At 44.8% G+C, this 68,155-nt stretch overlaps 10 protein-coding genes across 14 annotated transcripts; 3 read left to right on the top strand and 7 right to left on the bottom strand.

Moving 5' to 3' along the window:
• Positions 1–10,245: 10,245 nt before the first annotated feature.
• Positions 10,246–12,074, bottom strand: LOC133902880 (phospholipase A1-Ibeta2, chloroplastic-like). Its single transcript, XM_062344199.1, has one exon. It carries the CDS (start codon positions 12,072–12,074, stop codon positions 10,449–10,451), a length of 1,626 nt encoding a protein of 541 aa, XP_062200183.1. The 3' UTR covers positions 10,246–10,448.
• Positions 12,075–21,594: 9,520 nt separating this feature from the next.
• On the bottom strand, positions 21,595–25,363 carry LOC133903691 (uncharacterized). Of its 4 annotated transcripts, none has more exons than XR_009907326.1 (4): positions 24,712–25,363; positions 22,612–22,687; positions 22,319–22,520; positions 21,595–21,713 (listed from the first exon to the last, which is right to left on the bottom strand). XR_009907326.1 is itself a non-coding variant. In XM_062345132.1 (4 exons), the coding sequence occupies exons 1-3, from the start codon at positions 25,137–25,139 to the stop codon at positions 22,473–22,475; spliced, it is 552 nt and encodes a 183-aa protein (XP_062201116.1). In that variant the 5' UTR covers positions 25,140–25,363; the 3' UTR covers positions 22,366–22,395; positions 22,460–22,472. The 4 variants fall into 4 exon arrangements, 2 of the variants coding, with proteins under 2 accessions (XP_062201115.1, XP_062201116.1); XM_062345132.1 differs by lacking the exon at positions 21,595–21,713 and having other exon boundaries at positions 22,366–22,395; positions 22,460–22,520; XR_009907327.1 differs by lacking the exon at positions 21,595–21,713 and having other exon boundaries at positions 21,722–22,520; positions 24,707–25,363.
• Positions 25,364–29,022: 3,659 nt separating this feature from the next.
• Positions 29,023–30,203, top strand: LOC133903427 (uncharacterized). Its single transcript, XM_062344809.1, has one exon. The coding sequence runs from the start codon at positions 29,281–29,283 to the stop codon at positions 29,902–29,904; it is 624 nt and encodes a 207-aa protein (XP_062200793.1). The 5' UTR covers positions 29,023–29,280; the 3' UTR covers positions 29,905–30,203.
• Positions 30,204–31,140: 937 nt separating this feature from the next.
• On the top strand, positions 31,141–33,511 carry LOC133903428 (nucleoside diphosphate kinase 1). Its single transcript, XM_062344810.1, has 4 exons — positions 31,141–31,602; positions 31,719–31,767; positions 32,025–32,256; positions 33,188–33,511. Exons 1-4 carry the CDS (start codon positions 31,552–31,554, stop codon positions 33,303–33,305), a joined length of 450 nt encoding a protein of 149 aa, XP_062200794.1. The 5' UTR covers positions 31,141–31,551; the 3' UTR covers positions 33,306–33,511.
• Positions 33,512–33,982: 471 nt separating this feature from the next.
• LOC133903426 (peptide methionine sulfoxide reductase A4, chloroplastic-like) lies at positions 33,983–36,742 on the bottom strand. Its single transcript, XM_062344808.1, has 2 exons — positions 35,928–36,742; positions 33,983–34,452 (listed from the first exon to the last, which is right to left on the bottom strand). Exons 1-2 carry the CDS (start codon positions 36,447–36,449, stop codon positions 34,201–34,203), a joined length of 774 nt encoding a protein of 257 aa, XP_062200792.1. The 5' UTR covers positions 36,450–36,742; the 3' UTR covers positions 33,983–34,200.
• A 701-nt stretch (positions 36,743–37,443) lies between these two features.
• LOC133903425 (uncharacterized) lies at positions 37,444–43,416 on the bottom strand. Its single transcript, XM_062344807.1, has 15 exons — positions 42,874–43,416; positions 42,684–42,757; positions 41,168–42,142; positions 40,941–41,007; positions 40,791–40,853; positions 40,631–40,694; positions 40,447–40,540; positions 40,269–40,352; positions 40,094–40,183; positions 39,937–39,964; positions 38,624–39,103; positions 38,466–38,527; positions 38,283–38,392; positions 38,107–38,194; positions 37,444–38,015 (listed from the first exon to the last, which is right to left on the bottom strand). Exons 1-15 carry the CDS (start codon positions 43,244–43,246, stop codon positions 37,734–37,736), a joined length of 2,934 nt encoding a protein of 977 aa, XP_062200791.1. The 5' UTR covers positions 43,247–43,416; the 3' UTR covers positions 37,444–37,733.
• A 622-nt stretch (positions 43,417–44,038) lies between these two features.
• LOC133902871 (uncharacterized) lies at positions 44,039–47,064 on the bottom strand. 2 transcript variants are annotated; one of them, XM_062344191.1, is made up of 7 exons: positions 46,753–47,064; positions 46,272–46,360; positions 46,078–46,153; positions 45,437–45,486; positions 45,064–45,354; positions 44,900–44,938; positions 44,039–44,523 (listed from the first exon to the last, which is right to left on the bottom strand). In XM_062344191.1, the coding sequence occupies exons 1-7, from the start codon at positions 46,892–46,894 to the stop codon at positions 44,338–44,340; spliced, it is 873 nt and encodes a 290-aa protein (XP_062200175.1). In that variant the 5' UTR covers positions 46,895–47,064; the 3' UTR covers positions 44,039–44,337. The 2 variants fall into 2 exon arrangements, with proteins under 2 accessions (XP_062200175.1, XP_062200176.1); XM_062344192.1 differs by having other exon boundaries at positions 45,130–45,354.
• A 6,470-nt stretch (positions 47,065–53,534) lies between these two features.
• On the bottom strand, positions 53,535–54,738 carry LOC133903631 (uncharacterized). The gene is made up of 2 exons (XM_062345061.1): positions 53,780–54,738; positions 53,535–53,673 (listed from the first exon to the last, which is right to left on the bottom strand). The coding sequence occupies exons 1-2, from the start codon at positions 54,712–54,714 to the stop codon at positions 53,649–53,651; spliced, it is 960 nt and encodes a 319-aa protein (XP_062201045.1). The 5' UTR covers positions 54,715–54,738; the 3' UTR covers positions 53,535–53,648.
• Positions 54,739–56,774: 2,036 nt separating this feature from the next.
• LOC133903996 (TPD1 protein homolog 1B-like) lies at positions 56,775–57,637 on the bottom strand. Its single transcript, XM_062345493.1, has 2 exons — positions 57,289–57,637; positions 56,775–57,142 (listed from the first exon to the last, which is right to left on the bottom strand). The coding sequence occupies exons 1-2, from the start codon at positions 57,635–57,637 to the stop codon at positions 56,775–56,777; spliced, it is 717 nt and encodes a 238-aa protein (XP_062201477.1).
• A 3,207-nt stretch (positions 57,638–60,844) lies between these two features.
• LOC133903651 (cyclin-P4-1-like) lies at positions 60,845–63,678 on the top strand. The gene is made up of 2 exons (XM_062345086.1): positions 60,845–61,413; positions 62,828–63,678. Exons 1-2 carry the CDS (start codon positions 61,067–61,069, stop codon positions 63,129–63,131), a joined length of 651 nt encoding a protein of 216 aa, XP_062201070.1. The 5' UTR covers positions 60,845–61,066; the 3' UTR covers positions 63,132–63,678.
• Positions 63,679–68,155: the final 4,477 nt, after the last annotated feature.

Below are 68,155 nucleotides of genomic sequence, written 5' to 3'. Positions count from 1 at the left end.
TCTTGCTCTAGGACTTCTTGGTTTAAGCTAGTGGATCGGGAAATATTGCGCTATATTTTCTGTCTTTGTCAAATATTTAACTCATGATAAAAACCTTGGTGGAATATGCGTTCCTTGTGTCGCAAAGGTACTACTTAACTTGATCTTATGAAAAATTTGACAACTTGTGCAAATTGAATTCTTTTAAGAAATCAAGTCTTTTGTGCTAAAATAAAATCCAATACGGTTATCTTGAAGCCTCATGGTGTTTGCCGTACCTAGTCACGTGACACTTTACTTAGATAAGAGGTAACTTGAGGGTAACATGAAAATGACAGAAATGTGCCTAAATGTTAATTGTTTTTAATCATTTGATCAATATAAGTCTTGATTTCATATGTGAGTGTTTGCAAAGCCTTACGTCCTGAATACTTGTTTGCCTAGTTTGATATTGAAGTTAACTTGTTCTTAATGCTTGTATTATCTTGGCACGAGTGGATACTTATGTGGTAGTCATTTTTAATATTATTCGGCTATGTGAACTTAAATGTGCCAATAATTCTTTAGTTTAGCTTGTATAGCTTCATGTTCTTGTGACACTGTATTTTTTTTAGCATTTGTGCGCTTGTGAGCTCCACATTCTACTTTCCATAGCCCTTTGACGTTTCTAGCTTTTGTAAATGCTTTGTGATATACTTGTGAACCTCATTACATTTGCATGTTCATGTATTGCATAATATTTTATCCTTAATGTTTGCATTGCCAAAGGGTTAGAACATATGCACAAAGATGAGAATATGCAGAAATACGCTTCAAAGGGGGAGAAATTAAACCTCAAAGAAAAATGCAAAATTTGCATTCATCAAGGGAGAGCTTTTGTTTTTGTATTTTTGAGCTTTTCTTGCTCTTTTGAGGTTTTGGCTTGTCTTTGCCTCTCTTCGACTTTTTGTAATCCTTATTATGTCAAGTGATGTGTTTTGCTCTTTCTTGAGTTTTTGTCACTTGGATGTGCTTTATATCTTCAAACCAAAATCTTTGTATTTCGAGGGTTTTCAATGCACTCATTTAAGGGGGGATTGAGATACCAAGTTAAAATATGTCTTAATTTACGTATGATAAGTCATTGACAATGTTGGATTTGAGATGATTTTGGTTGGTATGGGCTTGTTTATGCGTGTTCTTGTTTATGATTAACCAAAGTTTGAATTCGAACAGACTATTTCAGAGTCGAGAAAAATGTCTCATTGGAACATCTAGTGTGTGGGTTCTTGACCACACCGGATAGTCCAGTGATACGGTAAAGTGAGCACATGAGCATTTTTAGTACCGAAAAAGAAATGAGAGGAAACACCGGATAGTCCAGTGTTTCAGTGAGCATCAAAGGATATCGTCGGACCTTTTGTTGCAGAGAGGTTGCAAAATGGTGGTTTGGTGGATTCGCACACGCTAGAGTATCCGATGATGGATATGAGATCACCCGAAGCTTCCACCGGACCTTTTCTTGCAGATAGCAAAAATTTTCTAGAATAAATAGTTCTACACTCACCGGATGGACCGTTGTTTAGAGGCAAAATACGTCGGATCATCAGGTGTTCACGTTTTCACTAGAATATATTTTGAACTGATGATTTGTGATTTTGGTTTTGAACTAACTTGGTTTGGAGTTGGAGAAATATGTTTGCTTATCTCATGGTGTGCAAGTAATGGATGTAATTTGGCGGTCGATAGCGGGATGATCAGGGCCAAGCATGAGGCTTAGTGCCAGATGATCAAGGAGGTCAGGCGGAATTAAGGATCATCCTAGTTGTACGCGTGGAGGTCAAGTAAAACATGAAACGGAGGATGAAGACTACGTGTTGACAAAGTTAAGCGAAGGGGACATCGAGAGCGGGAGAGTCTTGCCGACGATCAAGATCACAAGACAGGGGACATGCATCATCATCGGAGCGCTTGCTTTAGGTGAAAGCAAGTGGCAACTAGTCACGCTTTGAGAAACGTGTTAGGGTTTCATGGTTTGGCCTCAAAACCATAACAGGACTGGAGGAATACGTGGCACCATCGCGAAGCTTATGTCGAGGTGAAGCTAAGTCGTAAAGGCACCACGATCGTCCGATGAATGGATTAGAAAATAGACCAAAATACCCTCGGTGGTAGATACGAGTGTACTACAAGAGAGTGGTGTTTAGTGAAAAACTAAGAAACTTAGGAGTCAAATTTTCTAGACCTATAAATAGAGGAGTAGGGCTATGAGAGGACTTGAAGTAGCTACTTGAGCCCATGTCGTCCATATGAGAGCCTTGTGCTAGGGTTTTAGAGAAGAAAAAGATGAGTGCTTAGCCTATGTATTAGAAGAGATTTTTGTAAGAAAAAAATCTTTGTAATATGTCTAAAATAGAGCTGATTTCTGTTGCAATGAAGTTTATTTTTCTTTATGTTATTGTGCTTACCTCCTTCTAGTTTTTCTCTATTGGTTCCCTTCAAGTTTGCAAGTTTTTCGGTTTCCGGATTTGGTTTTTATTTTATTTTTGGGCTGAAATTTTAGCACATTATGAGGTCATCCTTCTTGTTGCTAGAGGCATAAAATTCGTATACACACATTTATATGATATGGTCTTAAATTTTCTTGCCTCTAGACAATTAATTTGGAGAGTTTCGTTGATCGGTGTTTATCTTTTTTTATTTCTTTGCAAGTTGAGATCTTTTGATTGCTAAGATACATAGATTGATCTTAAATGGAACCTATGATTCATATAGTATCTGTGGAGTCGTGTTGCCTCGATTCTCTTATTAAAATTTCTCTCTATTTTTGCTTCCGTTTAAGTTTTGAGGTGTGTTGGGTGATCCAAATAGGAGAAGGTCATCGATTTTGTAAGAAATTTATTGAGACGCCTATTCATCCCTCTCTAGTCGCTAATCTCGGTCCTACAATCTAACGGACCAAGGTACAACAGAGAAAAACAAGCTATAGTGTTTTTGTATTTTAGCTAGCGTTTATAAACCACGACACGAAAAGAACCCAAGCATTGACCGGGTTCAAAGTTTCAGTGAACCGGCATGCATATGCATGCAAGGAGAAGAAGGAAAGGAAACAAAACGATCACGCTGTCACAGGCCGAAGGAGCCGAGGTGCACGGGCGTCAACGCACCATGGCCTCCACCCGACGCAGCTGGGGACTGTGGCAGCATATCTGCTTTTCTTAAAAGAGAGGAACCGGGTTGGCATTTTATCAATATAACATTAAGATTACAGACCCTTGAGAAACATTATATCGTAAAACTTGCAAGGAGTTTCCGATCTTCTTTATCATCGGCGACCAAAGCAACGACTGCAACTTGAAGCCAACACCCAACCCGGCGGAGGAGCTTCTAAAGAAGCTTTTGAGGTTTTCATTGCCTCGAGTAGCACACCGAAAGACATGCCATTGAAACGTTGTACGCACTGGCATTTCACTACAACCGCCGGCTGTAGAATCTTCGAGGGACATAGGATTTGACACCTCAAGCATCGCATGCGTCCTCGAATTGACGAATAATGAAGCAAACCAACAAGACTCCCACCCAATCGCTCTCAGGTGGAGCCAACAAGACCTCTCCCGAGCACTGCCGACGAAGACATCGACACTGGTGTTGCCACCGGCACCAAAGCCTCCAGAGAAAACAAAGCCCTACCAACAGCCTCGACGGAACACGCGCCTAGACCGACACATATGCCGGGAAGGTACCGAAGGAAACACATCATCAGAGCTCCGCCCAAAACATCCCCTATTCACACTACAACACAACCATATACACAAATACTACTTCTACATCTCCCTCTAAGGACAACACTGTAGAAGGCACCGATACCGGAGAGGAACATGCAAAATCAACAGCTGCTACCAACGAGGATTCATCTCCAGTAAAACCTTCTGGAGTTAACCCCTTTTCTAAACTACAAACCTAAAACTACAAGCATAAAACTACTAAACCACAGCCTAAACAACCATTAAACTACTCTAATACTAACCTAAAATACCATGAGCCAGGTCACCCCACAGCTCCGACAGTAAGAGACCATCGGAGGCGAGGGGGGCAGCCGAATCGCCTCCGGATGGCCTTGCTTCGCTTCTGAGTCGCCTCCTCTCGAGAGCTTTCCAGACAGAGCAGGTGCATTGCTGCTGGATCGGAAGAATCATCCGCCGACCGGGGCTGCTAATACGTACGTGTTGGGCCTTGCCAACAATTCACCAGCATACGTATTATTGGGCCGGGCCACCTGTAAACAACACAGTCAATCAGGGAATGTTGGCCCACGTATGAAGTCGAAGGCCACAAAGTGAAAAGGTATCTGCAATGGCTCGGGTGGTGAGCTGTACCGACCCGAGCTCGATGTCTGGGTATCGCACTGGTTCCTATTTATTTTCGGATACCTTCAGCTCCTTCAGCGTGGCGCTATAGTGGATTCCGGTGATCTTTAGATGAACACTTTCTTCTAGCTGGTGTGTGTATGTGTGTGGGTGAGAAAAGTCTCACATATTCACCAAATGAGAACTAGATCCTGCTCGTTGAACAGGTGATATCTTTATTTTGCCCGTATAACGGGTGACATATTTGCATCTCTCGGGCGACACATTCAATTTCATTTAATTACAAAAAATATATGTATAATTAATTTTTAATATAGATTTTGTATTCGGTAAATTAAAAAAATATTGTATATTAATTCGGTGAAAAATGATAGATGTGCATACTGGTATCCAAATGGTTCATTCGATCCTTAATTTTAGTTGGATGTTATTTTGTCAATATTTATTTATTTAGTTGGTATAAAAGTGCATGCAATTTTTTTTATGAAGCGACTTTGTGAGAATACAAAATCTAATTTGTCGAATAATAGTAGTTATGAAACAAAAATATCATATAATTCGGCACAAAGTTTACATACGCTGATAAACGTTACATGGGACATGTGGTTTTTCATCGCTGCGTGAATAGATCATAATCATAAAGAGATGACAACAAATATTGACATGCACGGTACGACTAAAGACTAATCTAATAGCGTGCCGCTACTAAACCTAATATGTCTTAGAGAATAAAAATAAGTCGAAGTATAATAGATATTTTCTACTAAGTGCATCTAGGGTATTTACACTTTCTTAGGACATCAGGACCCTTTGTCTTAGCACGATGGACCCTCTCCCGTGTAATATTTATCAACGTATGTAAATTATGTGACGAGTTATATGATATTTGTGTTTCATAACTACTATTATTTGATAAATTAGATTCTTTATTATTATAAAGTCACTTCTTAAAAAAAATTCACACACTTTTATACCAACTAAATAAAGAAATATTGACAAAATGATATCCAACTAAAATTAAGGATAGAATGAACTATTCGAACAACTATATGCACAGCTACTATTTTTTGCCGAATGAATATGCAATATTTTTTAATTTACCGAATACAAAATCTATATTAAAAAACTAATTATACATATATTTTTTAATTAAATTGAATCGAATATATCGCCCGGGTGGTGAACCATACAAATATGTTATCCGTTGTATGAGCGAGATGAAGGTATCACCCGTTCAACATGCGAGATCAAGTTTTCGCTCGCTGAATGGGCGAGACCTTCCTCTCTTCAATTATTAAATTCATTGGCAATCAAAAACTATAAAATCTCATTGTTCTCGCCCGTTCAACGGAGGACGATATTATTTTTTAAACTGACATATAATCTTGAAATATTTGAAAGAAATATAAAAAATCGTCCGAAAGGGGTGATAGCTTTCTCGAAAGAAAAAAAAGGTGATAGCTTGCCAGTCATGCAACACTCAGCCATTGGTGATGCACGTACAGTAAAGTACGGTACAATGCACGAAATCGTCGATATATCACGCGCATGCCATGGTGCTTTACTAATAAATAAAGATGCTTCCCTTTTTACGTGAAAATTGATCCAGAGACATTTCAAAGCTGAACTGATCCATATATATAGATCCTTGTCGAATTTGTTCAAAGGGGAATCGACTTTTCTTTTCTTTTCTTTTTTGGCATTCGGAATGGCGTGTCCGAGCAAGTAAGCAAACTAGCAGTCTAGCGCAGATGATTGTGATGGTCCCACCTGTCAGTATGCCTTTCCTTTCGGCTCGTCTCTCCCTCCCGCCCCCTTCTCTTGCTGGACTGAGCTGACCAGACTGAGCTCGATCGCCGGGCGTGTGCTCTCGCTTTCACCGTCGCTTGGTCACTCCGAGGTAGGATGGCAATTTATGTTGATTACTTGTTTATCCATATTTAAATATCTAAATAGAACAATATATAAATAGTATTTGGTACCATGAGTACGTTCATGGTTGAAAAAATCGCACACCCATACAATCCTATGATAAATGGGTCCAAACCATTTAAACCCTAGCTTCTTTCATCCACTAAATCACTCATCGACTCAACAATGATTTGCCGCACCCAACAACTCTTTCTGCTTTGCGCCTAGTCGACCCGCCCCTAGCCGAGCGTGCCACCACCTCATCCTATTCTACCACATTGTGGATAAATGGGTATACATGGGTGATGAATTTGACGCTGATGGATGTTTGTGGATATATCGTAAGTAAATAAAAACTAATAAATATAGATATAAACACTACTCGTACCATTCGATTATCATACCTACTCCGATGGAGACACCATGGGAGTGGCCACTTCACTCTAATTTTGCTTTTCGTCGTTGGCACTCTAAAGGTACGTCCAACTTGGCACCGTTTGGGATGAACAACTCTGACAACTTATTCGTAAATTAGGCTCACTGCTAGCTAGCATAGCACTTTCAGGTGAAAAGCATGCATTTATGTTTTCATTGGAACGAAGTGACATAATTTTAAGTGTGGCATTGCCTACCTCCGCCAGCGCAAATTTAGTAAGTTTAAGTGGTGAGAACGATGGAATAGGATCCTTTAATTTCACATGAGATGAAGTCATAGCGACTTCGAATCTTCGTGAGCTGTTGGATCTAAAAATATGGATATGATTAGATAGAAATCACTGTAGCATATCTCCAGTCTGTTCTTGCAAACAGTAATGGCACAACCGTAACCAAATGTAGATCATGGTAGCACCTCTCACAAAAAGTATTGTTTCTGTATGACTTCACCCTTGTGAAGTTAAAGGATTCGGATCCGAAAGTGATGCCAATCAACTATATGTACAAAACACAATGTATTCAATATCACGCTTCCTAATGTTTTGTTGCCTGAAACTTTAGAATCCTTCATGCTATGGTATGAACACGCAGTGGAGAAGAAAATTGGCTAACAACAAGGTAAGGGAGGGGTTAGGGTTTAGGGTGGGTTCATCGAATGCTGGGCTTAGAGAGATGCTTGGGGAGGTGGCCAGATCGGCGATGGGTGATGGTGTGATGGCATCGCCGGAGCCATGGGTGGTCTGATGGCAGTGTCGGTGGTGGGGCAGCGTGAAAATAGATTGGTTAGTACGGAACGTGAGGAGAGAAAGAGAGATGGACGTTGGGAGGTATGAAGAAATGATGGATTAGCTGGGGAAATTACTGTGATATGCAATTGCCTAAAAAAGAAGGAAAAAAAACTAACGTCTGAATTTTAGCATCGCCCATTCAACAAACTAGATTATTTATTTATTTATTTATTTTGAAACCATAAAACGTAATTTATTGAAAGAGCAGATAATAATTTATCGTGGATCATGAACGCACGCACGCCTTTGACATATGATTGTGCAGTTGAGCTAACTTTTAGCTAGAAAAAACTACCAGTATATACTTTACATCAACGTGCATTCATAATGCAAGTCCCGACAAGATATGTTGCGTTTAAGCTTTTACAAAACACTTTTAGCAAAGAAACCAGACCCCATTCAGCACGTCGTTAGCGCTCGGCAACGTTGTGCGCTGCTGCCTGGTTCGGTGTGCTAGCTGCTCCACTAAGCGCGACCGACCGACTGAGCTAGTAGTGTGTCACTGTGGTGCGCGTCCGACACGGGAATCCATCCACTACTCACCATCACGCACCACCGCACCCACTCATGCGAGCTGAGCACTACTGCCGCTACAATCTACTTACTTTATTTAGAAATAGTAGATATTTTTTTTCTTGTCTTTAAAGTTAGTTTTTATTAAGATTTTCTTACAAAATATATAATTTATAGCTATAAAACATATACAGTGTAAAATTATTTTGAATTATGACTCTGGTTATATAATTTTTATACACTAAATATTTTTATAATTTGATTAAATGTTAATTAAAATATATAAAGTTTGATCTTTTAAAAAAGGAATACACCTATTATTTTTTAGTGTAGGGAGTAACTCACTAGGCTCTTGTCCGGCTTTGTCCTTCCCTGAACCCATCAAACCAAACGACGAAAGGTCCACGGGCTACATCACGCACCATTTCACGTGTCACCCACTCGTACCCTGCACGTGACAACGTCCGCGCCGCGCATTAGCTGATCCATTCGATCCAACAGAAACAATCAAAATCGAGAGGTACCTATTTGTGCACCATGAATATACGATTACCGAATGTTTGGAGCTTGGTCGATTGAAATCGGCGTCGATGGGCTCCAGCGAATGGTTAGGGTGTCAGGGTAGGGATTCGGGGTGTTTAGGGTCATGTCACCGTTGGGCTTGGAGGGATGTTCGGGACGGTGGTTGCGGACGGCAGGCAGGGTAGCGAGGCAGGATGCCGTCAGCTACGGTGACGGGGGTGTGAAATCATCGGTCAGCACCGTCGGATTAGCGTGATGTTGAATATGGCGGTAGGAGCCGCCAAAGATATACGAGGAGGGAGGGTGAGAAGTCTTATCGAAATCGAAGAAGAAAGTCTTGTCGGTATCATCAAGGTATTCGAAAGACAACCTAAGACTAAAAAAGGCATGAAAAAGACATATGACATATTCATGTTGAGATTGTGCTGAAGGGGTACATGAAAAAATAACGTAAATAAAAAATCAATAAATATATGAGTATTAGATGAAAGAGATAAATAATTAAGATAAACCGTACATACGTAATACATTGCTGAGTTATATTTCAGAGGGTAGAGAAGTGCTGGCTAGCTTTGCCGGCTCCGGTGAAGCCGGTCAGAGGTGGGGGTGCGTGCTGCGGTGGGATGGCAGCGTGGCCATGAGAGAGATGGAACGTGTGATGTCTCTGGGAGGAAGAAAATGAATCAACAGACGATTGACATCTGAAGGACCATTTTGTTTGACTGAAACTAAATGAGTTTCAGTCGCCTGTTGCTGAGTGAGTCCCATAGGATTATCATCCAAGAATTGTGTATCTCCTCGGACATGGATTTTCTGCACATATATAGGTGCATGTGCATCTAGTCGGGTACGTTTATACGTACTATCTCCTTGCAAAGTACGCCAATCCAATGATATTATCGGTGTTGCACGATCACGAGTGGTTGGCTAATCTAGTCTCGATAGATCCCGTGGCACGTAGCCGACAATTCGAGATCCACACATTTTCTTCATATTTTTGGGCACCGTCTATACTTCAGCCGGGTGTTTTAGAGGGAGGTCTTACTCGAATTTTCTAACCGGTTTAAACTTGCATGCGATGATAGTGCTTAAAAAAAAGGGTGAGATTGAGGTGGATCTCACCCGATTTTTTTAGTTACTCCAATGTTACATGAAAATTATAAAAAAGAGATGGATGTAACTCCTATATAAACTAACTGTAACTTCAATATAAACCAATTGTAATTGATATGAAATTTGCATCCGCTAGTAGTATTAAAAATGTCATGTGTTTTTGATGAATCTAACACTCGAATTTTAAAGAAGTCTAACCATCCAACATGAAACTTGTACAAATCCAATACACAAAAATTGCCCGGGTGAGATATAGCAAAAGTAATATTTTTGTCTCCTTGAGAGAGAAAGGCATGTGATGCGCACAGAGGCATAATATCGCTACACCGAAAAGCTCATCGAGTCATATTTGATTCCATCAGGCGTGCATGCGTGATGCATGGTCAAATTAACGAGGCGACGACGATGTTACGTACTAGCGATGGACGTTGAGTAATTCATAGATTCACTCTAGTCAAAATTTAGTTTAACTAGTTTTTTGCCCGTGCTTTGCACGCTGCGGGATACGGAACGGAACGCTGTGGGACGGGAGCGTGCGTGGAGGCACGGGACGCGGGCACACGCGAGAGACGCGAGCACGCGGGATGGACGGACGGTGGATCACGCACGATGATAAAAAATTAGTAAACGTGGTTATTTTAACTAGTGTGGATCTTGTCAAGCGATGCGTTCGTCCATCCATTGTTCAGCGGATGCGCTGGCTGACTCGATCATTCAGTACACAACAGGAGTTTGCACATCAAGAAACTCGTGCAGACACTTTTGTTAGTCTTGGAATTACTCCACGCAGTAGCACACGAGAATGCTTGCATGCATGTATACGACAGTTCGAGGAGATCAGTCATGTGGGGCTGGCCAAGTAGCCGCACTGGCCGTCGGCGCCGGCCCCGTTGGCCGTGGCGGTCCTCGGCGAGGCCGTCTCGAACCCGAGCACCATCGCGCGCTCCACGTAGGCGCGCTTCACGTTGGGCCGCTGGTACGTCAGCAGCCGCGCCACGCTGCGGCTCGCGTCGGCGCGGAACGGCTGGCCGGAGCCGGCGAACCCGTCGAGCAGGTGCAGGTATGCCTCCAGGTCGTGGCAGCACGCCAGCCCCGCGTCGGGCCGCAGGCACGGCGAGTCGCGGCTGTCCAGCCTCAGCTCCGCGCCCGCGTGCACGTACCCCTCGCGCGAGATCGGCGCCGGGACGCGCGTCACCACGTCGCCGGCGTTCACCACGCGCAGCACGTTCACACCGCGCTCGCGCTGCAGACGGTCCACGAAAGCGCGGTTGCCAGTCTTCGGGCCGCCGAAGGAGACCACCGCGACGGGCGGCGGCCTATGATCCGTATTGGTGGAGAGGCAGGCGCTGAGCTCGTCGGCGGCGAGGAGTGCCAGCGACGCGCCGAGGCTGTGGCCGACCACGGTGATGCTGAGCTCCTCCCCCTTGTACAACTCCACGAGACGCTTCACCTCCTCCACTATGGCATCGGACAGGCTGGGGACGTGGTCACCGGCCGTCTTGTACAGGCTCAGAAACCCCTTGGCCACCTTTGGCGCCGACGCGTTGTCGTCCTCCGTGAGCGGCACGAGGCCGGTGCGGAGGTTCTCGGCCCACTCGGGGCACGTGGCGGTGCCGCGCAGCACGATTGCGATGTCGCGGCGGCCCATGCGCTGCACCTCCCGCTCGTTGTCGCAGACGGCGACGTAGCCCACGAAGCTGGAGCGCTGCGTGAGCCACCTGGGCGCCGACCGCCGCTGCGCCCACGGCGGGATGGACAGCGATGAAGAGGCGAACAGGCTCCTCGTCGGGCGGTACGAGCGGTCCGGGAGCACGAGCGTGCGGTGCTGGCCGTGCGAGGCCGCAGCCGCGGCCGCCGGCATGGAGTGGAACGCCGTGTACGCGGCCTGCACGAAGTCGCCGTAGCGGAGGATCTCGCGGCGCAGGTTCTGGTCGAGCGGGTCCAGAAGGCCCTCCCACCCTCCCTCGCCATGGTACCTCCGCCACTCGGCGGCGATGGAGCCCTTGGGCGACGGCCGCGGTGAGAGCGTTAGGAGGCGTTGCATGTACGCCAGGCTGCGGGGGGACATCTCGTCCACGGGGGGCTTGCGGGTGAAGGGCAGGAACGTGGACAGGTTCAGCGCGTTGAGGAGCCCGCTGCGGCCACTGCGGTCGTCGGGGGTGGCCTCCCCGTCCCCGGGCTCCTCGGCCGGCAGTTTCTTGGGCTGGAGGAGCGGCAGCGGGCGGACGAGGAGGCGGTCGAGGTTGGCGAGGTGCGTCCTCGTGGAGACGGCGTTGGGCTTGCCAGCGCTCGGCATCGCCCTCGCGTTGGGGTTCAGAGGGGACGGCCGGCTGTGGCACGGCGGCGCCGTGGCCGCGGCGGACATGGCCGGTGGCTGTCGCGTACGTGTGACAGTGTCAGTGTCAAGTGCCAAACCAAGAGAGAGATCCAGAGAGCAACTAGTTGCCTGTGTCTCTGTGCACAGCATGCTGGCTAAGTGCGGTGCCTTCCTTATAGGCAGCGCCGCGCGGGAGATGAGAGTGGCGGCTCAACATCAACATGTGGATCATGTGTCCATGAGTCTACTCCTCGTGCTTTTAAAATTTGCGTCGTCCTCATTGCTCGGTCGTGCCCTTTCCAAAAGCTCACTAAATAGGGATTAAAGTAGAGCTAATGGCGATCGATCTCTCACTTTTACTTTTAATTTGTCACTTTCAAAAGCTCATTAAAAAAGGATTAAAATAGAGCTAATGGCGATCGATCTCTCACTTACTGTCTTGTATTAGAAGCAGATGCTTAATTTGATAAATCTTCCGTTTAATTCCTTCACAAAACTCAAGTAAAAGTCGTACACTACTGACGTTGAACTAATGAAGGGAACTGCTAATTCTCTTGCTTGTAGTCAGTAATTCTGAAAAATGAAATTGTGCTGTCTAGAATGAGATAGATCTATGCAAATTTGTAAATTTTGTTCCATATCTTATTGAAGTTTTTTAGTTTTTACCTCATAAACTGTAGGTTGTTGAATAAGGCTTCTGAAATTTTGCTCGGCAAGCTGTTAGAAATTCAGTAATTAGGTATGTTAGTGTTTTAAAGTTTTGCATGGTACAACACGATGCGACAAACTTTCTTACCTTGTAATTTGTAGGTTCTGCAAGAAGGCTTGTAGAACTTTGCTAGCTGCCTCTGCATACTGCTTTGATATTCAAGAATGAAGAGGCCAGTTTCGTAAAATAAAATCTGTAAGCATAAGTTGTAAAGTGACACAGACATTTGCTTGATTTTTAAGAGGATATTCAGTGTTGCCTGCTATCTGTTGCATCATACTTATATAGCTGCTTGGTCACCCCGCAAGAAGATTTTAAGTTTTAGTTTCATGAAGCTCGATCATTCAATACAAAGGACCAGTTTTAATATCCCTTCCATTGAGAAATTCATCTGTTGTCAAATATTCTCCAGTCATCCCTGTGTAGATGATTTGTTCATCAAATGTTTCTGCATAGCATAGAGTTGGTCTTGCTTCAAGAGCTGTATGCATCCTTTTCCATTTTAGCTATCTTGTGATGTCTGTTCTTTATCTTCTTCTTTCTCTCCCATTGTACCTGCTTCCATTTTAGAGAAACTCTGAGCATGCTGTTTTTCGTCCTTGATATGTGCGTTCTTGTTGTGGATGTGCACAGAGCACGTTGGTAAGACTGTACGAAGGGAGTCGAGCCAATGGGTGCTCGAGGCCCCTTTCCTGTACCCTTGGTCTCCTGAAGACCGTGAAGTTTGGGGCAAGCACAGTAAAAAAACGTGCCGTTCTTAGATCTTTTGAGCTACTTATATTTTTTTCTGTATTTTGTGATTATCTTAAAGGTTTTTTTGTCAGAGATACCCATAGAGCAAAGCCCATCTCAAAAAAAAAAAAAAAAAAAACCAGACCTGTTAAGAACTGCGGGCCTATTCACTTGCTCGCTGCTTTGTCCGCTACTCGAGTGAATCATGATTTAGATCGTACGGTGGAGAAATCGAATGATTTAACCACGAAAAATCTCCCCTTATAAAATTTGTTGCAGATGCGTACTTGGGTTAAGTTTAACCAACAATATCGAGCAGTGGTTTAATTTCCAATAAAATGAATTTGCTCATACTTCTATAATTCCTATAAAATAGATAAGTTGCGATAGATCCGAACAATTTATACCATACATATTATATGATCAAATAATCCATAATCAAAGTTGATCTATCGTCTCTTTTTTTCATTCCCTGTTTCTTTCCTTCTCTGCAATTCAAATTAATTTAAAAACATCGGATAATGTACATGCTAATTCAAAAAGTCATGTTAATTTGGTGTAATATTATTTTTTTTCATGTAAATTTTTTTAATCCATCGTAGTATTACTGATTTTACATGTATACATCGTTGATAGTCCTCGAAATAGGATACCATCGATTCTGCTAAATGGGTGGTCCTATTCTTTCGGTGCTGATTAGAGGATAAGCAGTGCGTGGTGTGACTTGCGAGACAGCTTTTTTGAATGATTTTGCTACCTGTGCACAATGCAGATTCCGGACCATAAGCGAGCGGCTAGAGATGGCACAATGTGGCGACCGGCACTGGAAGGAACGACGAACAAGTAGCTTTCTATTCCTTCGAAAAAGAGAAGCAGCTTTCTTTGCCTATGATTCTGCAATTTACGTGGTAGACAGTCTCTGCTAAGATCAAGATAGTTTAGGTAAGCTCAGCGCTATGTTCTTCGTCTCATCATAACAGATAATATTGTGATGGCTACCAAGTCAACATCTACTGTCTCTGACGGTAGTTGCAGACCACTAGATTGCTTCTACTCCCTCTGCTCATAAATACAGCTCATAAATACATGTTGTTTTAGAGAAGACACTATCTCTAATAAACAATTTTAATTAATTTTCTATTAAAATATTTTATAAAAATATTAAATTTATTATATTATGAAAACATTTTTCAAGTCAAATTTACGAAAACTTTTGATCTGAAACATCAGAACTTCTGATTCAAGCGAGAACTTTCTGAGCTCAGAGATTTAAACACATCAGACACGCCGGCTCACATCGGAACTTCTGATCAAGCTGAGAACTTCCCGAGCACTAGAAATTTAACTACACTAGATACTTCGGCACACATCAGAACTTCTGATTAACAACATCAGAACTTCCAATTAAGTCGAAACCATCCCGAGCGCTGAGATTTTTAAACCACCGGACACTCCGGCTCATATCAGAACTTTCGATATCAACAAAACTTTTTAAAAAAAACCAAGTGACGTGAATGTGAAATGTGTCTCTCGTCTAGGGGTTAACTTTGAGCACTAAGTTCATAACAAAGTATTCAACGATGCATCTCTCTTAATAGGACGGCATACCTATACTCAATTCAAAATAAATTGCTATAGCTATAGAAATAACCATGCGCTATCTTCTTTCTTCTTTTTTGGATCGTCAACGTCTTCTAGCTTTCATCATTGGAACTTTTACCTATTCAAAAGCTCATTAAACATATTAGTACTTTAATCGTTTGTCATCAATAATCAAAACCTACTTAGAGGGTCTAGATGCACTTTCAGTCCCACTAGTGGGGATTCTTCGGGTGAGAGCCCTGCGACGATGGCACACAAACATCGTGTCCTCCTCGGAGGCATCGCACTGAAAATCCATCATAGTTTTTTGTGGCCACCAGCCTCTTGGTGCAGCTTTGGTTAGTTTCAGCGGCGGCTTCATCAGCTTCTTCTGTAGGTTTACCCTACATCCTCAACTATCAGCAACTCTTCATTCTAGTTTGGCACTTTACAACAATGATTTGTTCTAATATACACTCCTCCGAAGTGATGCACTGCCAACTTATGTGACATAGAGGCACGGCATGAGAGCAGGGCTCCACCGATCGAGTTGTGTTGTGGCGGAGTGGGAGCAAGGCTCTGCCGATTGAGTTGTGAGGGAGTTAGTCGTTTGATTGACTAGCGCGCGAGTTAAGTTTGGTTGAACTTGTATTGTCTGGTTATGCCATTTCATATGGCTGTCATTCTGCTTCGAGTTGAGGTCGTGAGAAGCCAAGTTAAAATATTACTTAATTTATTTATAATGAGTGATTGATAAGGTTGATTGATTTGATTTAATGATTTTGAGATTGCATGAGCATGTATATATATTGCAATATGATCATGACTAACCGAAGTTGCAGAGAAAATGGAGTTGATGTTTTTGCAGAAAATTTGCACATGCCGGATAGTCCGACGCTGGAGATTTTGTACATGCTGGATGACCCGACGACAGGTATTGCAAACGTAGAAGTATTTCAAGCCACGAGCAAAAATTGAAGTGTACACCGAATGGTCCGACAATGGAGGATGTCCACTCTGGACCAATTTTTCCATAGAAAGTGCAAAATGGGTTCTGGCAAGGATGAATATGCCGGATGGTTCGATATTAGGCAGAAGTGCACACCAGAGCATTCCAAGAGGAGGAGCTCGCGTGCTCAACATGTCGGATGGTCCGGTGTTGGGCATAAGTGCACGCCAGAGCATTCCAGGAGGAGGAGCTCATGTGCTTAACGCGCTGGATGGTCTGATGTTTGGCCGAAGTGTACGTCGGATTATTTTTTTTCAGAGAAGAAATTTCTTAGAGAAAGAGCATTTGTACATGTCGGATGGTTCGGTGTGTACACCAAAGGCTTTACTGGAGCATTTATTCCAGAGAGGATGCAAAATGGATGATCTGAGGAGTTGAACACACCGGATGGTCCGACACTCTGAAGGGGTGAACACTGGATCATTCAACATTCACGATTTATATAGGATGAGTTATTCAACAGAGAATTTTGATTTTGACTAATCCATAATGTTGTTTGATGTGCATGTTTACTTGTCTTGTGTTGTGCAGGTGATAGATGTAACTTGGAGGTAGACAGTGAGATGATCGAGGTCAAGCAAGTTGCTTGGTGCCAGACGATCGAGGAGGTCGATCAGAGTTAAGGGTGATCTTAGCTCTGTATGTGGAAGTCAAGCAAGCATGTGAAGGTGGATGAAGATGACTTGTTGACAAAGTCAAGCGAAGGAGATGCTGGTGCAAGTGATAAAGCGGTGAGAGGGATCAAGAGCGGAAGAGATTTACCGGTGGTCAAGACCGCAAGATAGAGTAAATGTGTCGACATCAGGATACTATAAGCTATCATCTCTCTTCTCTAAAACCGTAACACAAGGCTCTCAAATGGCTAGCTCAAGCTAACCTCACAATCTCACCCCTCTATTTATAGCCTTAGAGAGGTAGCTTAGCTCTTAAGCTTTCTTATTCTCAAAATACTCCTCTCTTCTAATGGCCTTCTACTTACCACCAGAATATTTTGATCTATTTTTTGCTCCGTCCATTGAACTGTTGTGGCTCTTTCATGATTTAGTTTTATCTTGACGTAAGCTTCGCGATGATACCATATGCACTCCATACTTCTAAGGTTTTGAGGCCAAACCACGAAACCGCCTTGTACGCTTCTCAAAACGTGACTCACTGCCACTTGCTGAAGCTTTAAGCAAATTAGCGTATATATATATGTGTCGGAGGATTAGCTCCTGTCGCAAGGATCCCGAGAGACCCCTTTTTAGAGATTCGACCGGGGGGATGATCCTGAATAAGTTCATCGGAGAAATAAATGGAAGTGGATGTAAATGCAACGGCTGGTGGTGGGGGATGATCGACCTAGTGCAAAGAGAAATAAATGCACCGGAGTTTAGACAGGTTCGGGCCGCACGAGGGCGTAATACCCTACTCCTGTATGGATGCAATAACGGTCCTGAGAGGAGATCCCTCGAGGATGTATTTGGTTACAAGAATATCGTGTCTAACTAAGAGCTTGAGACTCCCTGTTCTTGGGCAAGGACTGCGGTTTGGTTCTGGGTGCTTCTGTTGATTACTCGATGTATGCGGTCTCTTGCTTGATCGATCCTTTCTTTTTTTCTCCCCCCCCCCCTTTCTCTTCTGTGTGCCGACCCTTTTATGCACTCGCCGGCGGCGACATGCCTCGAACGGGAAGGAGGGGGCACAAGTTCCAAGACGCCGCGGCTGAGAAAGACGTCATTATTTCCTCTGGGTGAAGTGACTGGGGCGGTGGAAAAACGCGGCGCGCGTCAGGTCACTTGTCACTGTGGACGCCCAGGCAATGGGCGCCGTTGAGAGGGCCCACCAGGCAGCCACAGAGCCACCCAGCGTGCCCGCCCTGTCTTGCTCCTCTGTCACGGCAGGGCGGCAGGCGGAACGCCTTGATCCTGGCAATGTTATCCCGAGACACACCGGATGATACGGGACGAGACCCGTGCAATTAATAGCCCCACGCCCCCTCTGCCAAAGCATGGCAGGAACTGACGCTGCAGCGGGAGCAGTTGGATATGTCAGGCCACGCACGCTCATTTAATGCGGCCTTGGAACTCTGACGGGCGGACACCTCATCGGTGGGCCCCTTGGGGGCCTCTCTGGGTCGTCGGGGAACCGAGTGCTCGGGGGTACCGTTCACCTCCCCGAGCACTCTCTCCTGGGAACGCCTATCTTCATCTTTGGGGTACCGGGTGCTCGGGGGTACCGTTTACCTCCCCGAGCACTCTCTCCCGGGAATACCTATCTTCGTCTCCGGGGTACCGGGTGCTCGGGGGTACCGTTTACCTCCCCGAGCACTCTCTCCCGGGAATGCTTATCCCTGTATGAATCCTTCGGGGAACCGAGAGCCCGGGGGGCTGCCACGAGCAACCCCGAGCACTCTCTCCTGAGCACTTTTCGCACAGGTCTTTCGGGGAACCGAGAACCCGGGGGCTGCCACGTGCAGCCCCGAGCACTCTCTCCCGAGCACTTAGCCCTTCTGATCATCGGGGGACTAGGGTGCTCGGGGGTGACCGGGCACCTCCCCGAGTACTTTCTTCCCGGTATTTAAACTCTACGGGTCATCGGGGAACTGGGGTGCTCGGGGACCAGAGACTATGGCCTCGAACACCTTTCTCCCGGAACTTGGACTTTCCTCGTCCCGCAGGAGGGACCTCGCGGGATGGCGATACGTGGCGGACGGCTGGCCTGGCCTCGGGACTCAGGGACCCCCGGTTCCTGATACACCGACAATATGTGAGAGCTTTGATGAGTGAAACTACTTTGTAATCTGCTTAAAATAGGTTTGACCTTTGTAAGAAATGAAGTGCATGTTTTCTTCGATACTTATGTTCATCTCCTTCTAATTTCTCTCAATTGACTTCCTTTTTTTTTGTTGCGAGTTTTTCCTTTCTGGTTTGTGATTTTCGTTTTGGTCGATAAGCTGAAATTTTTTCACCTTATGAAGTTGTTCTTCATGTTGCTAGAGGCATAAAATTCACATTTAGAATTAGTCTTGAATTCATTTACCTCTAGATCATCAACTTGAGAATTTTTATTCCGATGATCTTTTTTTTCTAAGTTACTATCTTTTGTGGTAATGACTCGTGACATGATTTTTCATGAAATCTAGAGTTTATTTATATTCATAAGAGTTATGTTTTTCTTTGGAGATTTCTATAGTAACTCGTCTCTATTTGATTTTTACTTCCGCTCATAATTTTGAGGTACGTTAGGTGATAAAATAGGAGAAAATTATTAAAAAAAATATATGAGGCGTATATTCACCCCTCCTCGTGTCACCGTTATCGGCCCTACATGTTGTATTATCGTCTCAGGGTCTGTCGGTTCCTTTTAATCGTGTAGTTATGAGATTTTTAGTCTAATTTTTCTTATAAATTAGATCAATTTTTTGATTCTATTAAAAAATTGATAATACCCTTGCCGTACTTTCGAAAAGAAATATCGGCCTTCTAACACTGTGTTGCTTCCAATAATGGCAGAGAGAAGAGAAGCAACTCGAGAACTGTTCCGACTCCGGCTATGTTGTAAGAGTTCAAAGTCAGATGGTGCTGATTACATGTACATTGCACCATGCACTTTGCAGGAATCGATATTAATATAAGAACAAGATGTTTTCTTGCCAAGATCAGTGGTCCACGCACGAGGGACTGAGAGACAGAACGGAAGGCGCGCGATGTCATAGTGCAAAGTGCAATGCCCACCAAGAGCTTGGGCGCTGTCCTTGCTTGCGACTTTGCTCGGCCATTTCGCCGTCGATCGGCAGTAGCCGGCCCGTGCCCCACCGGTGCTGGTGGATGGTTGACGACACGCAAGATTTCAGGCTTTCAGTAGAGGAGAACGAGAGGACTGAAAATGGGCGCGAGGATCATGAGATCGCGGCGACGATCTTTCACGAGATCGGAAAGGCGATCTTGGAAGATAAGGTGGGGATTTCTGTTCTCTTTCTTTTTTTTCTTCCATAGTATAAAACACGAGTTGGTTTGTAAATTATCTCTTCTCTTTCTATTAAAATCCTAAAATTCGAATAATTATTTATTTTTGTCATCCACATTCGTCCTCCAGCATTCTCGTCTTTTTACCAGCTACGGCTACGTATTTTACTAATTAAAATAAATAATTTGTTAAAATAGTAAATAATCTTATCTTTTTTCGATCTCATCTGATATCAAACTACAACATTTCTCTTGACATATTTGTTCGATAATGCTCCATAACATATTCAAATTTATATATCTTAAATTTGTACTTGATAGTAACATATCTAATATTTATATTTTTATTATAATACACTATCACTTAGCTAGTTTTTTTTTTTTAATTCGAGGCCTGCTTCGGATCAGGAGCACACCTTGTGTTTATCGAGGTGGTCATCCAACCTCGGAGGTTGGAACGAATACAACTTCCGTAGGAATCGGAAAAAAAATCCGCGTTTGAGTGGGCTTTCGTTGGTGCCGACGTTGTTAGAGATGCCGCGTGACGAGATAGTCAAAGGCCGCGTGAATCTTTTTGCGTGGTAAAAAAATGGATTTTTTTGGTGGAATATCTGGAAAGAAAGAATTCGGAGAACTTTCGAAAATAAAATCCTCCCGATCTCCGAAGTGGCGTTCCGGATAAAAGAGGATATAGACCAATACCGTCTAGCTTTTGTGTTTTCCTCTTAAACTACCGGTTGTCGCCCCCTGTTTTTTTCCTGGGTTTTCGTTCGGAGTCTGTGCTTCAGGCGTGCATCCCTAGTTGTTGTTGGGGCACCGTCTATTTATGTTTGTAATCCCTCTTTCCTTTTCCTTCTAATATAATTGTGGCATCCCTCTCGCCGTCCATTTCGGAAAAAAAAATGGATCTAGATAGATCTATCTAGTTGGTTTTTGATCGGGCATGTTTGGTTTTTGATCGGGCAAGTGGAATGGTAGTTCATTAGAGAGGCAAATGATGGCCTGGTCAAGTATCGCCGGTCACACGGCAATGGCCACAGGCGATAGGATACCAAAGATTCAAGGTTCAGCTAGAAATGCAGTAGAAGTTTTTACTGGTGGTTGTCCAGCAGTACGAGGTCAAGCCATGTCTTTGTGATGACACTAGCGAAGAAGAATTTTTGAAGTCACATGGATAGCATCTGAAAAAAGAACAATCGCGGCATGGTATCTTCCTTTTCCTTCATGATAGCCACAGAATCACGGCATGACATCGAAATTTGGAGATTCCATCAAATTCACTTCAGATGACTGGTGTTACAACTTACAAGTGGTGGATCTATTTTGAGCGGTGAATACGATTTGCAATCATGTATTGGCATCTCCTCTTCTCTTTTTTTTTTTTCCTTTAGGCATAGTGTTTCTTTCTATAAGCTTCCACCTTACCAACTTGTAGGGAGACGAGATTACAGAAATCATGACTTTCGAGGCATTCCTGAGAAACGACACTCACCCCAATGAAAAGTTTATTTGTAGTCGCATAGTTCATTTTATACTAGAAAAGACCCGCCATGAGATGACCCTCTATGAGGTTTGTCAAATGGATCAACAATTGTTATTATGTGATATAATGATAAAAATAGGATGTTTGTCAAATGTGAACTTATAAAATGAAATGATTTCGTATTCACTTTCAGATGCATACTTATATTTGCTTTATTGATAATTTTTCACCAAGTGCCTACAAAATCTGGATAAACCAGAGCTAACAAACATGTAACTTACAACGACAATCACATTGCACATCATATGTCATTTTGTGCTGTTGTAACCTGTAGCATGAAAGGAGGGAGATCAGCATTAAAACCATGTGGAAAAAGATAATAGACATTCTCCAGATGGACCTGGCAAACTCTGACCTTGCAGGTTTGTCAGTTTTCAAATCTCTGATTGATTTTGAAAGGAAATGAATGAGTACATAATTTGCTGGTAAAGTTTTCTTACTAACCTTCCCAGTAAATGGTATTCTACATGGTTATGTGCAGAAAATACCGTGCCGAGATAGTTGGTACAAGAGGTGTACGGCATAAGTAGTAAGACAGGATCAACTATCAAACTTGCAAATATCTATCAAACTTGCAAATATCGTTGAAAACAGTTATTCCACTAAGAACTTAGATGAGGGTTTGCCATGTAAGTCTCAGTATTGCACACCGAAGATGAATGGCCATAGCAATTTTGCCAATGAAGAATCATTTGATCATTCTAAGGAACACCGGCTATGATGGCTTCTTTTGATAACGACAACACCAGCCGATAAAGCATTTCAACAGCATCGGACAAAAATAGACTAAGCTTGATCTCATAAATATTATATCACAAATAACTGCTAATGTTGGAAAATAAATAGATTTTACAATCATCTTCAGAAATTTACCTGTTAATCAGAAATATGGATGGGAAGTAAGGCCAGAAAACAAGATTGTCTGCTGAATCCTTCTTTTCAAACTGTACCTATCAAATAGAAAGATGTTATGTGTGTGTATATATATACATATATTTAATAATCGCTTCCGACCATCATATACGTGCTACTTCCATCTATCTCTCACGTCTGTCATATCTTTGTTAATATAAACCTGCAAAGTAAATATTGGAGCTTAGTTAAGTAGGAGCACAATATGTTGAGATTTTGATGAGAAAAATATTATATCTGTTTGCTAAACTGACCTTGATGCAAAGGGCATTTATATTGGTGGCGGAGCCTACGACGATGACTTGGTGAGCTTCTAAGCATCTGAGACAGCTTTAGGAAGTAAAGTATCGTCAGCCAGTCATCGAAGCTTCCAGTTACTGAATGTTGTATTGTAAGTTTAGGACATTGTACGTTGAATCAATACAATCTGATTGAATAAATGATTATAAGCATTGCAGTTTAAAATCAAGTGCTACATACATGGACAAATCTATTATGTATAATAAGCACTTCCAACTTCACTGTAACAGTATAGTGGATTCAACAGCATGATGCACCTTTCATGTAAAAATGATTGGGCATAGTTGATTTAAACTAACAATTTATTACTGACCACACTAAAACGATTAGTCGAATGTGCAAAGCTATAAACTGAATGTGCAAAGAGGATTATTTAGCATGAAAACTGAAGCCATTGCAAGTTTTGGTGTCTTCTCTCCCAAAAAAAAAGCAGTAGATGACTACAAACAGTGTACAAAATCTCGGCTGGACCGAATCTATTGAGACCAAATATAGATGGTACACATACACTTTAGGTAACAAAAATAGTACAAATGGGTTTCAAACATAACCAAGCATTGCTCAAAGAATCACCAAATTCTTGAGTTCGCATGAATCACCAAATCCATTACACAATACAACTGGTAATTTGTAGCCAATTATATTGTTCTGGTCAAAATGCATCGACGTATTATTGCAATATTAAAATATAATTGCAAAGCTCAGTGCAGCTATGTTCCCTTTTAATCAATTCTACATAAAATATACTAACAACATGAGAAATACGAAGAAAGAGAACTTCTCAACTCTTGTTGGATGTGAGGTTGGTATTCCCACTAAGCCTCGATGATGTGAATTCTTTTTTGATCCTATTTACAAGGTTCTCAAATAAGTGGTGTAACACCAGGTGTTTGTTGTAGCTTTCATATCAACAGCTTCATTCATTTTTAAATGCTTCACCCGGAATGTGCAACACTGGAATTTTAAAGCATGGCCACCAACTGAGTTATTTGGTATGGTGGTGTCATTTCCTTGGCTGGCAATCCTATACACAGGCATATTCTCAACTTCTTTTTGTTTATGGGTAGAGGTTAGTTTTGTTGTCATCGCGCAAGATCTCTTCAGCTGAGGTCATTTTATCATCTCTACTTATTTTGTGGACTTCTCCTTGCCTTCAGGTGCGTGCTATGCGTTATGTATTAGCTACAGAAACTGCAATAATTTATGGTCTGGAACCAGTATGGGGTGCTGCTTTTGCATGGGCAATGCTCGGTGAGAGATGGGGTGTAACGGGATTTTTTTTTGGAGCTATCTTCATCATAGGTAAATTTACTCATCACATTCTCATTGACATTTCAGACTACAAAATATTCACAAACAGTGATTTTAATGATGATTTAAAGTTCAAGAAATCAATTATCCTTCATCAGAGAATTTATCAAAGTTTTGACATTGTTTTTGCTCTCTTTTTCAGTTGGTAGCTTGATGGCTGAGATAGTAGGATCAACCTCAAATGTATCTAGTGGTGACAATTATCAGACGAACAGTTAAATACGTACATTGCAGAAGCACAAGACCGCATGCTTATGAATAACTCAAAAAATTATAATTGCCTAGTCAGAGATGAAGCTATTTTTAATATGTAGCTGTTGCGACCTAATAAGGTAGCTGGCATGACAGCATAAAGAGATCTAATGATAGTAATGACCAGCAGCACAATGAAGCAAAGGTCATTGGCTTCACAAAGTTGGAGGTTTCATGAGAGTGCCAGGGCAACTCACATCCAGAAACTCTAGTTCAATTTACCATGTGACGACCCAACTGTACGCATCTATGTTTAGTGGGTGGTGTGGTTCACTTCATTTTGCCAGGTTAAGAAGAGATATATTAACCACTTCACTTGGGGCATTGGCAAATTCAAACTTACTTGGGCAATTGATCGAACAGGTAGTGAACGTTCCTAGTATGCATGAGAAATTCAAGCACCTGGGCATTTCTTACTCGAGAAGACGGCACTGGATATTAACGCCTGATGATGAAAGAGATGGAGAGAAGGAGGAGGAGGCTCACCTCACCTGCCTGACTTGCGTTGATCTGCGCATGCATCGTTGAAGCCGCCACCACCGTCGACAAGTGCGGTACCAGGTGCGAGCTCTGTGGGGGCGCCGCCACCGTGCACTGCGCCGCAGACTCGGCGTTCCTCTGCCTGCGCTGCGACACCAAGGAGCACGGCGCCTACTTCCTCGCGTCCAGGCACCTCCACCGCCGCGGCAACGGTCGAGGCAGTTGGGAGGGGGCTCAAGCGACGAGTGCGCGTGGAGGCCGTGCTCGAGGTGTGGGCCAAGGCCGAGGCGTCGCTGCGGCGCGTGTCCCACTCCACATCACGATGGCCGCCGCGCTCTAGACGGAGATCACCTCCACCACCGCGAGGCCCTCGTGCTTGCTCGCTAGATCCTATCGTGAGGTCACCGCAGGCTGCAGGGAAGGCCGACGCGATCTGCATCCATCAACGCGCCGCCGCCGCTTCAATCTGCCGTTGCAATCGCGTCTCTCCGCCGCCGATCTATATCTTGCCCTTTACATCTTGGCTCCACAGGCGGGATCTCATACCTTGTGTTTCTCCTGGTTTGCAACCGCTCTTCACCAAAGGCTCGCAGTGATTCACGAGTTCAATGGAGAACACAGGGGATCGAAGGTTTGTTTCGGAGTTCTCACTTCAGGAGCAGCGTGAGGTTCGCAGAGGGCGCGCGTATTTTGGGGCAGCGAGTGTGCTCGAACCTTCCAGAACGACGCTAGGACGGGGATGATCCGACCGAACGATTTAGATCCAACGGGCCTTATCTGTTGGGCGACGTGGAACAACGTGGGATCGAGAAACCGTAGCGCTTTAATATATAGAGATTTGAACTCATGTGCCCTGAAATTTTACTTTGAGGATCTAGTCAATCGAGATCTCGTATCGGCAAGAGTATGCTGGGGGACGCGCCGCTCGAGTTCCTCGGCGTCCCGCCGGTGCCGTCGTCGCATCTCATCAGGGGCCTGCTCGAGCACACGTTCGAGTTGTTGGAGAGCCGCGCGGCGCAGCGCTCCCGGCCGTGCGCTGCCGCCACCCTATTGCGTCGGGCCGTTGGTCCGCGAGGGCGCGACGGGTCAGGGCAACGCGGAGAGGCACTTGTGCCTTGCGTGGCTCGACGTGTAGCCAGAGTGCAGCGTCGTGTTCCTCAGCTTCAGGAGCAAGGGCGGAGCCGAGGTTTACAAATACGTTTTACCTCTTAAAATCGCTCGGTGGCTGTAACCGTGATAATCGTACGGTAATTTGGTAAAATTCGATAGAAACCGGTTAAATTTTATTAAATTTTTAATTTTTAATTTTAGTTTAATTAGTACCTGTTTGGTTTATAAATACGATTCAAATTGAATCGTACAATAACTACGAAGTTACCAATTATATCTGAACCCTGTCAAAGCAACTAAAAGAGATCGGCGATGGCCTCGACAAGTCCGGGCACCAATTCCTTTGGATCGTGCGCACGCCGTCAGCTGGCAGCGATGAACCGAACAGGCACTCGAAGCATTGGGTGAACACCGCCATGCTTCATTGAAGCTCTTTGGCCCTTCCCCTCCCTCTCCCCTTCGCCATATGGGTTCACCGTCGCGCGCTGGTTCTAGTGGTACCACCCCCAGGCCAGGATTCATCGTTGTTCGCCATCGCCGATTGGTCAACTGTTAGTCAATGAGTCGATCCCCTCACCCTCTATCGATTTTGATCGGGTCGCCCATTTTGACTGTGTCACCGTGGACCTGGGCCCATAGATTCAGAGAAGAGAAGAACTAAGCAGATCTGAGTAACAAAAGTATTTAGGGTATTTTAGTATTCAGAAAATTCTAGAGATATGAAGAAATGAATATTTATTAAACTGTTGGGAATGGAATGGGAAAGAAAATACTATTAGAGTATAGGAATCTGAAAGGATCGAGTCTGAGAAGAGAATCCCTCCGAAAAGAGATTTTGAGCTGAGAAGAGAATAAAATAAAAAGAAATGGTTGGAGATGGTCTTATGCTCTCACATGTACACATCATTGCCGACTGCCTAGCACAACCTTACATGTTGGGACGCCCAACGGTAATGGCATGAAGCGACGAAGCTTGAGCCAGCAGACGGTAATGTTGTAGAGCACCGATTGGTGTAACATCCTCTGTCGGGAACCATTTCTTGATATGGTGGTGGAGATGCGAGGGTATGACTCCACCTATCAAAGTTTAAATTCTGGTACTGTCGGAGGGTGAACTCCTCAAGCAGAGATCCGGAGGGACCCCCTTTGAGATTCGGCCGGGGAATGATTTTGAATCTGTTTTGCGAGTGAAATAAATGGACGTGAATGCGATGCAGGTGGAATTGAAGGATCGGATGCAGAAAGGAGTAAATGCTCAGGAGGTTTTTAGACAGGTTCGGGTCGCATTGAGCGTAACACCATACTCCGGTGTGTATGCTATAAATGCTCTGAGAATATCTCTCTGAGGTTCTACTGAGTTACAAGAATATTTGTCTAGTCTAGAGCTTCAGGCTCCTTGTTCTTCAGCGGTCTGAGCTTCTGTGCTTGTACTGAACCTCTGTCTTGCCTAGCTTCAACTTACTTGTCCTCTCCGGGGAGCCCGTCCCGCCTTAAATACCCGCCGGGACGGTAGCGTGCCCAAAAAGGAAGAGCGCGAGTTCCAAGGCGCCATAAAATGGAAAGCAACTATCATATGCTACTGCGCGAGGTGACGGAGAGGGTTGAAAACGCGCCCCGTCCGGTCTTGTTCGTCATCATGCCGTCCTTCAACGGGCGCTACGGGGAGGGTCCACCGGACAGCTATCGAGCAGCCCGGCGTGCCCGCTCGGTCAGAGCGAGTCTGACACAGCAGGGCGGCAGTCGGGGCGCCTTGGGCTTCATGATGTTATCCCGAGGCACGCCGGATGTCCCGCGATGGGACCCATGTATTAAATGTCCCCACGGCTCCCTGCCAGACAGTGGTAGGGACTGACAGCAAGCGTGGAGGAGCAGTTGGAGGTGACAGGTCACGCACCCTCTTAAATGCAGCATCGGGTCTTTCACTGGTTGACACCTCACCGCTGGACCTCTGTGGGGGCCACCGGCGAAGGACTTTTTAGGCCCTCGGGGAACCGAGTGCTCGGGGGGCCACTGTTCACAGCCCTGAGCCCACTCTCCTGGATATGTTTTTTCTTGGTCCTCGGGGAACCGAGTGCTCAGGGGGCCACTGTTCACAGCCCCGAGCACTCTCTCTCGGAGCTGGGTGTTCGGGTCCTCGGGGAACTGAGTGCTGGGGGGGGCACTGTTCACGGCCCCAAGCACTCTCTCCCGGAACTGACTTCCTTTGGGTCCTCGGGTGCTCGGGGGCCACTGCTCGCGGCCCCGAGCTCCCTCTTCCCGGTACTCAGCTTGTCTTGTCGTCGAGGGACTGGAGTGCTCGAGGGTCACTGTTCGCAGTCCCCGAGCACTCTCTTCCCGGCACTTGGTCTTCTCGGGTCATCGGGGGACTCGGGTAATTAGGGACCACTGTTCATGGCCCCGAGTACCCTCTCCCGGGACTTAGTCTTCTCGTACCTTGCAGAGATGATCCCGCCGGAGGACGCTACGTGGCACTCTGTTGTTCTGGCCTCGAGACTTGAGGATCCCTGGTTCTTGTGTCACCGACAGGTACCCACTATTTATGTACACGCGAGTACTTTCAACAGTATTATCTATAGGCATGTGATAGGAGCACACTCGTAGGTGTGTGTGGGGTGTGCAGAGCTGGCCAACTGAGTCTGACAGGCCGGCTCGATAGGTCCGCCTAACTAAACGGGTTGCGCCCTACTGACCCATGCCTTGTTGAGTGGCAGGACACAGGGGTGACGGAGGCACGGCGGGCCGACTTTTAGCCTAGTCATGCTGACATGACGTGTTGTGACGTTGGCACAGACACGACCCGACCTGGCCCGCCTAGCCCTCGGGTCGTGCCATGCCTATAGTACCACGTAGAGGTGGAGCTTCATTGAGGCCAGGCCCGGTCGTGGCCCTCCTGGTCCAATAAAAAAAACCTCAATTCACCATTGAAATGGATGCAACCCAGAATTTGTTCCTGCTGGTGGCCCCTGCTGAGTTTTGGGCCAAGCTCCGCCTGTGAGTACCAGGTCCGACCCAATAGATACAATCTAGTTGATCAGCTCTAGTGGTGTGAGTGAGTAGTGATGTATCCATGTGTGCGTCAGGTTGTAATCGAAAGAAACAGCCTCTGCGGAACATCTGGAAGAACGGAACCAGTGCAGCATGTGGGTTCGGCGACCCCCAGAAACACCAACACTCCCAGAGGGCAAGGTACGGCATGGCAGGGTCCCCCCAAAAACCCAACGAAATCAACGGGAACCAAGTGGAAAAGTCACGGTTTCTGCCAACACACGCCAAGTGCTTTTTTTCCTAGACGCCGGCGCTCGGCAGGCAGCCTGCTGCGAACCCGTTAAAGAAACGCGTCTCCATCCCTTGCTTGCTTGACCCAACCCAACCTTGCGTCCAAGGATCGCATCCGAAACAAGCGCCGGATCGAGGTCGCATATACCGAGTAATTTATCAAGCAGGGCGCAGCAGATCTCGCCGGCCGGGCCATGGCTGCAGCTGGCGCGATCCGGCGTGCGGTGGCGGCGGCGGTCGACAGGGCGTGCGCGGGCGCCAGGGGCTTCCGGCGCGCGCTGGCGCGGTTCGCGCCGCGGCCCTCGGCGTTCGGGCCGGCCGCCGACGCGGAGGCCGCGGCGGTGCGCGCCGTGCGGAACCTCCGCACCTTCCGGTTCCACTACGCCGCGCTGCAGTGGGCGCTCCTGCTGGCGCTCCTCGCACCGCGGCACCGGGCGTCCGTGCTCTTCCTCATGGCGGCGTCCAAGGGCCTCCTCGTCTACGGGGGCCTCCTCAGGGCGTTCCCCAACTCGACCCTGCTCCGCAGGCTCCTAGACCGCCGCCTCGTCGCCGCCGTCTTCGTCGCGCTCGTGCTCGCCGACATCACCGCCGCGGGCGCCTTCGCCAACCTCCTCGCCGCGCTCGCCGCTGGCGTGCCCGTCATCGTGCTCCACGCGTCCTTCCGCGTCCGGCACGACCTCGAGGGGCCCTCGCCGGACGCGGCGGAGAACGGCAAGGAGGAGGAGACACCGGCGGTCGTGGAGAAGAAGGAGGACGGCGACGTCGAGGCAGGGCCCACGCGGCGGTCCATGGCGGCGGCACCAAGATCGCCCAAGTGACAAGATTTTACGACGAGCTAGTAACAATCATACATTTCGCACATTACTGGTCCGATTGTCTTGGAATATAGGAACAATTATTGGTCAAACCTGTCTGCCTGCTTCTTGATTCATACTGTGAGCCTAGGAATTTTTTGGAGCAATTCAATTAGAATGTAGTAGTAACTGTGACAGTGAATTAGGATCAAGGAGACTCATTGTGAAGTCATATACTCATATTCCTCGAGTACTGACTAATCTTCGATCGAATACATTTGCAAGAAAAGGCTTGAAAAAGCACACCCCATTGGCTATTGATACATTCTAGTGCTGCCACTTGTTCCAGGTGCTGCTCCATTTGATCAAACACATTCTATCTTGCAAGATTTGCAAGAAACACGGCCAGGTGAGGTGCAAATGTGCTAAGCATGGGGGCATTCCATTGGGCTGTAAGTCATGGATAAATTGAGGATACACGGCAGCCAGAGCCAGTGCTGATTGATTCCGCAGATCTTGGAATTTTGCTGTATTATTGGAGAGTCTGGGAGACAAGCGGGGGTCCGGGTGAGGAAGAAGTGCACCTCCCTCCTCCAACCATGCGTGTGCACCTAACCAGCCAACCAACCTGCTTCAGGTGCAACTTGCAAGTGCTCTTTTCCTTCGGCTGGAACCCTGTCTGCCGTCTGTCTCACTGCTACTTTTGTAGTTTTGTTTCTTCTAGAACACACTCTCTAGACAGTACCAGTAGGAGTATATACTTTGCCAGTAAGGTTGCATGCAAGTTAAAGAAGTTGCTTGCTCTAGCCTCTAGGCAACATCAGGGCAAAGAAAGACAATACAAATCAGTGGCATTTGCACCGTAAATAGAGCAATCGCAGGCCTGATGCTCCATCAGACATCACATGCTGCAGGCAGTGGTGGACCCAGGGCCCGGCGACCCTGGGCACCCGCTCGGTCCCGTCTCTATACTCTATATAGACTATAAAGAAATTTGTGATTTGGACCGGTTAAATTTTAGGCAAAGCTCAGCCTGCATCCAGTCCACTGGAATCCCTGGTCCGCCATTGGCTGCAGGTCATGCCCAGCAATCTGAAACTCCTCGTTTTTTTCTCGTCTTCTTCTTCTACTACTTCGGGCTGCTGCGACCGTGAATCTCACTCAAACCGAGAGGATTGGCGAGGTACTGAGGCGAAGGAACCAGGCTGCTGCTGCGGCGGCGGCGGCGGCGGCGCGGCGGGACCGTGACACAATCGGCTGCCACTCCCTGTAGCCCCCCAAGCTCCTCCATTTTTTTGCAAGAGTAGAAGAAGTGGAGAGATAAGATGGTGGAGGAGAAAGAAGATCTTCGTAACTTCGCTGCATCGCCACCGGAGTAACAAGCTTCTGCTTCTCCTTGACGGCCTCCGGATTTCAGAGGGAGATCCACCAGCAGCCCATGAACGTCGTACCCAAAGCCTGAACTGGAAGCCCATCACCCGATACGGCGGCTACTTTGCCACGGCCCACAAATCCCGCGAACTCGGTGGGTCGGGCGCGCGCTGCTGCCGAGAAGCCTGGTCTGGCCGGGACCCTGGCTATATATGAGAGAGAACCCTCGCCTAGGGTTCCTTCCTACGCCGCCGACTCGGAAACAAACAAGCAAGCAAACCGTCTCTTGCAATTACAGGGATGGAGCAGACCTACATCATGATCAAGCCCGACGGTGTCCAGAGGGGCCTCGTAAGCATTGCCACTTACTCCTTTTTCACTTCCATTGATTCTCTTCGATTTGGTGTTGTGCGCTTGGTGCTTCGGTTTGGTACCTCTAGTGCTAACTTTTCTCTGTTTTTGCTCAGATTGGTGAGGTCATCAGCCGCTTCGAGAAGAAGGGCTTCTACCTCAAGGGTAATCTTGTGGCCATGTTTTGATTTAAGCTTGCATTCGACTTTGAAATTGCCGATAATTTCTTCGAGTAAAAAATTGGAACTTGTAGCTGAAGTTGGAGCTTTGGACGGAAATTGAACTGTGTGGCGTCAAATTAGTCGTCAAGTTACCTAAATGTGTTGCTAAACATCAGTTTTTGGTGCACAACAACTAAGTTTTCTTTAATCTGATGATTCGTTAGTGATGATTCCTTGCTGGTTCGCGAACTAAACATGCAGCCATGAAGCTTGTGAACGTGGAGAAGTCCTTCGCCGAGAAGCACTACGCCGATCTGTCTTCGAAGCCCTTCTTCCAGGGCCTCGTGGAGTACATCATCTCGGGCCCCGTGGTCGCCATGGTCTGGGAGGGCAAGAAGGTTGTCGAAACTGGCCGCAAGATCATCGGCGCCACCAACCCCCTGGCTTCTGAGCCTGGCACCATCCGTGGTGACTTTGCTGTGGACATTGGCAGGTCAGATTTCAATCTGGAACTTGCTGGTCACTGTTGTCCATTGATTATACTTAGTTGTTTATACTGTGTTCGTGTACGTGTTACTTGTGGCTGTGAAAATCCCATTAATCCAGTAGGAAGTACCACATAATAATGTATTTTGTAGTCGCCCTTGGATCCTTCACTGCAATGTTGCATGTTTAGCATCATGATAAGATGGTTGAATCGAAATGACTAAGTTGATCTAGCTACTAATGAAATTGGCCAGAAGGATACATGCTGTTACAATTTGTTTGTTCTATGTAGTTAAATTAGATATTGGGGGTTCTGCATACAGGTGTGTTGGGAGGGCTTGGTGGGTTCCCACTTCATCAGTGATTTCTCTAGCTAGGCACAATGAAAGCATCTGAAGTGGATTTTATGTGTACTCTCTGCACTCGTAGACAGTACTCTGATGTCCCACACATCTCATAATGCCACCCCTACCGCACTTCAATCAGTCTTTATGTTTGCATTATGCCCTCCACTCTATTCAACTCATGTGTCCTTTGTGGGACAACGCATGTGACACATGGTCACAAGATCTGCTAGAACAACTTCTAGACATCAGTTGATCCATTGGAGTTACTTTCTTAAGTGCGCTTTATGGTACCCATGTTTTAGTGTTCCATTTAACACTTTATGCCCTAGCTTGAGGAGACAGTAATGGGGACCGGTATCTGATTCTTGTTGAGTTGTTCACAAGGGCGAGGGTTGGACAAGATGATAGCATAGTTCACCTGTCATTTTATACTTTGGCAAACATTGGCAATTATGTATTGTGTGTTTATGTTTTATATTGGCATATTCTCAGATAATGCACTTCGCTGTATCATGCATTTCAGTACTCTTATACTTTGTGATTTCTGATTTTGCTATGTTCCAAACTCACAAGATGATTTGTGACATTCAGGAATGTCATTCATGGAAGTGACTCAGTTGAGAATGCCAGAAAGGAGATTGCCCTGTGGTTCCCTGAGGGCCTCGCTGATTGGCAGAGCAGCCAGCACCCCTGGATCTATGAGAACTAAGCTGCAATAGCTTGTCACTTCGAACCTTGAGAGCTTGAGAATCCATGGCAGAAGTCATACTGTTAGCTGCTCTATTTAGAGTTCGATGATAAAATTGATATCAGTATTCAGAACCTTATTTGTGTTAACTGAAGTTTTCTTCCTTGGCTTGCATGTTATGTATGCATGCCCTTTTGCTTATGATATTTCATATGCTGTTACCTTTATATGTGCTTTGTCAAATTATTTCTTTGGTTGCCTAATCGGCTTTGTTTCGGGTGGAAAGTTTGAGCTGCCTCACGGTGAAGTTGAAATGACTAATCCTTAGTTACCTCAGCGTTGTTAGTGGCTGGTTAGACAATCTGTCTCTCAAAGGTTCTTTATGTGTTACATGATTTATATGAAGGGTGGTTTGCAATCTACTTTGTGACGGAAGGGTACCTCAGTTATAATTCAAGCAAAAGACAGCTGCCCATTAGATAATTAAAAAAAGATAATTCAAAGTGTTGAAATTGTCGGAGTAGAATTGCTCAAAGTAAGAGCAATGGTGCACAGTGGGAAAAAAAATTAGGGCAAATTGCAAATTAGGCTTTTAGATGAAAATGTATGCAGAGTGTTCAAATCGTCGAAGTAGAATTGCTCGAATGTGCAAAGTGAACTTTGAGGGCAAATTGCAAATTATTCTTGTAGATGAGGCATAGGAGCAATCGTCATGCTTGTTTGTGCTTCTATGCACTCAGATGGACTATAGTATGTTCCCAAGAAAGGTAAGGTGGTTTGTACACAAATCATCTCCAATTATCATGGCATAGCTCATCTCTTGCAGCTGTTGAATTGAAATCACAAAACGAAGCTAGTAAAACAGTTCTAGTAAAATTTGGCTCTTCCATATCCTTATTCAGGCGCTACATGAAGTTCAGCCGTAGCAACGGATGGGGTCGTTGCAACCCTTCTCTGCCGACTGCCTGAAGCCGAAGCGGCCGCCCTTTGCAAGGTATTGCTGGTGGTACTCCTCTGCCCTGTAGAACCTCTTCGCCGGGAGGATTTCGGTGACGATCGTCCGGTTCAGAAGCTTCTGCTGCTTCTCCAGGGATTCTCTCACCGCCTTCTCCTGCTCCGGGGTGTAGTAGTAGATCCCTGACCTGTACTGCGTCCCAACGTCGTTGCCCTGCACGCAAGTGTAGAGAATGTGCACATCAGAAATGCCCGAAATTGTCTAAAAAAAGACGAATGCCCGAAAGAAATAGGTGATTTGAAAGTTCATCAAGTTGTACAGACACAAGTTGAATTGTCGGATTCAAATAATATTTCGTTGTACAGAGATTCAAGTAAGCGAGCACGCAAGAGATTGAAAAGCTTATCTGGTTAGAAGCTACGAGCTAGTTTGAACAGCCTTTGGGGATTTAAATCCATTCAGAAATTGGATGAAATGTTAGTTAGCACCGGCATCAACCTATATAGTGAACCGATGTTTTGTTACGTTATAGTTGATCAAAACTTTTGGAGAGCTACATCAGAAGTAGGCACTGCAGGCTACATCAGAAGTAGGCACTGCAGCTCAAGCTTGACAACAAAACACTCATTAGCTTAACACAGGACTAGAGGTTTTGGTACCAAGTTAGTACTGACAGCTGAGGTTCAAGGGGGTATAGGATACCATTTGGTGCTACGCCATTTGCTCAAATTCTATATGGGTTGCTGCAAATTTGCAATCAACTATTACAGGCCAATGGCAATCCCTCCTACAGAATGGGATCCTCTGACTTCACGATGGAGTGAGTGGTGACTTCATTCCACCGTGAGCCATTGGATAATGGATAGGTAGGATTTTTTTTAAAGGAATGCAGTAGGGAGGCCCCTACTACAGAATTATATTAAAACCAGCAAAGAAAACCGTACAGGAAACAAAAACAAAACAAGAACAAAACAAAGCTAAAAAATAACAAACTGTACAAGAGCCTCAAGCCCCAAAAGGTCAGCCTAGCATACACTGAGAGAAAAGCCTAGAAAATGTTAGAAACCCAATTGGCTACTAATGGATAGGTAGGATTTGATGCTACAGTATTTTGTGTGCCGTAAAATCTCTGGAACGCCGTTGCTACCGTGTTCGTCAATAGGCTACTGTTCGCTCCCGCGAATCACTGTTCGCTTCTGATTTCACCGGTGAAGTCAGAGCAGGAAACACTGCCAACGGCCAAGTACTGTACCCATCCACAGCAATCAACCATGGTAATATTAGTTCTAGTGCTACACAACCAGGATCAGAATTGTAGCAGGCGTTTTGCACCAAAGACACCAAATATGCACTACTGAGCTTTCGCAACAGGCGCTATCCCTGTTCTTCCTGTGCGCAGCAGACGCCATGGCAACCAAAAGCGTCGATTTGGCGGAGTGGTTAAGGCGTCTGCCTGCTAAGTTAAGTACATGGGGTTTCCCGCGAGAGTTCGAATCTTTTTTTCTTTCTCGCCTTCAGTTTGCAGCAGAATCTATCTGTTCTAGCGGCAGCCTCGAACCTAAGCAACAACTACTCGAATCAAAGCGCGCGAAGAGCAGCCTAATTCAGCAATTCCCCACAAACCCACCACGAAATCGCATAAAGCTACCCCAACTCCGACTCAAATTCGGCGGCGGAGGGCTACTGACCTGACGGTTGGGGGTGGTGGGGTCGTGGCGTGCCCAGAAAACGTCGAGGAGGTCGTCGTACTTGCAGGCGGCGGGGTCGTACTGCACCCGGACGACCTCGTTGTGGCTGGTGGCGCCGGTGCAGACGTCCTCGTAGGCCGGGTCGTGGAGGTTGCCCTGGCTGTAGCCCGACTCGGTGCGCGTCACCCCGGGGACTCGCTGGAACGCGAGCTCCACGCCCCAGAAGCAGCCGGCCCCGAACTGCGCGAACTCGTTCCCCGGCGCCGGCTGGTCCTCGTCGGGCCCCTGCGCCAGCGCCGCCGAAGCCTCCGACGCGCGCGGGCTGCCGCCCAGCCCGCCCAGGCCCAGCTTCCCCAGCCAGCTCATCGCCGGGCCCGGGTCTGGTCGGGTCTTCCTGCGCGGCGCGAGGAAGCGGACAGCGGCGGAGCGGTGGTGGTGTCGTGGTCCTCCGGGGCGGAGGGCGCCGAGGCGAGAGGCGAGGAGGAGAGGGGAGGAGGCAGGTAAGGTGAGGAGCGGAGGCATCGGGCGAGGCGAGCGATGTTTTGCTTCCCTTTTCCTAATCCCTTGCTCAGGTCAGCTCAGGTGCCTCACCGTCAATCCCATCCCTTGCCTCGCTTGCCTTGTTCGGTTTTCGCAACAATTTCGGAGAATTTTCCACAAATTTCACAGGAAAAGTTCGTTTTTTTCACGAACACATGGCGAACCCCTTCGTGTGTCATTCGTTAAGGGTGTACTCGGTTGGCTTAGTCTTGCCTGCCTCAGAGAGCGAATTTGTCTCCCTCATGCTGGCGAGATGAGCACAAGCACCGAGACAGTGGGCAAGGATACGCACTTACGATTCCTTGCTGCGCCAGGGACGGCGAGGCTACCAAACGCGTCCTAAGATAGAAAAGAACAAGTTTATTTTTATTGAAATGATAGAATTTCTCGTATACCAAACTGTTCAAGCTGTGCTTGCCCCTCATCCTCACCTGTTTGGAACCAAGAAATTTCAGAAAGATTATGCAAAGTTTGCATTTTTGTAGATAATTGCAACCAAAATCTCTTGTTCCGATAAAAGGTATGACAGAACAGAGGTCTCTGGATTTGAGAACTTGGAAGTTGCTGAATGCGTCTACAATGAAGCCGGCGAAACCATTGATTTACTCAACAGGTGCTTGGTGGTATTTGCTTTGTCCTGCACCAAAGCCTCCATTCAATTTTTGGGTATAGAAGAGAAATAACTACAGAAGAGGAAGAGCTTTTATTGGTGGCTCTGGATAAGACAAGTAGTTTTACTTGGGCGTAGAAATTTCTTGGATAGGATGAGAGGATTATGTGATGCGGATCGCGGCGGGCGATGTAGCCTTCGGGGACACGTAAGGACGAAATAGACGGTGTAATTGCACCGAGATGGCCTCGTGGAAAATACGCGGATATATGATGTCGACTGATGCATCCAACTGGAGCATAGCTTTTGTATGATCAAACGATGGAACACGTAGATCTTGTGATACACACAAAATATACGCCACGGATGGCGAAAGCAGTGGAGTGATTAACATTTCATGAAGCAAAACTATGGGTTCCAGAGACAAGTATACTTGACAAAATTTTGTTACACATCACATACTCGCCGTACATGAGTCCAACTCGAATACAACACTGGCAGCACAGGGGATTAGTACATCTTCAGCATCGCATTTATTTACATCAGGCGAGAAAAGTTAGGCTATTGACTTGCCTGTTATTAGCTAGCGAGTGACAATCAGCTTACAGATGTTAAAGCAAAGTCTGTACGGCGGAACGAGCGCTATGATTGTTTTGCTATAAGCTTCCTGTGTTTTGGTGTGAAGAACATGCAGCATCAGAAACAGCTGACCTTCTAAGCATCCTTCGCTTCCTGAGGCTTTCACGGTATGGAGAAAAGAACTCATGCATAAGCGCATCCTCTGATGTGAGCCTGCACCTAGGGTTAACGGCCAAGCACTTGTCCACAAGATCAAACAGCGAGTCAGGTATCATCTTGAGGAACTCCGGCCTGCGCGTATTGGCTGCACACCACTCCCGGAGATCCACCGAGTGCAACAACTTGATGTCAAGGAGATCCTGAGAACGAAGAGGAATGCTATTTTAAGATTAACTGATTCAGCAAGATGGTCAAGGGGTGTCGTTGTGTCGCACTTGAGAGTTCACTTACCGAAGGGTAGGAAGATTCGCAGTTGTGCAATTTCGCTACTTCCCACAGTTCTTCACTGCCTCTCAGCTTCGCTATTTCCTTGATGTTCCTTTCGTTGAACAAATGCAACAATTTAGCAACATTATTGAGCGAGGATCTGAGGATACACTACTCCGTAAATGTATAAGTTAACTCACTGTTCAGGATCTCCTCCAAAAGGTGTTCTGCCAATTATCAGGTACAGGAGTGTCACCCCAGCTGACCAGACATCAACTTTACAACCCTGGTGGAAAGACCTAAAAAGAACCTATAGCAAATACATAACTTCAGTATATGGCACTACAAGGATGAAATAATCACAACTGAAAACATAATCAAACCTCTGGAGCTCGGAATCCTTTAGTTCCAACACATGGACCTTCTCTTCGATGTTTCCCATGTCCTGCAACTACCAATTCGTTAGATCATTCTAATATCTAAGGACATTCAGTTGAATAATAAGACATAAGGTGCAATACCAGTTACTGGGAAAACCCACCTTTGTTGTTAAACATGCCAGAACCAGCAACAGCACTACCACCAGAACGCAGGGGCATTGGAGTCAGTGTAAAGAGCTTTCGATCCACACTACCAAAAGGAGCAGCGACCCTCTTCCTTTGGGAAACTGGAGCAGGCAAAGTATTTTTGTTGGGACTTTGCATTGCTTCATGCAAGAAGTTCATTAATTCCTTTCGCCCTTTGTAAGGCATTGGCTGCTTCAACCTGTCTAATGATGTTTTTGTGCTTGTAGGATCCTTGGCGGAGGTTACACCAGATACATCAGCGGCTTGGCTACCATGCCTATTTTTATTGTCAATCTTAGGTGTGCCACCGACTGGGCTTCTATTGGATCTTTTCCTCTTGGAAGGAAGAGGTTGCTTTGAATCAGCAGCTGCTTCTTCGGCATGAACTACCGGGGCAAAAGTTGATGAAGTTTGAGATACGGTATCCTTCCCACATGAAATTGTCTCAGATTTACCTAATCAATAAACCAAAAATTCAATCTGCATCAGTTATGCACAAGACAAAAGAATAGATATGCGGTAATTTGAAAGTTCAAATTCATTCAATAATCAGTCTGGCTTTCTGTTAAGAAGAAGAAACTTCCAATGAATCAGACACTGACCATTAACAACTACAGCGCATTTACATTGTTGAAACATTTCATTAGTTCATAATCATTATACCAAGGATTAGCAAAATGTAGCACGGAGCGAAAGTTTTCATGACACCTATCACTCAGATATCTTATGCGTAGCATGTAGTCACTCAAGCTAATGAAATCTGTTAGCAACCCTTGATTAGTTAGCCTAGGGCCTGCATGCGCTGCCTTCTGTTGGCCTGCATGCGGAGATCACGCTTGGCCTCCAACCGTGCCTTCCCTTGATCCTGTTTCCATAAATCTTGAGGAGGATAGCATCGGTTGTTGGCCTATATATGTAACCTGTGTTATCACCAGATATATATCTCAATCAGGCGTGATTTCCTCCGCTATCAAAATCAATGCCTTATCAGGATTTTCACCAGGATAATGCTTTTTGGACAAGAATGATCAGATCTAATAGGTCCAGCTCTTGGAATGAACTATTTGATACATTTGAATTCTACTTGATCCTTTTTTATGCCAAACAATGATAAAACGTTCCAAAGTGATTTTTTTTCTAGGACAGAGTAGCAGCATGGAAATATTATGAACTGTATACAGTGCATAGAGTCCAAAACTGGGACACGAAATTATTCTGACAGCAAACACTGAGCATAAGTCACCATAAAATCAACAATTAATAATTCAAAATTAGGAAGTGAACTTACAGTTTTTCAAGAACTTCTGGTGGAGATCCTGCATCCAAATTCAGGAAAAACACATAATGGCAGAATTTCAGACTCAGTTAGCATCTAATAATACAGGAAATAATCATCAAAGGTAAGCACAAAGTCAGAAGAACAGTACAGTAGTACACACACTAACATTTGCCAAGTTGAAGTCAATAAGATACCCCTTCATCAGTTTGCGAGAGAAGAGAAAGTTTCCAGGTTTGACATCTCTATGCACTATGCCCTGGAGACAGGAGTATCAGATAACCAGGATTAGCAGACACGACATGAATCAACAGTTGATCAAGGTAACATGCAGTTAAGCGGACCTGTTTATGTAAGCTTGCAAGAGCTCTGAACATACAGTACCCATACGACTGCAACTCAAGCATGCCTATTTCCTTTTTCAGAATCTGGAAGATAAAGGAAATACTTAACAAAAGATGAATAAATATGGATAGTCGATAGAAGGACAAATAGCTTCTGAGCCAGTAGAAAACACTAAACCTCTGGTCTGTCATGCTCAACATGTTCTAGAACAAAACACTCTAGGTCACCACTTCTAAAAGAGCATTCATATTTAATCACAAAGTTTTTGCCCCTGCAACAGAAAAAAAAGGTAATTGCATTAAGGTTACTGTGGAGAACAAGAACAACTCTTAAAGTTTAGAAGAGCGGGTTTTATTAGTACCCAAAACGCTCCAGCATCTTTAGTTCATTGTAAACATGATGTGAATGAGCATTCGGGTGAGGACCTGGTAGTAGAAACATACAGAGTTAATTCCTCTCACAGAAACCTTTATAGAAAGACAAATAAGCAAATCCATCAAGACCAATGGTTTGGTGCACACATTTTATAGCAAAAACTTGTCCATCTATTTTCCTCCGAGCCCTATAAACAGTCCCGTAACCTCCTGTGTAAATAATATGACATATTAGTCAACATTCAGGGGGGAAAAACCCTAGAAGATAGTTTCAAAAGAAATATATAGGATTCATACCAGACCCTTCCTCCTCTTCTATGACAAAATCCTTGAAGCTTGGAAGTGGTTTTGTCACTACATGGCCCTGAAAACAATGGCAGCAGAACAAAAAAAGTCAATAAATAAAAATCTTGAAAACAAGGCTGGTGAAAGGTGCAAGACATCAATGATGCATATAACTGTGCCTAAGTAGAAATAAGCGAATAGTTAGGAATTATGAAGTCACCATATGTAAACAAACTAACCTTTTGAGCCTTTGCTGCAAGTTGATCCTTATCTTCTTTAGGCGGTCCATTTTTCTTGCTCTTCCCCTTTTGCTTCACAACCCTTCTATCCTGCCCATTCTTAGATATATTGACAGCCACTTCATTCCGAATCTGTTCTCCAAGATTTAGATATGAGCTTTCTCTATTTTCAGCAATAATGTTCAATTTCCTCTTGTTAATACAGTCATACTTTGTAGCTTCTAGTGGCAATGCTGCAGGTTCAACATTTCTGTTCATTTGAGGTACTATAGATCCAGCTCTGGTGTCTGTAGGAGGCTGAAACAAATTGTGTGTTGCCTCATTCTTGTGAACTTCTGCACATGCACTAGCACCCAGTGGATTATTTTCCTGACCATAAGTTGGGACAGTCCCATGATAACCAGCATTTGGGCCGCTGTATTGCAAAGCATCTGCTCCATTTGGGATCATATCAACTGTTTCTATATTACCTACTGCCTTCATATTGGAATTAATTGGACTGCCAGGCTTTTTGCAAATAAGATTTAGATCCTCCTCAACCCCATTTTTCTTTTCCCCAACCAAAACAGCATGAATGATCGTGGGAAGGAGGACGGACTCTTTTTCTAGATCATCACTATCCTCTACTCTACAGTTGTGGGATGAAACTTGTTCAGATTCACCGATCCTACTAATTTTATCATCAAGTGATGTATGAATATTTTTCGACTTCTCAGCATCGGGTGAAGGAAGATCGATACAACAAGGGCTGTCTGACAACTGCCTTGGCACTAGAGCTAATGCCATGTTCCCAAGAACTGAGCCACCATTGCCTCTAAGAGACTGGTCAATTTTGGGTTGAAGACAAGGCATGGTAATTTTAGCAATGCTGGGAACCAGAGTAAACCCAGTTGAAAATTCTAAGGACGGTTCACCAATAAATGTGCTGAGAGTGGGAAGCCTATCTTGCAACTCTCGCATAACCTCCATATGTACCTGAGTAAAGTATGACAAAAATGTTGGATGTGAAAGAACAAGCTAACGTTACTGTTATATGGATATGGAAATTTAACTGCATGGAAATTTAATCATCACTATCCTTGTTGAGAGGTGATATCCCCATCAGTATCAAAACATTAGAACTCTGGAAGCCAACTCAACAACTAGTGTCAACAAAAACCAAGCAAGAAAATGATGCCTTGAAGATTGAGGGGTCAACAGTTCACTTCAAGCTACCTCCCTTGTCATTTACAGTGCGAAATTGTCTATAGATGGACTACACCACTCCCAAATTGAGACAATCAACTGATGAATATTAGTAACCACTATGGAAAAGCTTATTCATGTGCAGCAGACAAATATCCCAGAGATTTTGTGCAAATGGACTTTAAATGGTAAAAATGGATTTCAAATGCCCAATCAAACTAACTACAAGGAAATGAAAGCAAAGAGGGCTAGAATGGCATCTTCCATTTCCTAAATTCAGGACATGCTGCAATGAAATGACAAGCATGAAGCAACTGGGAAGACATGGTACCTCTCCGGTAGCAGCCGGAGCACATGCTTGTGCAACCAGCAGATGCAACTGACGCTCCCTGTGTTCCACCAAATCTGCACAAAATTGTCCCAAAATTGTCTTAGAAACATTGATAGGCTTCCAGAACCAGCATACATACATTGCAGAAATACAAATATAACAATCTGTCTTCTCTGAAAAATGAAACAACCTGCGTCCGGAGCCAGCAGTCGGCGCCTCTTCGCTCCGAAGCACCCCGCATCTGACCCTTTCCGCTTGAGCTCATACCGAATCGGCACCTCGGAAGGCCTCAGACTCACCCTCGGCGCCGGGACATCCCACCCCACGAACCTCAGAAACGCCGCGACGGCCGTCTCGGAGGCCGTCACGAGGCCGCCGTCGGAGAGCCGCAGCGGCGACCCAGGTATGAAGCACATCCGCTCGATGGCTCGCGGAGGTACGTAGGAGGGCGCGGCGGCGGCGAGGTTCGAGGCGGCGGCGGGGCGGCCGAGGCGGACGAGCACGGTGAGGAAATGCCAGGCCACCTCCATCTCCGCCGAGGCGGAGGCGGCGTCGGAGGCCATTGGAGAGGAGAGAGGCGCTCGGATCTGCGAAGCTAGTGCTCGCAAGGCATGGATTGGAATCTCCGGTAGGGTTTGAGCGGCGGAGATGTGAATTCGCCTCGCCTCGCCTCGCCTCGAATGGTGGTCTCTCACGCTTCTTCTGTTCACGAAGAGGGGCTGGTGTTTTTGCGATTTGGTCCTCTGGGTTTTCAAATTTAACAGGTCGGATGCCGACGGGAGGCGGGAAAATTTGTTCGTGGGTGGAGTTTTCGTGGCGGCAAATCTGAACACGGTGCGAGGCTGCGAGCACGTGCCGTTTCCCGCCCAGGTGCCCCCCCCCCCTGCCTTCCGAGTCGTAACTGCTACGTCCCACACAACTAATGTACACACAAGGGCAGCATATGAACTACCCAGGACGCTTACTCGTTGGACCCACACGTCTTTGAATTGCCGATAATCTCCTCGTCTTCTGCTAAACCCCTGCAGATATTACTCACCGAGTAACATAGGGTGTGTTTAATTCCACATATCTCCATACTAGCCTAGCGGATACATAAAATCTTGAAGAAAAACACTGTTTAGTCATCCACTGTTGCAGACTGACCCAACTATTGCAAATATACAACATCATGCCTAGATAGTGAAACTCAATTCGAGCTTCACTCTACAACCACTCTGCATCTGCTCGTGCAATTAAATACACTTCCCAGTAATTTTAACTCTGCCATCTGCACGTACGGTCTTAGATTCAATAAAACAAACAGAAAACTCAGTTCAGCCTATACAAACAGATACAACTAACAAAACACTACAGTTTTACAGGTAAGAATGTTACAATTTTCCAAAAGTGCAGATCTGAGTGGAAAGGGGTAAAAAAAAAAAAGAAACATCACGTCCTTTGTATGTTCAGAACAGAAGTTCTGCATCAATTGGATGATGATCATGTTCCACATGAACAGAACAAGCTATCCAGAAGTTCCAGATGTGCAGAACAAGATCTGCAGGTCTTTGTCGAGGATACTATTGAGAAAACTAGTACTTTTCTAGTGAAATCGTTGGCTATTGAAGAAGTAACCAAACTTTGCTAAAATGCTAAAGAGGCAATGCAACTACTATCCTGTTTTTCGACTTCGCCGCCGACATTCAAAGCAGTCCGAGCATGGATAATAGGCCTTAACTCCATTTTTACTAGCTATTTGTAACTTGGCTGGTGAAACCTTAAGTTCCTCCACGAGTATTTGACGCAGCTTTTCATTTTCCTCTCGCAATTCTTCAATAACCATTTGATGCTTCAGTACCTGGATAAGCAAGAAATACAGAGCAGAATAGTGGTCAGCTACTTGTCTGCATAGCTAGGAAAGACAATCAATGGTGAACTATCCTGTAATCTTACCTAAACACAGTATGATATACAACAATAACCACCATAGCAATTTTTTACAGTCTTCTGACATGTAAAGAGAATTTCAGTATTTTACTAGCCTACCCCAACTTGCTTGGGACAAAGGCTTTGTTGTTGTTGTACTAGATAAACAGACTAGAAGCACATCATTTGATGGCCAAATTGGGTGGACATGAGTAAAACCCATCTAGCACCAAGAACAAGGATGGAACTACCAGGCAAGAGTAAGATTATGAGGTAAGCATTAGGAGCATAAGTGCAACTGAACTCACCAATTGAAGTACAGTATCCATGCCATGTAAATTTCCAGACTGTAAAATGAATAGAGAAAAAGTGTTCAGAATTTCCGTTACATAGCATTATCTGAACATAAGAGCAGCAAAAGACATAGCTGTAGCTCATAATAGCACAGTTCAGATACAGTTTTAGTGCATACTGCATCTTTGAAATCCATCTTTGTATCATTCTGGAACAGCGAACTCTGTAGAAAGTTGGCAATGACCTTTTCAGTTCGACTTCCAGTCAATGCTTCTGGCTGCACCCCGTGATGGCCATGCAATCCATGAGTAGGCTGTACTCTTGATACTTCATCAGTCTTAGCCTCTAGGTCCATGGACATACCATTGCGAGTTTGTTGATTGCTAGACAAAGAACCAGCCGTAAGATTTGACACGGACGACACCCTGGGGGCATCCTTCAGCTTTGATGTGAATTTAGATATAACTTCCTAGAAAAAAACTGGGTTTTTTATGTTCATACACCCAAAAAAATCAGAGAAACATAGGGTAAATTGAAGTTCAGATCTGTACCCCAACAGATGACTGAATCCCGTGAAGTACTTGTGGCTTCAGGGCGATTCCTGAAAATCGAAGAGACACTTGGTTTAGCTTCAGCTCACAGAAAACAAACTCACAAGTTTGCGCTTAAAAGGTAATCCACAAAATTCAGAAATACGCTAATAGTTCCAATTAATGTAAGTGTGTGGTAAAAACCAGCTGAAAGCACTGTAGCAATAATTAAAAAATGCCCGTGCACACAACTTAGGGGGAGTGCTGCTACAAATGAAAAATGGCTCTCCTCTGTTATCACTTTATGGTATTAAAGGAAGATCTTTGGGGCCAAGTATTAGATGAGTTAACTCCACGCCAGCAGTGAACAGAAATACAAACCAAACATTAAGAATAAATAAAAGAAGCACTATGTAATAACAATAACAAAAAATTGGCATAGCCACCACAAAAGTTTTAATAGAGCTAAAATTAAAGAGAAAGGCCACATGCTGGCATGCATAAGACACTAAGAGTTGCACTTACTTGACAGGGAAAGAAGCAAAGGAAACAGAAATGGAGAGAAGCCATCATAGTTGAAGATGACAAAGATTCATTTCTATAAGGACAACATCAACAGGAAATTTACAGTGTTAATCTTTTGAAATAATAGCAGTATGTACCTATTCCAAAACCATGGCCTATACCAACTCCACAGCCAATGCCTGCTTCAATGTTTCTTAACCCGGACTTCCTTAGCTAAAGCAGAAACATAGGGACGAAAGTAGCAGAATCAGATAAGCACGATACAGGATCGAATTAACTAAAGGGTATTTACATATTCATGGGCACAGAAGAATGCTAAATATTGTCTTACAGCAGAATTAACGTGCCTCGTGACACCAGAAAAAGCATCTGCGGCACCTCTTGTAGCACTCATAACTTGCTGAAGCCCAGGTATCATACCTGACCATCAATGCAGAAGGCAACTTTTGTTAAATAATAAGCCTTCCATGAAATTAATCGATTACTCTCCTACAGTAGCACGCTCAAGATCGCATGGATGTGTGCAATGCCACTGTCAGCAAGCATGAATTAGCATTCTAACACTACTTTTTCATGTATTCCCAGATACCCAATTATCAGTACAATTAGGAGTCTATCATGTCTCAACTGCAAGTCATACGCCGCAAACTGTTCGAAGAAATGCCACACTGTGCGCGGAGCCCTAAATCCATGGCACGCCTCAACTGTTCGACGAAATACCAAACCCACCAAAGCACCCATCGACATGATCGATACGCATCCCAGATTATCCTAAGAGCGGCATGACAACCAATCTATGGAGAGTCAATCACCTAGGTAGATGGGGCGGCCGGCGCCGATCCCGACGCCGCAGCCGACGCCGAAGCCGGTGAAGACCTGCAGCACCTTCAGGCTGAAGGGGTTCTCCATCGGGAACGAGGGCAGCGGAAGCCTCCGATCCCGAGGACTCGCCATCGATGTCGGGCGTCGGCCGCCAGCGACAGGATAGGAAGCGAGGGAGGTTGCCCCCGCTCGACGCCCGCCGCCCGCGCTCAGCGACTGCCGGGGCTCGCACCCAGCAGCAAGCCGCCCGACGCCGATGCTCGGGCCCTGGATCGATAGTGGTGCAGGGGTGAAAACGGAAACGGTTTTTTTCATCCGTCCGATCCGCTCAATCGTTTTAATACTAATCGGTTATCCAAAAGAAATATTAGATATGGGATCAAATCTTGTATAGTTCGTGTCAGATATCGAATTTGAATATAGAGAGTTAGTTACATATTAGATATCGGATGTTCGAGAATAAAATTAGATATTATCTAAAGATCATCTGATAACTATCCGAGTTTATTTTTCAGAATTTATAACTTTTTTTAAGGGGTTGGATGGAGACGATATTTATATAAAAAATGTAGCTATTGATGATATCTATAAATTTGTAGCTTTTTTTATTTGAAGTTATTGATGCGTTCAAATAATTAATAGAAGATTCAACTAATATATTAGTCACTCGTAACTTCTTCGATTTCGCTTTAACATAACTTCTTCTATGGAGATACATCGATGATTTGCTTGTTTGACCTCTAATGCAGTTGAACTTTGGATATATGAAATGGTCGAAAAATCGTAACATATGTGATATAAATGGTTGTTGCTTTTATTCAATATCCGAATAAATATTCGTGATCGACATTGTCTGTATCTAACTCGGCATATATTCGATTTGTATAGATCTATATTCGTGATCGAAGCTATCCATATCTATATCTTTATATGACACCATCCATGTCCAATTTCGATCCGATGAAAAAACATAGAATAGGATATAGTATCAGCAATATCTGTTCATATTCGATGCAATTACATCGGCTATGATTCTACTTTGAGAGAAGGAAATTTAGCATAGAGGTACTTTGGTAATTTGTAGACCAAAACCGCTTGCAAAACTAGTTTAACAGGTTAAGATCTATTTATATTACAACTATATTTGCCATATTTAAGTTTAGTCAAGTGTGCTTATCACAAATTCTTAACTGTAAGTGTGACAAAGTTAGTAAAAAAATTATATATATGACATGTGCGCCATAAAGCTAATAAAATGTCATTTATCCTAGTTGTGGCTGTCAACCAAATATTTGACTAAAAATCTATAACGTGACTAAACGTAAATATGTTAAAGTTAGATTTAAACCAAATATGATCTAAGTAACCTATGTTACAAAGTTCGGGGCATCAGATTTAGCATTTCGTGATATCATACAAACTTTCATCCAAAGTCTTTGGGAGTATACGATTTTTTCCACTATACGATAATCGGCTTTATAATGCTGGAATGACCGTGAGAAAAAATATAGAATATAATTTCTATCCTATACAAAAGTATAGATCTGGTGTGGATAAAACAAACCCAGTAGATTGGGAACAATTTTAGGCCTTCTTTGTTGACAAGAAATAAATAACTTTAGGACTTTCTTTCTTTTAATGTCTTTGGTGACATGAAGCCAACCACGAAGGCAGACCTCGCTGAATGATACTACCAAAACTCAAAAGACTTAACGCGAAACTGCAAACTGGACTAAAATATCAGAACCGAGTTCCTACAAATACTTTCGTTTAAAGAAAATTACCGTAAAGACCTCGGAAATGCAGATCATCACACTTTTCTCCCTGTCACCATTGCCAGACTATCACTTTAACTAGTCAGGTGCAATTTATTTAGATGCAAATATTTTGTGCAGAAAAGGTTTAATGGGGTTGTTTGATCAATCCAAGTTTCTATTTTAAACACCCTAACTACATTGCAGATTGCCATTTGAATCACATTTTATATATTAGAGTCAACGACTGGCTACGAAGCCAAATTATAAATCCCTTGGGGTCCTTTGGAATGGAGGATTTTCAAAGGAAAAACACATAATTCAACAATCTATAGGAATTAGTCTTACAGAGCTCTTTGGTTCGCGGAAACCACGCATAGAAAAAGTGGAGGAAAGTCTCCTTAGATACCGAATTTGGAGGAATTTCATGTTGTAATATTTGCGATAATATGAGCAATAATATTATTCCACATATACAGAGATAAAAGGAAAACAATCCAGGACAAATATACAGGACATTTGAAAAGAACAACTGACAAATAAGATTATCAGATTTCATAACCATGCATATCACCAAATCTGGACAATAGGTGCTTAGGACAGATAAAAGAGCTCTCAGAATTAACACAACAGTTGGCCCCAGGACATATACAATCCTGCTCCCTAACTGTTCTAAAGATTGCATCATTGACTGGACAAAATTAACAGATAACAACTAGACTAGAACTTGAGCAGTATCTAAAGAAGATATAAAATCTTTCTGGGTTTAAATGCTATCACAAACTGAGTGAAGAGTATGTGCCTGTAAGAATGCACAACAGCTGAACCTGACAGGAGGCCAGAGAACTAATTTGGCAGCTGAGTCAGGAACCAAAAGAGACATTCAACCAGTACATACATCATCTATCACCTCAGGCTTCAAGTAATATACCAGCATCATAACCAGAACATACATTCGGTTGTCCAGAACAGACCAAGCCACTCTAGAGATTTAGAGATCGGTGACCACCAAATAGAAACAGATTTCTTAGATAATGCACAAGACTAACTATTGTACTGAAAATCTGTCCAGCCTATGCATACGAATTCATCACCGAGCATATTAAACAAGCACCTCTAATGTCCAGATCTGCAGAGAAAGAAAGGATATGCGAACTGGATATACTCACAGTGCAATACACTCAAACGAGTGAATCAGGGAGGCAGGGCACGGCAGCAAAGCCGCTGACCCAGAAATCCTATTCGCCGGAGTCGCCGTCGACGAGGAAATCGGAGATACAGTGCCTCACCGCACCGCAACCGCGCGTACGGGCGAGCCTAGGCTTTCACAGCTCCAAGCACCACCAACACACAGAATCCCCACTCTATCTCCTCAAGAACCGAAGCACCCAGATTGGAGCTGAAGAACTTCTCCAACTCACGGATGACCACCAAACCGAAGAGGAAAAACAGTGGGAAAGCGAAAGGGGGAAGGTCTTCTTTCTACCCTTTGCAGGAAGAGGAAGCCGGCCTAGATATGGGACCTCTGCGCCCTCCATCTCAACGAACTCCGAAGAACTCGCTGAGGGTTGCGCAGCCGCCATAGTTCTCTTCGCCTGCGCGCATCCTCTACCCTAGCCGCTCCAGCTGGTTTTGTGAGAAACCGAATGGGCCGGGACACCACAGGTTCTCATGGGCCAGCGGTCCAGCAAAGAAAGAAGCCCAAGACAGCATTAAAATTCATATTTTTCTTCAACAGTCCCCACCAAATTTTAATGTTGGAGTTATTGGTTTGATATACAGAATTTGAGTAACAGTACCTTTCGGGTTTGAACATGTTACCTAGTTGAATGTGAATTGGCTCACACAGGATAAGGAGGACTAAGCCTTGATCCTCAGCCTTGATGTGAGAGCCTCCTCACATACAACACCCTGTACTAGGCTGCTTTTGCCTTAACTCTCGGGTTGGACGTTATGGTCATGTCCATGTACCTTGATTCATGAGTGTCATCCAGAAAAGTACCCTGCTTTTCTGAGATTGCGACCACACAATCACACTCACATAGGTGAGTTCTCCTAGATGTCCTGTAGGACGACATCTAATACCATATGGTACTGAACTCATTAAGAGCTAACAGCTCATCCTCTCCTACAGAAGAGCAAAGCAGCAAATGGGATCAATTGCTCTTACATCCACACAGCTTGTTATCCTAGAGCCTAGTTCACGGGATCTCCGATCTCCTAGGATAGGTTACTGCCGGTGTGAACCTTATCAGTGGGTAATAATCCCATTCCTTTTGACGCCGATTGAATGACTGTTCTAGCCATTCCTTTTGTGAAAGGATCAGCCAGATTCCTTTCAGACTGAATATAATCCACAGCGATTATACCCGTCTCTAATGCATGCCTTAGCGACTTAAGTCGCCGTTTTATATGCTTCGAAGACTTCATATTGTCCTTCCTACTCTTTACCTTAACCAGAACGGTTTGATTATCGCAGTAGGTAAGAACAGCCGGAATTGGTTTATCCAATATCGGCAGGTCAGAAAGGAGTTCTCTAATCCATTCTGCCTCTACAGCTGCTGATTCTAGCGCTACTAGTTCAGCCTCCATCGTGGAGCGAGTAAGGATAGTCTGTTTAGATGACCTCCACGACACGGCTCCACCTGCTAGAGTGAAAACATATCCACTCGTAGCCTTCATATCATCCGAGTCACTGATCCAGTTGGAATCACTGAATCCCTCTAGGACTGCAGGATGGCCAGAGTAGTGAATCGCAAGGTTCTTTGTCCCCTTTAGATACTTGAGAATTCTCTCCAGTGCTATCCAATGATCATCTCCTGGGTTGGACGTATAACGACTCAACCTGCATACTGCATATGAGATGTCAGGTCTAGTTGCACTGGCCAAGTACATAAGAGAACCTATCACCTGCGAATACTTTAACTGGTCTTTCCCATGACCTACATTCTTCTTCAGCTTAGTATTTGGATCATAGGGCGTGGCTACAGGCTTACAGTCTATCAGCCCAAAACGTGTAAGCACCTTATCCACATAATGGGATTGACTGAGAGTTATCCCATTCTTGCCCTTTAGGAGCTTGATATTAAGAATTACATCAGCTTCTCCCAGGTCCTTCATATCGAAGTTCTGAGATAGAAAAGACTTAGTATGGTTAATCATTTCTATATCTGTCCCAAATAGCAATATGTCATCCACGTAAAGACACAGAATGACACCTCGACCCCCACCATAGCGATAATACACGCACTTATCGGCTTCATTGACACAGAAGCCAATCGAAGTCAGTGTAGTATCAAATTTTTCATGCCATTGCTTAGGGGCCTGTTTGAGACCATATAGGGATTTGATTAGCCTGCATACTTTACGCTCATGTCCTGTTACCACGAATCCATCTGGCTGCTGCATATAAATCTCCTCGTCCAGCTCTCCATTAAGGAAAGCAGTCTTGACATCCATCTGATGCACAAGGAGATTATGCGAAGCTGCCAGTGCTAAGAGCACGCGGATAGTAGGTAATCTGGCTACAGGAGAGTAAGTATCGAAGTAATCCTCTCCTTCCTTTTGCGTGAAACCCTTAGCCACTAATCGGGCCTTGTACTTTTCTATAGTACCATCAGGTCTCCGCTTTCTCTTGAAGATCCATTTGCAGCCAACCGGCTTGCATCCAACTGGGAGGTCTGCCAACTCCCAGGTTCCGTTAGAGATGATCGAATCCATCTCACTACGGACTGCTTCCTTCCAGTACTCCGCTTCTGGTGAAGCGTATGCCTCTGAAAGGTTTCGTGGTTCATCATCCACGACATAGGTGACAAAGTCATCTCCCAGTGATTTTTCCGTTCTTTGCCTCTTGCTCCTCCTAGGTTCCAAATCAGGAACTGTGTCATCAAAACTTTGAGGAACATGGTTATCAACTGAAAAATCATGGGAACTAATCTCCTTTGCTCGCATCGGAAAGATGTGTTCAAAGAATGTCACATCCCGAGACTCCATTATAGAGTTAACTGCAATGTCTGAGATCTCGGAATGGACCACCAGGAATCTATAGGCTGTGCTCTGGTGTGCATACCCTAGGAAGACACAATCGACAGTCTTTGGACCTAATTTCCTTTTCTTCGGCAGGGGAATATGAACTTTAGCCAAACAACCCCATGTACGAAGATAGGACAGATTTGGTTTTCTCCCCTTCCATCCTTCATAAGGGGTTACCTCGCGATTCCGAGGAGCGACCCTGTTCAGGACAAAGTTTACTGTGAGAACAGCCTCACCCCACCATGAGTTAGCCATACCAGAACTTTGTAATAAGGTGTTAACCAAATCACAAATTGTTCGGTTCTTTCTTTCGGCTACTCCGTTGGCCTGAGGTGAGTATGGTGGTGTAAATTCATGGATTATGCCACTTTCTTCACAGAATTCGGAGAAATCCCTGGGAATATATTCCCCACCTCTGTCAGACCTCAGTCTTTTTATTGTCTTCCCCAGCTGGTTTTCCACCTCGGTCTTATAGATTTTGAAGTGTTCTAATGCTTCATCCTTTGTTCTGAGCAAATAGATATAGCAGAACCTGGTAGCATCATCTATGAGAGTAAAGAAGTATCTCTTGCCACCTTTTGTTAATATTCCATTCATCTCACACAGATCAGAATGGATCAACTCAAGCGGCGAGGTGCTTCTCCCCTCGACCGAATGAAACGGTTTGCGGGGCTGCTTTGCTTGCACGCACACCTCGCACTTGTGGCTCTTATCATAGTTATATGAAGGAATAAGATCCATTTTGCTCAAACGCACAATTGCTTCATTATTAACATGACACAAGCGAGAATGCCAAATATCAATGTTCTTATTAGAATACGAAGAATAGAAAATGTTTGCAGAGCTATCAAGAGTAGAAATGCGGAACATGCCTCCGCAATCATAGCCTTTCCCTACAAACGACCCACACCTGGTCATAACTACTTTATTCGACTCGAAGACTAACTTTATTCCTTGCCGGCACAGCATCGATCCACTGAGTAGATTGCGCGTCATGGCAGGTACAAACAGCACGTCCTTCAGGACAAGAGTCTTGCCAGAAGTCAACTTCAGGCTCACTTGTCCTACTCCGCGCACTGCTGCCGAGACCCCGTTCCCCATCAGTACGGATCCACCATCTGCGCCCTGAAGAGAAGTAAAACATGTCTGATCAGCACAAATATGCCTTGTAGCACCTGTATCAATCCACCAACTTGTTAGTGAATTTGCCATATAGGCCTCAGGTACATACCCACTAGTGGAGTCGCCTTTGCCAGTATCATTGGCCATTGCAACCGCCACATTCACTTGGGCTTTGGCTGCCTTCTGCTGTTCAGGTGTTGGCCCCTTGCCTTTACGATTGCGGCATCTGTTGGCTTTGTGATCCGACTCGCCGCAGACGTAGCAGACAATCTCGGGTTTTTTCTTCTTCTTCATTGCATTGACCTTCGGTCCCGAAAACCCAGGCTTGGTCTTTTCTTTCTTCATATTCTTGCCAGGATGGTTCTTGTGTTCGACAAGGTTTGCTTGAGCAGACGTCTTCCCCCCACCATAGCCTGCCTTGGACTTCTCCTCGACATTTATAGCAGCAATGAGCTCATTAAGAGTCAATCGCTGCTTCAAATGCCGACGTGCAGTGACAAAGTCACGCCAAGAAGTAGGCAGCTTTGCCAGAATGGCATTAATCTGAAAGTTCTCCGGGAGGACACAGCCATACTGGCCTAAGTCCCGCACGATCAGTTGAAGCTCATGGATTTGTTCCATGACTGATCTGCCATCTCCCATACGAAAGTTCAGATAGCTTGCCACCATGAAGGACTCGTTGCCGTTGTCGCTTTCAGCATACTTGTCATTCAGCTCTGTCCACACCTTCCGCGCTTCCCCGAAGCTCACGTACACGTCGAAGAGCCTGTTCGACAGAACAGCCAAGAGACGTGCCAGGGCAGACGCATTTGCCTTCTCCCAACGGGCCCTTAACGCGTCAAGACGCGTTCTTTCGACCTCGTCTAGCACGGCTTCCCCCTGGGGGGCGGGCGGCTCTTCGGTGAGGACCCAGAATAAACCGAGCTCCATCAACCACAGCCTCGTCCGGGCCTGCCAGCGCTTAAAGCCGGTCCCATCAAAGATCTCAGGCTTAATCGCGTCCGAGGACGACGGTGGGAGTGCAGAAGAGCTAGAGCTAGCCATCTCAGAAGCAATGGTAGGATTTCTGGATTGTTGTAATATTTGCGATAATATGAGCAATAATATTATTCCACATATACAGAGATAAAAGGAAAACAATCCAGGACAAATATACAGGACATTTGAAAAGAACAACTGACAAATAAGATTATCAGATTCCATAACCATGCATATCACCAAATCTGGACAATAGGTGCTTAGGACAGATAAAAGAGCTCTCAGAATTAACACAATAGTTGGCCCCAGGACATATACAATCCTGCTCCCTAACTGTTCTAAAGATTGCATCATTGACTGGACAAAATTAACAGATAACAACTAGACTAGAACTTGAGCAGTATCTAAAGAAGATATAAAATCTTTCTGGGTTTAAATGCTATCACAAACTGAGTGAAGAGTATGTGCCTGTAAGAATGCACAACAGCTGAACCTGACAGGAGGCCAGAGAACTAATTTGGCAGCTGAGTCAGGAACCAAAAGAGACATTCAACCAGTACATACATCATCTATCACCTCAGGCTTCAAGTAATATACCAGCATCATAACCAGAACATACATTCGGTTGTCCAGAACAGACCAAGCCACTCTAGAGATTTAGAGATCGGTGACCACCAAATAGAAACAGATTTCTTAGATAATGCACAAGACTAACTATTGTACTGAAAATCTGTCCAGCCTATGCATACGAATTCATCACCGAGCATATTAAACAAGCACCTCTAATGTCCAGATCTGCAGAGAAAGAAAGGATATGCGAACTGGATATACTCACAGTGCAATACACTCAAACGAGTGAATCAGGGAGGCAGGGCACGGCAGCAAAGCCGCTGACCCAGAAATCCTATTCGCCGGAGTCGCCGTCGACGAGGAAATCGGAGATACAGTGCCTCACCGCACCGCAACCGCGCGTACGGGCGAGCCTAGGCTTTCACAGCTCCAAGCACCACCAACACACAGAATCCCCACTCTATCTCCTCAAGAACCGAAGCACCCAGATTGGAGCTGAAGAACTTCTCCAACTCACGGATGACCACCAAACCGAAGAGGAAAAACAGTGGGAAAGCGAAAGGGGGAAGGTCTTCTTTCTACCCTTTGCAGGAAGAGGAAGCCGGCCTAGATATGGGACCTCTGCGCCCTCCATCTCAACGAACTCCGAAGAACTCGCTGAGGGTTGCGCAGCCGCCATAGTTCTCTTCGCCTGCGCGCATCCTCTACCCTAGCCGCTCCAGCTGGTTTTGTGAGAAACCGAATGGGCCGGGACACCACAGGTTCTCATGGGCCAGCGGTCCAGCAAAGAAAGAAGCCCAAGACAGCATTAAAATTCATATTTTTCTTCAACATTTCATAGGAATGAAAACATCTATTCTGACCTTATTTTTTTCTCCCTCGTGTAGGACCGAGACATGCCCTTCTAGTGTTTTCCATGTGACTCATCCAAATACCGATTACTACAAAATTTCTCTGTTGTCTATTCCTCGGTTTTGCACATATATTCCTATTCTATTTTTTATATTACTACGACTTTTCATTCCCACGTTTGAAAGGAACCCGTTGACAAGCACGCGCAACTTAAGTGTGTCGGGGGACTTGGGTCGATGCATGTTTAATTTCTATATTGTCTGCTTGGCACGAGCTCTGAACCTAGCCACTTTCTATCTTACCTTGGGTGTCTGCATGTTTCTCTCGGGACCGAGGAGCTCAGGAACTGAAACGTCTCACACACACACACACACACACAAACTGGCTCAGCAACATTTCTCATGACCAATGAGTACAGTCAAACGATTCAAAACTATGAACATGAGAATGCTTATCTCGAAGACCATAAAAAGTCGGTTAAAAACGTCAAACACGAAAGAGTGGAGGGAGTAATCTTGAAAATCAAACAAACCAGACGATCATGCACTCGTAACATTTATTTCCAACTGTTAGCATCGATCTTGAACACGTACGGTTCATATATAATTCCAACAAAAGCATAAAGCATTAGTGAACTGATGGAATAATACACTACTCGGCCGAGGGATGCCGGCGCCGGCAAGACAGCAGCCCGGCACCTCTAGCTATATATTGCCGCAGGAGACGGAAGCGACGTCCATGGGGTAAAGGAAGGAGTTGGAGTACTCGAATAAGATGGTCTCGCCGGGCCCCATCGGGCCGCCGTCCCTGACGAGGCAGTCGCCGTATGCGACGCGGCGGAAGTCGCTGGGGTCGACGAGCTCCGTGGAGGCGAACTCGCCGCAGGAGACGTGGACGTCGCGCACGGTGCAGCCCAGGCACGTGTTGGTGATCGTCACGCTGTAGGACGGGATGCCGTTCGGCAGAGGCCCCCCGTTGTCCTGCGACACCTCCACGACCTCTTCCGAGCAGTCGTCCGGCGACATCATCATCGTCTCCGCCGCCGCGTTCACCGCGGCGCCGCGTGGGTCAGCTGCTAATCAACACATGCACACACACACGGAACGGCGCCGGTGATGAGTCAAAACAACTGATGTTTGATTCCAAGGCAAAGAAGAACAAGGTAGACACGTACGACGACGCGAGCATGCGTTTGCATGCATTATTGGACATACTTACTGGTGCTAACGAGCAGCTTGCGGACGTGCGACGACGTCTCATGCTTCACCGCCGAGGAGGAAGATGGAGGATCACCAGAAACGACTCCAGCTGGGCAGTGATCAGTACGATGTTTGGTTAGCCACCGATCATGCATTTGATTAGCATACATGCATGCATGTAATAACGTCATTTGCACAACAATAACACCATAACAATGCACGGCGGTCGGGATGTAACGAACATGGAAGAGAAACTCAAATCGAGAGGAACATTGCATGCACGAATTGGCACGAGCAAGACCACCTTGAGAAGCGAGGAGGAGGAGCACGCCGATCATCGTAGCAGCAGACTTCCGAAAGCATCCCATGGCCGGCGGCCTCGCAAAATGAGCCGGATCAGCTCTCTTGCTCTGCTGCACAGCACAGGTCGTATGAGAGTGCTTGCCAGGTACTAGTATTTATACTGGTGCTAGTCCTCTGCTGCACGAAATGTTCCGTATCCTGCATCTCCAATTAACTGCAGCCCACGCCGTCGCCGATGCATTGGAAACGAAGGCTGAGATGGACGGCGCCGCGGCCGAGTTGGAGACCGTGCAGCGAGCCAACGACCGGGAGCGCCGAAATCAGCTTGCCACTTCATTGATTCAAAAGACCTGCGTATTGCTCCTGCGGTTGAAAATTGGATGCCAAGGTTCGAAGTGAAATTTCCGTAGATGTATGTGCACATATGACTTATCAGGACCATTAATTTATGTTAAAATTCGTGTTGAATAAATAGTTGAAAAAATCATAAGTTGATGAGAAAAGATGAATGAGTACCATATGAGAAGGATGGACAATTGAGATAGGCTACATGTTTTGCATTTCGCTGCCAAGGTCCCTGAAAACGGCAAACAATTCGTCTGCGATAAGGTACGTGAACCCTTTCTTCGATTGCAGTTTAGTATATTGCTGCAGCCCTTGCTGGAGAAAATGGAAGAATTAGAAAGATTCACTTATTGTCCTGATGCCATACAATAGTCTGAAAGTATTGTGCTCATTTTATCGGCTTCCTCCACATCGGCCTTGAAAAACTGCAAACTTCGGCGGTTTCTTGTTAGATAAATCTAGCCCGATATGGCCATCGGGCTTAGAATAGTTTTCAGAGTAAAACAGGCCTAGAATAGTTGGGTCCGGCTAGGCTTTTCGTAACGCCGGCCCAGTAGAGCCGCGGCGCCGTCGCCGTCCTCTGACTCTGCTGGCTTTGGCGGCGTCCTCGCTGTAGAGTTCGCCGTCGCCGGCCGCCCTCTGACTCTGTCCACTTCACTCCGAGCACAAGATGCATGGTTGTCCCTCCCCTGCTCATGACAGGATCATGGCCTGGTGCACACTGCATAATCGCTGCTGCTGCTACTACGCATAGCAGAGCAAGCATGCATAGATGGGATCAGAGTACATAGTCCAGATCATTCCCTTCTCTCTCTCTCTCTAGAAGAAAAAAAAGATGCACTCTTTACATGGACTGGAGTCGATGATTAGTATCTGAGGCGCAGGCAAGGACGCAGTGCAGGCAGCATGCATGATCGATCAGGATTTGTGCAATACGAGTACGGAGTGCTAGTTTATGTTCAGAGAAGGAACAAGCTTTCGATTAGTTGTGAGACAAACTAGCCCCGTCTCACATGGATCAGGCACCAGGGATGCGATGCTGGACCACGAATCCGATACAATCGGCTATTAAATCCGAAAAGGGGCAAACAATATTCAGAGCAAGGATCTGACACATGAACGCTGCAACGTGCCAAGGTGTCCCTCGTGCTCTCTCTCTCTCTCTCTCTCTCTCTCTCTCTCTCTCTCTCTCTCGTGAGCATATTCCTCGGAGAGAGAGTCCTCTCCTCTAGAACTAATCTTTAACTGTTCCATCCATCTGCTTCTTGTTCTAAACAAGATAACTTTCTCTCTCTACTCCTCTCTCTCATGTCCTGTGGGAGAAAGAGAAGGAAAGGAAAGGGAGGGAGCAAATCATGCTGGAATGCAGCCACATGGATGATGGACGCTAGCGAGCTAACACGGCGACGTGCTGAACAGCACGCATGCACCGTACTGCTGCGCGGCATGACCGCCAGGACAAGCGGCGAAGCGAGCTAGCCTGTCGTCTCTGTTCTGTTCCACACAAACATGTCATATTCCCGTGCCCTCAAAAACAAATTCATTCGGTCCTTAAAAAAATCTGTTTCTATGACACGTGTATACTCATTTTCTCTGTTTTTCAGTTTAGCTATTGTATCACGGAATAGATAATATAAATAAAGTCCCACAAAAATCTTTCTAAACACAGTTATGTAGAATCCATGTTTGCCATGGTAATTGTTCTCTGCTACATCCAGTAAGATTATGTTTGACAGCGCTTTTCTACCTTACATCTTAAGTTTATAGATTAAAATAAATATCTATTTTTAGACTAAACTGGAAATAAAATAGCTCATCTAAATACTCTTAGTGTACTCGTATCTCTAGCTATATAAATTTATAGAACTAAAAATAGCGACTTCAACAATTCTCGTATCAACTACTATGCCAAAAGGGGTCTAAATAATTCAGTAGATCCTTCTCTGATTTTACTGTACGCTGGAGTTGACAGTGACACACTGACGAATTGACTGACCGTTCGTTCAACACGGAGTCGATGAGAAAAAAAAAGAATTAAACGTTGCCTACCTAATTACCGTTTCAAAAACTTCATCATGAGCAGGCAGAGTCCTTAACCCGATGGTGATTAGTGAAAGTTTGGCAGTTGTGCTAACACGCATGAGGTTCGTGCGTGTGAAGTGCACAAGCATGCACCTGGCTGCCGAAGCTGCGAGGCACCTAATTTTCGCTGAACCTGACCGAGTACATCGATCGAGATCACTGCCTAACAGCTGCGAAAATGGCATGGCCATCGTCAGGCTACCCAACTCTGAAAGTGCTCTCTCTGCAAACATTACAACCTGCAGCTCGCCCGAACGCGCCGGCGCAGGTGTACGTCGTGTCATGAATCAGGCTGCACGCACGAGCCTGATGATTTGCTTCAGATGCGCCGGGTCGTGGAGGCCACGAGACCTGTCCATGCATCTACCTGACTCTGACAGCCGCCGGGATTCAGAGCTTCAGGCACCACGGCCAAGCTATTACGGCATGTCTGGCAGCCAACAAATCCGTCCATCTGCATGACTGCATTGCAATACTTAAAAAGGTGGCAATGAGTTCGATCGCGAGTTTCAGAGCTGGCGGAGGCGAGTTCAGATATAAATTTTTTCCCACAAGACTATTAAGTTAGGACTCCGATTTAAATCTGGTCTAAAGCTTAATTTGCATCCGCGGGTGTCCCATAGGCCCTGATTCGGATCGAGCCCAAGGTGGCCACTTCTCGTCCTCCCTTTGCGACGCCTCCTCTTCGTGGCTCCCTTTGCTCGTGGCTAGCAGCCCGCACCACCATCGAGTTTCAGGTCCTCGCGCAGGGCAGAGATGGTTTGCGCCCGATAGGAGTTTTAGAATGAAATCGGTTTTGATGCCTTGAGTTTCAGATCAGATATTTTCTCGTTTGACCCTCCCACTCCTTACCACCCTTAACAATACTCCATTCATACAGAGAGAGCAAATCATGCCACCTTGCAAAGCTCAAATCTTTATTTCTTTTCTTTTATGATGTCCTTTCCTCGCGTTTTCCCTCCCTTTATAACCACCACCACCTCGTCTCCTCCCCCTCTCGACCCAACCCCAAGGAAGCCGCTAGCTAGCCAAGGAGAAGCCAAGAATTCTCCCCATCCGATCGATCGATGACGACTGGGGAGATGGTGGAGGCCGCGACGGTGCCACGGGTGGTGCCGATCCTGTCGTCGCTGCTGCAGCGCGTGGCGGAGCGCAACGACACGGCGGCGGCGGCGGAGGGGCAGCGGCCGGTGTCGCCGTTCCAGGGGCTGACCAAGCCGGCGATCTCGATCGGCGGGTACCTGGAGCGGATCTTCCGGTTCGCCAGCTGCAGCCCGTCCTGCTACGTCGTCGCGTACATCTACCTCGACCGCTTTCTGCGCCGCCGCCGCCCCACGCTCGCCGTCGACTCCTTCAACGTCCACCGCCTCCTCATCACCTCCGTCCTCACCGCCGTCAAGTTCGTCGACGACATGTACGTACTCCTCGACACACGAGCCGACTGGCGCATGCTTAATTGCTAACGAACGTCGCCAACAACTGAATTTACTGTCCACATGTAGATCGTCAGTATCAAGTTCTTGATTAAATGGAAAATTAACAGCCGATTAGCTTGGTATGAATGAAAACCTACCACCATTAAGGTGTGGCAAAACACTTGGTCAAGTTGAATTCTGCTGAATTGTTGACATCAAAGCCTGAAAAAATAGCTTCTTTGAAACAATTCTGAAAACACTTTCTGATCACATGTACATTATGTGCATATCTCCTTAATTGTTGTTACATGTATAATTGCCCTAAGCCAATTTAAACTTATAAAACTAACAGTTCTTGCATAACTGCCAAATTGTCCCCTTTTTTGTTTAAGCCAACGAATACTGACCAGGATAAAGTATTAGTCAGATTGAGGATCATGACAAGATAACTGAACTTTCAAAATGATCAGGTAACTGTGGTGGCCTGCAATAGGAATTTTTTTTGAGCCCGGTATATCCGATATACTCAATTTACCAAATCTATCGGTAGATCCTGATACAAAAAATTACTATGTTTACTAGTATTTTGTTTAAAGTTTGTTTAAATTTTATTAGATATATCCGATAAAACCCTTGCCTGCATTAGTTTTGTTTGCTTGGTGTCTGCGTTTGCCTGTGATCCGTCCGACTCCCATCTGTGTGCCGTGCAGGCAGGCATACACATGACCCCCAGATCTGGCTGACCTTTTTCTTATCATTATTTCCAACTGGCATTGCATCAAAGATAAGCCACTGGGTTGGTCACAGGGACAGTTGTCGAACCCGGGTTGATGCGGCCACAGCACAGCAGTGTCGATTCACCATTCTTACCAAAGTCATCTCCTTGTCCTACCTACCTCTCTTAGATCGCCTTCGAAAACAAGTTACAACTGCCGCTTGCGTCCCGTTCCAAAGGCGGGAATTATACGATTTCATTTCGTGTGAATTTCTTGTGTTCCAAACGGAGGCGGGAATTATACGATTTCATTTTGTGTGAATTTCTTGCGTTTTAAACAGGTTCATAGTTGGTATTGTCATGTCGTCATTGTTCACAATAAGTGTCATAGACATATTTTGTTTTAAAAAATCATTAAAAATATACTTTGATCATTATTTTTTATAATATATTGTTAATTACATAAAATTAAGATCATATTAAAAATACTTTAAAATAAAAATCTATTAAAACAAATTTTATATACTAAACATATATATAATTGATTAATTACAGGTTAACACTTATAAATTTTGATTTTTTAAAAAACAAAATACTCTTATATTGTTGAACGGAGGGAGTATATGTTTGTGCTTTGTAATGTGCTAATGTGCCATGAATTCGTCACCCGTCTGAATTTGCTGCTGCTTCTTGTGCAGATGCTACAACAACGCCTACTTTGCGCGGGTGGGCGGCATCAGCCTGGCGGAGATGAACTACCTGGAGGTGGACTTCCTCTTCGGCATCGCCTTCGACCTCAACGTCACGCCCGCCGCCTTCGCCTCCTACTGCGCCGTGCTCCAGAGCGAGATGGCCTACCTCGAGCCGCCCGCGCCAGCCGAAGCGCCCCGGCTGCAGCTGCAGTACTGCTGCGCCGGTCCGTCCGACCACGACGATGCCGCTGCCGTCGCCACCGCTGTCTGCCACCATCACAATCAGCAGCAGCCGCAGCTCACCGTCTGATCGATCGAGCCAATTTTTTTTTTTTTTTTTTGTCCCCGTGGTGTCATTTCGGCTTCTTCTTTCCTCCTCCTCCTCTTCTTCTTGCTGTTCTTGGTACATAGGTGTTGATTGTTGCTAGTGATAGTTGGTTAGGTGGATTGGATCATGGATGGGAGAGGGTTCTTGGGATCTTGCCATTGCTCGACAGATCATGGATAAATGGATGGATCAGCTTGGGATTCGGTTTTGCCATTGTCATTTCAGTGGATGCTAACTTGTGTATGCGCATGTTAGTCACAGCACACTGCTCGCCTCCTGTCTCTTTTTTTCCCCTTTTCCCCTTTCTGGGAATTATTCGCTACGTAAATTTGGATTAGACATCGTGGGATAGTGGAGGCAACTGGGGTATTATTGGTCAGAACATGGCATGTTTCTCGGTTGTCGATCCCAAATTGTATGTGCGTCGTCGTTGGAACAAAAATGTGTCCATAACCTGAAAACTCTGAATGCACAGAGCGGTCGAACTGCAGACCCTGTACCTGAAAGTGTCAGTGGAAGTTTCAGTCAGAAATGTCAGTAGTGCTACGGCTAGGCCTCCCTGGAAAGATTGCTAGAACAAGTAATAGCATCGTGGTTTGGTGCATCACCCAAAAGGGAAGCATCAAGGTTTGCCCTCTTCTTCTTTTTTCAGACTTCAGTGATCTTCTGACCAGAACAAGCAGCAGTAATGTAAGTTACTGCAAAATATCAACCACCAAGTTACTGAAGCTGTCCCAGGAACACATGTAAACGATGTTAAATTTTATCTCTGATATCTGCAGGAGCAAAAAGTAAAAAATAAAAGCAATGTCAAACGTTTGTTTCCTGTCGCTGGTGTCTGCAAAAGAGAAGCAAAATATGATCGAGAAATCCACAAAGATCTTTGAGAGAGGTGGCGAGCAACTTGAGTCGTAGTTGAGCGTGGTAAACGGGTAACGAGATGTGATCCGGAACAGTAGATGCAAGTGCGACAGTGCCTGCCAGTAAAGAACTACGAGACTTGGAACGTGGTGTGCATGTAGATGTAGGGCTAGTTGAGGTTGTGGAGGGCAATGCAAGCACCTTCTGCGCTGTATATTATAGATAGTATTGCAATGCACACAAGGCCTTTGCATTGGCAATGATGCGGTGAGCTGGACATGAACATGGGTGGATGGCCACGGGAAATTCGGCAGCTGCCAATGGTGAGCGGTGACCTGTTAGGCAGGATGAGCGAGCAAGAGGAGGAGAGAGAAGACTTGAAAAAGTCAGATTGGAGCTAGCAGACGACTCCCTCTCTGCACATTTGAAAATTTCCAGATGAAAATTATGCAGTTGTTTTGTGACAAGCCTCATTGTTTAGAGAACAGATCATCAGGCTCTTGGAGCTATCAATATGATTGATCTTGCGAGCTGTGAAATCCTGGACAAAAGTGGTGCTACAGCGGACAGGCTAATGGAACGGTCATCTACATCATGTGGAATGTGTGGAAAGAGCAAAATCAGCGGGATTTTTCAAAACAAAAGTATGACGGCACACGAAGTCACGGTCCATGCTTAGGAGGACATTGATCAGAGTAGACAGGCTTTCATAATGCATTAGTTCTTCATAGTTTGAGTAATTGTTTTTCCTCCTTTGTGTCCTAGCCGGTATTGGCAAGTGTGGCCGGTATGCTCCACGCTCTCTTGATTGAAGCCGGGCTTCGCACCCGCCATGTACTATACATTTCTTTCCTTTCTTAATTGAATGGCAGAGCTCTTGCCATTTCCGTTAAAAAATCAGTGAGTTTTTTAAAAAAAAAAATCTTGCCACTAATCTGAAAAGGTTCCGGTTTCTCTCGATTTCAATTATTGTTTTTGCCTCTGGAACCTCACACTGAAATCTGGACCCGGATACTAGCAAATGGCAAAAACTAATGAACAAGTTGGTGATAAAAACAAAGCTTCTCCAAGTTCAATTGGTGGGTACACATACTTGTATCAGGTCTGAAGGTATCTAGATTTCCAGATGGGGTTGGGAATTGGCATGTGAACACTCCATCATGTGATGCCAAAATGAAGCCAGTGGCATATGAACCTTGTGAATGAATCCTACCCCATGCAGGGGAATCTGTGACCTAAGGAATCACAGGAAGTAAACCATTCGAGGAGAGTGATGATTCTCTGGGTGTTGCTTTCTTTCTTTCAATAAAGTTTTTCAATTGCTTTGGTTGTTTCCTTGTGAAATGGAGATGGATTTTGGTTGGGAGCCACCTTTTCTCATGTACTTTGGTGTTCATCCATGTGTGTGCCTTTAATCATTCTTGTTGAGTTGCTCGTACACCTTTCACCCATTCACTGGCTTTTATTCTTATCACCTATCTAGAACAGTGACTGGTTGCAATCAACAAACCAAGTGCCCTGAGGTACAAGAAAAGTGGAGCAACAACATGACTGCATGCTCACAGCTAGGAGATCACTCTTTAGCACTGTCACAAAGAAAGGTAGAGAAAGATATTGAGATTCAAGCTTATTGTGCGAACTGGTCAGTGTAAGAGACTCGAACCTCAGTTTTTATCTCGGTACATGTTAAATTCGCGTCAACCTCAGTCTTTCCCAAAAAATTCGCGTCAACCTGAAATCATTTGAAATTTTGATTGCAAATTAAGGTAGGTAGGCCACATGCATGACCAAAAGGTGAGGGCCATACATTTGCTGGTAACCAAACACTTCAGTACTGTTTTTTTTTTTTTTTTTTTTTTTTTTTTTTTTTTGCAACATGAGTTGGCCATCAAGCAGAAACATAATTTGATAGCATGTCTAGAAACTGTGATGATGCATTGTGTGAGTAGTCTAGGATGTTACTACCGATTAAATAGGGAGGGCACTATCATGTAACATGGAGGAAACACTCGCAGATGAGTGTACACTCCCAACTGATGCTGTGTGACCCAGCTCTACGAGTGGCAAAAGCATTACAGTAGTATCACAGTTTATGCTTTGGATGGCATTACTTTTTTTAATCTCTTAACATATAGGGGTGGTAATAATGTTCGTAGCCTAAATGATGGTAATGTGACAACTAACCTAAATCATGATGGTAATGTGACAACTAACCTAAATCTAACTCAACCTCTTGGATCTGTTTTTACAGAACTTTGAACAATGCTTCTTGCACTTTTAGTCATCTACGGCTAGGCTAACTGCATGCGTTGTTCTTTGCAGAGAAGCTAAATTTGTTCAAATGGATAAAAACCGGTTGTAAGCAGGGTTCACAAAGCCATTGAAAACTGGTTGAAATTCACGATATTCGGTCAATTCGGTCCGCACATCATTTTGAATTCGACCTATTTTTGAATTTGAATTCTAAAAATTCAAAATAAATTAAAAATTTTAAAATCACAAAATTCTAATAACAGAGACAATTCTAATACTATGTGAAAAAAATTTCAAAAATAATATCGTTTGCATCATATTTCATGAAGAGAAAGTTTAAAAAAAAATACTGAAATGTGCCGTATAAACAAGATGATTTGCTCCATCATGTTAAGGAAAACTTAAAATGCAAATAAATATTTTTCTTGTGTAGGGCGTATCTTAAGAGGATATTTAAAATTGGTTTTACTTCATTTAGAGTTTTATTAATTTTTCCATGATTTTTACAAAGCTCACAAGCATAAAGTGAATAGGTTAAAAAAAACAACACTGTAATTAACTTTTTCATGTCTACTATTATTTTTTCTACATAAATCATAGTATAAGTAAACTAATAAAAGTGGTTTTACTAGTTTTGGAGGTGTGATAGGTTAGTTAAAAATTAATTTAGTTACAACACATTTACACAATCCTGCATGTTACAATAACTATTTCATGAGTTCATATATTTTTAAAAGACATAGGATCATGTAAGAAGACTAAAATAATTAGTTTCATGATTTTTGGATTAGCAAATAGTTAACTATGCATGTAACTAGGTTTAACAAATACATTTTCTCACAGAAAATTTTCAAGAAATTAAACAACCCGACTAACTGCTACTATAGATACAAATTTTGCATTTCCCAGATCATTGAGTCGACAAAAACTAAAATTTTACTTTCATCTAATTAAGTTAAGAAAAAAAACTAAGTTATGACAAAAACTACCGAGAAGATATCTACTTGCATCCCTAACTACTACTAAAAGCTACTACTCTCTCACAAGTAAACAACCAAGGTGCTTTGCACCTGCAGCGATCAAAGGCTGGCTTCATGCTTGATTCTATCGACGAGCCGAGGAACGGATGTAGCTTCTGAACTTCTGAACACTCGACTACCTTCTCCTTCTACGTAGTGGCGGACGCAAACCCAGTGGGTAAAGACTCTCTTCTTCCTGCTCCACATCCACCTCATCTTTCTTTTTCTCTCTCTTCCTCCTCTTCCACCTCTAATCTTTAATAAAATTCCAGTCCATATGGGGGCAGGAGCCTCTCAGCCCCTACTTCCCATGACAGAAGCATGACCATTGAACCGATTTTTTTTTAATAAGATGTGAAATCAATCTTCATGTGTACAACTACATGCCTTCGATTTGGGGAGAAACGATCGACATCAGCAAGCAAATCTTAGCCTCACAGTAAAAATCTTAGCAAAGTATGGTGTGATAACTGACAGGGATCACATGGACAACATAAACCAGCTTATGCGAATGTCTAATAAACGGAAATGAGTACGTGTAAATAGGGTTGTCAACGAGTCGAGCTGGAGTGAGCTGGCCTTGACAAGTTGGAGCCCGATAAAAGATCAAGTCGAGCTAGAGTGACTCCATGATGACGATTGAGCTTATGGATAGGCTCGAGCTCGGCCCGAGTAGACTTAAGTTCGGCTTGCCTGAACTCGGTAACGAAAGAAATCTTAAGAAAACTCGAGTAGACTTTACCATCTTGGTTGATTGTTGTGATGTGATCACCTAGATAAGCTTGACGATAATTCATTTCTTTTGGTCTTTGCAATGTCTTATTAAGCTTTGGAGATACATAAAGAAAGTTAAGACTATATATACTTGGTAGA

This window comes from Phragmites australis, chromosome 21 (assembly GCF_958298935.1).
Source record: "Phragmites australis chromosome 21, lpPhrAust1.1, whole genome shotgun sequence".
Classification (NCBI taxonomy): domain Eukaryota; kingdom Viridiplantae; phylum Streptophyta; class Magnoliopsida; order Poales; family Poaceae; genus Phragmites; species Phragmites australis.
The sequence above is the reverse complement of the archived record's forward strand: the minus strand, read 5'-3'. Positions and strand labels throughout refer to the sequence as shown.

Excerpts from the sequence above, each read along its gene's own strand:
- LOC133903996 (XM_062345493.1), bottom strand. The coding sequence starts at position 57,637 with ATGGGATGCTTTCGGAAGTCTGCTGCTACGATGATCGGCGTGCTCCTC. Across the intron at positions 57,143-57,288 it reads CAAGCTGCTCGTTAGCACCA|CTGACCCACGCGGCGCCGCG; the intron begins GTAAGTATGTCC and ends GTTGATTAGCAG.
- LOC133903631 (XM_062345061.1), bottom strand. The coding sequence starts at position 54,714 with ATGGCTAGCTCTAGCTCTTCTGCACTCCCACCGTCGTCCTCGGACGCG. Across the intron at positions 53,674-53,779 it reads AAAGGCGACTCCACTAGTGG|GGCGCAGATGGTGGATCCGT; the intron begins GTATGTACCTGA and ends ACTTCTCTTCAG.
- LOC133903428 (XM_062344810.1), top strand. The coding sequence starts at position 31,552 with ATGGAGCAGACCTACATCATGATCAAGCCCGACGGTGTCCAGAGGGGC. Across the intron at positions 31,603-31,718 it reads ACGGTGTCCAGAGGGGCCTC|ATTGGTGAGGTCATCAGCCG; the intron begins GTAAGCATTGCC and ends GTTTTTGCTCAG. Across the intron at positions 32,257-33,187 it reads TTTGCTGTGGACATTGGCAG|GAATGTCATTCATGGAAGTG; the intron begins GTCAGATTTCAA and ends TGTGACATTCAG.
- LOC133903691 (XM_062345131.1), bottom strand. The coding sequence starts at position 25,139 with ATGCAGATCGCGTCGGCCTTCCCTGCAGCCTGCGGTGACCTCACGATA. Across the intron at positions 22,688-24,711 it reads GATCAACGCAAGTCAGGCAG|CTGTCTCAGATGCTTAGAAG; the intron begins GTGAGGTGAGCC and ends TACTTCCTAAAG. Across the intron at positions 22,521-22,611 it reads TAAATGCCCTTTGCATCAAG|GTTTATATTAACAAAGATAT; the intron begins GTCAGTTTAGCA and ends TTTACTTTGCAG.
- LOC133903427 (XM_062344809.1), top strand. The coding sequence starts at position 29,281 with ATGGCTGCAGCTGGCGCGATCCGGCGTGCGGTGGCGGCGGCGGTCGAC.
- LOC133902871 (XM_062344191.1), bottom strand. The coding sequence starts at position 46,894 with ATGGCGAGTCCTCGGGATCGGAGGCTTCCGCTGCCCTCGTTCCCGATG. Across the intron at positions 45,355-45,436 it reads GGATTCAGTCATCTGTTGGG|GAAGTTATATCTAAATTCAC; the intron begins GTACAGATCTGA and ends GTTTTTTTCTAG. Across the intron at positions 44,939-45,063 it reads AGATGGATTTCAAAGATGCA|TCTGGAAATTTACATGGCAT; the intron begins GTATGCACTAAA and ends TTCATTTTACAG.
- LOC133903425 (XM_062344807.1), bottom strand. The coding sequence starts at position 43,246 with ATGGCCTCCGACGCCGCCTCCGCCTCGGCGGAGATGGAGGTGGCCTGG. Across the intron at positions 41,008-41,167 it reads TTGCAGCAAAGGCTCAAAAG|GGCCATGTAGTGACAAAACC; the intron begins GTTAGTTTGTTT and ends CATTGTTTTCAG. Across the intron at positions 38,016-38,106 it reads GCGAATCTTCCTACCCTTCG|GATCTCCTTGACATCAAGTT; the intron begins GTAAGTGAACTC and ends CTTCGTTCTCAG.
- LOC133903426 (XM_062344808.1), bottom strand. The coding sequence starts at position 36,449 with ATGCCTCCGCTCCTCACCTTACCTGCCTCCTCCCCTCTCCTCCTCGCC. Across the intron at positions 34,453-35,927 it reads CCACCACCCCCAACCGTCAG|GGCAACGACGTTGGGACGCA; the intron begins GTCAGTAGCCCT and ends ACTTGCGTGCAG.
- LOC133902880 (XM_062344199.1), bottom strand. The coding sequence starts at position 12,074 with ATGCTGTGCACAGAGACACAGGCAACTAGTTGCTCTCTGGATCTCTCT.
- LOC133903651 (XM_062345086.1), top strand. The coding sequence starts at position 61,067 with ATGACGACTGGGGAGATGGTGGAGGCCGCGACGGTGCCACGGGTGGTG. Across the intron at positions 61,414-62,827 it reads GTCAAGTTCGTCGACGACAT|ATGCTACAACAACGCCTACT; the intron begins GTACGTACTCCT and ends CTTCTTGTGCAG.